The following is a 72,089-nucleotide window of genomic DNA, read 5'->3' as shown; positions in this document are numbered from 1 at the left end:
TTACCGTAAATGCCTATATTCAAGATGACATAGGCTTGTTTGTTTACGTACGGTGTGCTGCATTTTTAAAAATTATTAAAGTACAAGTAGAAAGATTTCTTTCAACGTTTTATGAAGTAAAATTGTAAGCCTCCAATATTAATCTGCATGGGATAACTTTGTGTATGTATGGTATGTGAGAAGTGAAAGCTACAGCTGGAGGGTGAGGAGAATCCCTCTGCTCCCAGTTTAACCCCTCACAAAGGATTTGACAATCAACCTATAAGGGCTAGATTGTGAATTAATTATCTGTCCAGAGTAAGATGCAACCCAGGAGGGAGATTGTGACTTAGCAAGTCACAGTCTCTCTCCTGATCCCCCTATTACTCTGAGGAGGAAATAAATCATGCCAGATCTACATTTGGCACAATGTACATCTGCCAATGTACCAGCATAGCTTCTTTGCATGGTGCATTGAGAGTGGAATCGAGGCTCCACCCACTGCCCGCCCCTCCTTCTCTTCCTGCAAAAATAGGAGAATGGTAGTGGCTCCACCTGGCCTGCTTCGCCTCCCACAGTGTGAGCTGCACTATGTTTCGCTCTTTACTTTGTACAGCTGCACAAGGAGGGCCCAGTTTTTCCCAAAGTAATTAAAGAAGAAGTAGATGCTTTCTGATTCTGGTCTCATCCATAAGGTACTTGAAAATTTCCCATTGAAACTTTTCTCAATGGAAATTTGAGTGTTTGATTAAATACAAATTTTCATGGAAAACAAAGTGTCTTGTTTTCCTCAAAAAAATTTTTTTTTACAAAAACGGAAAGTCTTTGGCAGTTTTTAACCTGAAAGTCTCAGTAGATTTTAGCCAAAGCTTTGGCATTTTTTCAGCAGTTTTTGACCAAAAATATGCTACACACTTTTGAAAAAATTTAGCTGAAAATGTTGAGGTTTGAACTAAAAAAAATTTTTTTAATTGTTTTTTGGAACTTTCAGTTTTCAGATGAAAACACAAAACTTTGCCCAGATTTTTTTTCTTAACCAGAAGTTCTCATCCGTTTATTGTTGGTGTAACCCCATCGACTTCAGCATAATTATGCCTGATTTAGGCCTTATTCCTGCATTCAGGTGCACACAGCTGAATTCCTCCTCCCTACCCATCCCCAGCACAACCCCATTTGAGTCAGTCAGGCTCCAACAGACTGTTAGTTTGATCAGAATCAGGCTCGTAAATGGTTCTTTCTAAAGGCTGACCTATACAATGTTCCAATGAGCAGCATGATGAAAAATCTCATCTGTATAACGAATTAACACTTATTCTCCTTCAAAAATCTAGCTTTCAACCTGACAAAAGCCAGAAGTGGAAGGAAAAGTATTCAAGCCAGCTGTGTACATAAATTGTAACATCCCTGGGAATTTGGAAGTTATCTGTAAATAGATCTTGTTCACTTATAATATGGTTAATATTGATGTTGTTTTGTCAGCTGCACATCATATTTTATCTTACTTTAAAACATTCATTACATTTTATGATTTAATTGCTGTTTAACAACCACACAATATACCAGGCATTTTGTTAGAGACTAGTTATGATTAAATATACAAATCATAAAGTCTCTTCCTCTTGCAGTCCACCCAGAGTTCTACTCAAAAGTGAAATTCTGCCAGCTCCGTAGGGCCCAGATATTTTCACGATTTTCAGAGATTTATTTCTTTACTCTGAAGCTACCCATTTTTAACCCTGCGTACCTTGCATGTGTAACGGTAAGTATTTCACTGATACAGAGGGTATGTATAGATTTAAATACAGTATATAATTATGTCAGAGTATAATTTATATTATCCTTAAGGCTCTATCCCTTACACAATTGATTAATTTTACCCATATGATTAGGCCTTTGGATTTGCTAAGAAGATGCTCACAAGAGTAAAATGACTGGTGAGGTTCGCTGACCCTTCCTTAGGCAAAATATTTGTTTATGAACCCAGGCCTGAAAGGAAGAGGAAGGATTTAAAGAAAGATAGTGCTACCTACTGTAAACAAAATACCAGATTACATTTAAATGTAATTTAAAAACAGTTGCGTAAATTCAGTGCCCATGAAAGATACAAGACTTAAATCCTCTTTTATAATCATAGATCAAGTATAGCATGGACACCAGAAATACAAGCTTCCCACTCCATCTTGCCTGTATACCTCGGGTCTAATCTGATTGGATCACCTTTGGAGCTGAGAAGATAGTTCACTTTTCATGTCCCCTCAATCTGTGGTTTCTTTGCTGAGTCCACCAGTAAGGATGATAATTAATGACAACTATAATAATGGTTTATGCAATGTTGTCATAGGGTGGGCTCTCCTTCCCCATATGTTCTTTGCAAACAGTCCTCACACATTCCCCTGTAGTGGAGTCAACACCCTGTGCTTTATTTACAAAGTCTTATACAAGTAAATTCATGTCCCCACACCATAAAGCTTTCCCCAAGCTCCTGCCTACTCCTGAGGTAACAAGGCAAGAGGTGGGGGGTAAAAATCACACTTTTCTGAGATCCAGGGCTTCTTTGTCCTTCCTTCCAGCCTCCCTTTCTACCTTTCCATCTCCTGTTGAGCCATCCTGAGCAGAGGAGCTGAATTCCCTTGTTAATTGGTTAACCACCCAGTCCTTAATCAAATATCTCCCAAACTAGGCTTCTGCTGGGAAGCTTACAGAGTGCATAGAGCTATGAGTTAGCCTTAGGTTACTCCAACTCTGCCACAGATGTAAATACTTATCCAATAGGGCCTGGTCTCAGACCACCAACTCCTTTTAGGCCACAAAGCAGACATTGGAAACCTCGCTGATACAGTAATTATTACGTACGACAATATAATTCATGGCACAATATTCTCAGATGCTCATTTTTCTCTCTAGAAAATATATGTTCCTCTGAGAAAATTTAGTCCTATAGTTAGGGTTGCAAGGTGTCCATTTTTTCACTGGAATGTCTGATCAAAAAGTGACCCTGGCTGCTCTAGTCAGCACTGCTGACTGGGTCATTAAAAGTCCGGTTGGCGTGGGGCTGGCAGGCTCCCTACCTGGCTCCATGTGGCTTCCCCGAAATGGTGACATGTCCCACCTGCTCCTAGGTGGAGGAATGGTCAAAGGGGCTCTGTGAGCTGCTCCCACCCCATCCTGAGCGCTGGCTCCACAGCTCTCAGTGGCCAGGAACTGCGGCATTGATTAAGTAAATGAGACCTAGGGTTTGCTTCTACAAGTTACTGTGTGGCAAGCCAGGGTGTGAATCTACCATGCACCAGCTTGCCACACAGTAATACCCCATGTGGACACTACTACAGCACTCTGAAATCTTGTGTCCAAATGGGATGTTACTGCATGGTAAGATGGTATACTGTAGAGTCACTCCCTGGCTCGCTGCACTTGCCATGTACACAAGCCCCAGATTATCCCAGGGAGTGTTTTAAGGTACAGTTCTAGATTTTTATATATAAAACACATGGGCTTGCTACAACCCTCCAGTATGTAAATCATCATAATTATTACCATAAAAACAAGCAACTGTGCTGGATCATGAATGTAGGAACCTCAGCTGATTTCCCAAACTGTACCGTGATACCTGCGGGATAGCAGAGTGCAGGGTTGAGTCCTACATATTTAAAGTGCATATGCCTAATGTGACTCATCTGGACAAATTGTCCAATAATCTGCCCCTAAATCCAATCCTAGAGGAGCTCTCATCCCTAACCTCTTCTCAGCACCCACCAGTACTCTGTATTAGAGCAGGAAAAAAAGATCCTTCAGAAGGTTTGGAGCCAGTTTTCCAGAGATGAGTGTTGGGTGGGCAAGTGAAAAGGACAAACAAAAAGCACTCCCAACAGCTAGAATCAGCCACGCCTCTCTCAAGCACCCTCAGCCCAATGCCAGCCCCCTCATCCACCATCAGCAACACCTACCAGACTTGCACCACACCCACGTTGACTCTCTCCTTCCCCATCCACAAACCTTCCCAATGTAGCTCTCACCCACCATCCCTCAGTAACAGCCCAACCAACACCAAAAAAGCTCCAGAATTCCCACTTAGGAACAAAACCCACTTGTGGTTTCTTTCCAGACTTCAGTCCCACAATATTTTGCAGTCACAAGAATTGTAGGATTGGGCGGGTCATAGCAAGAAAACACCAGTGGTTCCGTGGTCCGAGGTGGAAAATGGTTGAGAACTGCTGAAATAAATGGCCTTTACATAACTTGAAGATGCTTTACGTACAAATGGTTCTCCTCATTTGAAACTGCAGTGGGAGTCTTGCATGAGTAAGGAAAACCCATATGATTAAAGAACATCATACTGTGAATGTGCGTGTTACATGACATGGAAGTTAATGCCCCAAAAGTTCAATTTGTATCTTCAAGAAAAAGCAGCCTCATGGACTACATTCTGTGTGACAGTGATGTCAATCTCATAGACTCATAGACTCATAGGTCAATCTGGAGTGACTCCCTTGATGTAAATAAAGTTAATCCAGATTTACACATGTGTAACAGAGCAGACTCTGTTCCAATAAGTTTTGCTTCTCTTATGCCAACAATACATTTTCATTTTGTAGAGAAGTTTTACTGGTGCCATTTAAAGAGGCATATAGAAAGGGGAGCACAGTCACTTTCAAAGACTGCATCCATATTGCAAGTAATTTAATCTCTCATCCAGAACAGGCCTTCTCTATTTTAGCTAATGTTGATTTAAATAACATTTTAGCAAATGTGAAAGAAATTTAATAGTTAGTTTTTACAATGATAACTATTCTAGTATTTCTTGGACTTGTTTGCCAGATTCTGATTTCACTTATATCAGTTTTACACTGGTTTAACTCCACTAGCCCCTAAGCAGTTACTCTTGAGTTTCATCAGTGTGACTAGGATCAAAGTAAGGCCAGATAGTCATTTTCATAATAACTAAATTGTACATAATAAAATTATTATTCACTGTGAAAATGAATAAACCTTCATGGTTTCTTGGAAGCAATTGTAGTGCTGAACATGATTAAAATAACAAAACAGTGATGGTTTGAAGAAAGGACTGATCTTTTCAACATAACTAGTGGACTTTCCTCTTTATTGGGTAAACTGTTGGACATTAGAGAAGCTCACTCCAATAGGGACCAAAGGGAAAATCAGAGATTGGAAAAGGTCTGTACACAGGTGGATTAAGGCAGAGGCACTCAGGACCCAGGCCAAGGACTCCAGCTGATGGAGTCAGTTTCTTATGTAATTACATAAGCTTCTTTTAAAAAAAAATGTTTCTAGACCTCATGATTGTGACAAAGTCTTTAAAATGTGAACTGAGTGTGACCAATGTAGAGATATTTGCATCTGAAATCATAGTTCTGACAGATGCAAGCTACCCGCACTGGGTTGTTAATTCCAAGACCCATTCATCTGAGGAGCCCTTTAACACCACCCCAGGATAACACTCTCATCCACTAGCAAAATTTATTTTCTTGGACATCAAGATGAGGTCACTCTGAAACACCCAGATGACAATGTTGTCCAGGCATTATTCCAGAAAAGAGACTGAATTTGTATGGCCCATAAGGGTAATAGATATACATCTGTGTTTCAGTGATACTTCACCATGATTAGAAATATCACCAGCAACATGATTCCTTGAAGGATGCTGCATATCAAGCTCTCACTGATAGCACATAGTTGTCCAACAGCACCAATTTAATCTTTTTTTTTTCAAATATAATTTGAACCACAGGAGTAAGTTCCTGATACATGAGCACTCAGGAAACAAAGGATGATCAGTTATATACAAATTTCCAAGAGGCCCAGCATGACCAAAATCATGATGTGATCCTGATCTAAAACCAGAAAATCATGCATGTTGATAAGCATGGACTCAACTCCAAAGAAAGACCAGAACCCAGACTGCAATCTTCGTAGGGTGTCATTGATGTGCAAGTGCACCTGGACTTTGATATAATGGTAAAGAACAAAGACAGGTGCTAACTAACGACATACAATATATATTTAAGTTTTAGAGCTATACAGTTTTTCAGTGTATTAAGTTAACACTGGAACTGATATTATGAAATCTTGACTAGGTTTCACTGCCATAATACTACTGCCTTTTATTTTGACCCCAGTCTATATCAGTATACATTAGGGTTGAAAATAAACATTGTTGTAATATAAAAGAAAATTGACTGTGACTAGAATAATAAATGCCAGTTCCTCTAACTAAGGGAATTATCTTCTGGCTAGAATACAGACACTTTGCACTATATGAAACAGCAAAGAATCAGTAAGTAAAACTGGAGTTCATTCCCAGAATTACTCTCCCAGAAATAGACATCTTCTATTATGTTCCAGTAAAACCAATATTTAATACAGCATAGCACTCCTATGTAAACAATTATGTTCCATTTCTGTTTGTTTAACTTATAACACTTCAAAGTCACATGTTGATATTTGTGCTTGATACTCATCCCATTTTTGCATGTAACTAAATATAATTATTTATTTATTATTTGTGCTTGATACTCATCCCATTTTTGCATGTAACTAAATATAATTATTTATTTATTATTTGATTTGCAAGGTCCCATTGTGTTAGGCACTGTACACACTAATGCTGGTTGAATTTTTAAAAATTTAGATTAGGGCTGTCAAATGATTAAAGAAATTAATAGTGATTAATCGCGAGATAAAAAATTGTGATGAATCGCAGTTTTAATCGCACTATTAATAATAGAATTCCATTTATTTAAATATTTGTAGTTATTTCCTATGTTTTCAAATATATTTATTTCAATTACAACACAAAATTACAAAGTGAACAGTGCTCACTTTACACTATTATTTTTTATTATCTTTTTACAGTGCAAATATTTGTAAACAAAAGAAATAGAATTTTTAATTCACCTCATCCAATACTGTGCAATCTCTTTATTGTGAAAGTGCAATTTACAATGTAGAATTATTTATTTTTACATAACTGCACTGAAAAATAAAACTATGTAAAATTTTAGAGCCTACAAGTCCACTCAGTCCAACTCCTTTTTCAGCCAGTTGCTAAGACAAACAAGTTTCTTTACATTTATGGAAAATAATGCTGCCTGCTTCCTATTTACAATGTCACCTGAAAGGGAGAACAGATGTTCGCATGGCACTGTTGTAGCCAGTGTTGCAAGGTATTTACGCACCAGACGCGCTAAACATTTGTTTGCCCTTTGATGCTTCGACCACCACTTCAGGGGACGTGATTTCATGCCGGTGATGGGTTCGGTTCGATAACAATCCACAGCAGTGCAGACTGACGCAGGTTCGTTTTCATCATCTGAGTCAGATGCCACCAACAGAAGGCTGATTTTTTTTTTTTTTTTTGGTGGTTCAGGTTTTGTAGTTTCTGCATCTAAGCGTTGCTCTTTTAAGACTTCTGACAGCATATGCCACACCTCATTCCTCTCAGATTTTGGAAGGCACTTCAGATTCTTAAACCTTGGGTTAAGGGTATACCTTTAGAAATCTCACATTGGTACTTTATTTGCGTTTTGTCAAATCTACAGTGAAAGTGTTCTTAAATTGAACATGTGTTGAGTCATCATCTGAGACTGCCATAACACAAAATATATGCCAGGCTGTGAATAAAACCAAAGAGCAGGAGACATACAATTATCCCCCAAAGAGTTCAGTCAAAAATTTGATTAACACATTTTTTTTAACAAGCATCATCAGCATGGAAGCATGTCCTCTGGAATGTTGGCCGAAGCATTAATGGGCATATACATTTTTAGCATATCTGGCATGTAAATAACTTGCAATGCCAGCTACAAAAGTGCCATGCGAATGCATGTTCTCAGTTTCAGGTGACATTGTAAACAAGAAGCGGGCAGCATTATCTCCCGTAAATGTAAACAAACAAACAGCGATTGGCTGAATAAGAAGTAGGACTGAGTGGACTTGGAGACTCCAATGTTTTACATTGTTTTGTTTTTGAATGCAGTTATGTAAAAAAGATAATAATTCTACATTTGTAAGTTGCACTTTCATTAAAAAGAGATTGCACTACAGTACTTGTGTAAAGTGAATTGAAAAATACCATATTTTTATCTTTTTACAGTGCAAATATTTGTAATAAAAATAATATAAAGTGAGCACTGTACACTTTGTATTTTGTGTTGTAACTGAAATCAATATAATTGAAAATGTAGAAAAACATCCAAAATATTTATAATAAATTTCAGTTGGTATTGTATTATTGTTTAACAGTGCAATTAAATCTGCGATTAATTGCGATTAATTTTTTTAATCGAGTTAATTTGTTTTGAGTTAATCGCTTGAGTTAACTGCAATTAATTGACAGTCCTAATTTCCATTAAAAACAAAAATTAACAGATTTTTGTTGAGTGGAGGGTTCAATTAGCTATCATCATCATGTTCCTATTACACCTCTGGCGTTTAGGGCAGTGACGAAGCTCCTCCACTCCTGTCTGTTTCTGGAAAGTCTTTCAATGGTTCCCCAGCTGTGCCCCAGGTTTTTTAGCTTGGCTGCCACTGCTCTTTGCCATGTTGTTTTCAGGCAGCCTTGTTTTCGCCTGCCTTCACGTGTCCATCTTAGTGCTACTCTGGTGATGCATTCAGTTTCCATCCAAAGCACATGACCAATCCATCTTCAAAGCCTCCTGGCAATGATGGTGCTCAGATCCTCTTGGCTGCACTCTGTCAATAGATCTTGCTTTGAGATTGTTCTGGGCCAAAAGATATGGAGGATTTTTCTTTGGCAGGTTGTATGGAATGAAGACAGTTTGGACATGTCATACTTTCTCATTCCCCAGCATTCTGCACTATAAAGTAGTGTTGAAAGTACACAGCTCTGATAAATCTTGAGTTTGGTTTCGGTGTTGTACTTTGATGATTTCCAGATTGCATTTAAGCTCTTGAAGGTGTTCCTGGCTTTACTGATTTTGTTCTGGAGTCATGACTTGTTCCACCATCCTGGCTGATGGTGCTGCCCAAGTATGTGGATGTTTATACATTGGTGAGAACATAATCCTCTATCCGTACTGGTGATGGTGAGGCAATATTAAAGGTCATGATATCTGTCTTACTGAGGTTGATTTTCAGTCCAATTTGCTGGCTGAATGTGTTGAGTCGAGTTGTTTTTTCTTGTATATGGTGTTGGGTATGTGATAAAAATTAACAGTTTTTTGTTGCATGGGGAGTTCAGTTAGCTATAGTGTTAGTTAAATATAGCAATTTCCAAAAATGTTGAAATTTGGAAAACTGAAATTTGAAAATGAAAAAAAGAAACAGCAGTTTTTTTAAAATCAGTAATATTTTTCAATGTTTTTCTACCAGTTCTAGTAAACACACAGTAAAAAATAGTAATTGTGCCAAAGAGCTTAAAATCAATATGGGCAAAGAAAGGGAGGAGAAAAAGAGTCACAAAAAGTGACTTGATCAAGATCACATAGCAGGTTGGTAAACTCCCAGTTTAATGCCCTACACTAGACCATGCTGCTTGGTACCAGATATCTTCTTTGAAATGAAGTCTTTTTTTTTAGTGTTGATACTCCTTTTCCCTATGATGTTGCTTTCTGTTCTGGCCCGAGTGGTTAGTCATAAGAAAAGGAATATTGGGTCAGACCAATGGTCCATCTAGTCCAGTGTCCTGTCTTCTCACAGTGACCAGTGCCACATGCTTCAGAGGGAATGAATAGAACAGGGCAATTATCGAGTGAGCCATCCTCTCTTGTCCAGCCCCAGCTTCTGGCAGATGGAGGTTTAGGGACACTCACAGCATGGGATTGTATCCCAGACTATCTTAGTTTATAGACATTGCTAGAGCTATCCCCCATGAATTTATTCAATTTTTATTTTAACCCAGTTATACTTTTTGCCTCCACAACATCATCTGGCAATGAGTTCCACAAGTTGGCCGTGTGTTGTGTGAAGAAGTATTTCCTTGTGTTTGTTTTAAACCTATAGTTTAATTGGGTGACCTCTGGTTCTTGAGTTACGTTATGGGGTAAATAATACTTCCCTATTCACTTTCTCCAGATCATTCATGACTTTATAGACCTTGATCATATCCCCCCTTAGTCGTCTCTTTTCTAAATTGAATGATCCCAGTCTTTTTAATCTTTCCTAATATGGATGCTGTTGCACACCCCTAATAATTTTTGTTGCCCTTCTTTGTATTTTTTTGCAATTCTAATATATCTTTTCTGAGATGAGACAACCAGAACTACATGCAGTATTCAAGGTGAGGGTATACCATGGATTTATATAGTAGCAGTAAATTTTCAATCTTATTTTCTAACCCTTTCCTAATGGTTTCTAACATTCTGTTCACTTTTTTGACTGCCACTGCATATTGAGTGGATGTTTTCAGAGAACTAACCACAATGACACCAAGATCTTCTTTCTTGAGTGGTAACTGCTAATTTAGAACACATCATTTTGCATGTATGGTCCCAGTATTAAAGTTAGATTTATCTCTAGTTATTAGATTTCTTCAGTAATTCCAGTGCATATCAAATAGAAACTCTTTTAGACAGTATTAACAATGCAGTGTCAATAACATAGCATAAGAAAAGCAATGACATTCTTAATATAAAGCATTCAGTGTACCTATTCAGTCATTTTATCATCCATCTTTACACCTGTGTTCCATTCATTTACAGCCTATCATGTGAAAATAGCTATTGTGATTCTTTGTGTTTCACTAATCCTTCCGCTGTGTGTAAAAGGTTATAGAAGTCACCACAGTACCAGATTAGTAGTGTATCTGTCATTTCATTGTTTTCGATCCAGCTCAACTATCAAATGCTTTTGAGGATATTTCTACAACAAGATTGTATTACTGTTGATTGTTTACCACATCAAATGTTTTATGTGCATTGTCAGGTTTAATTAAAAGTTGGCTTGAACAGCATCTGTTATTGCCTTTGCTAATATTGTAAAGAAACACACTACATGAGGTTTTCACCTTGCAGATTCTTGATTATTTTTGGTGTATTGTGTCCTGTGTGTTCTAATATTAATGAACTTCTTGTTGTTTAGTGTCCTCAAGTATTTTTAGTGGTACCTGGGAGTGTACAAGATAATAGCTTTTAGTCATTAGTTTGGACTCTGATTTGCTACATCATTTTGCAGCATTCCCTGTGGGCCCAGGTTGATGATACAACAAACACAGGAATTGACTGTTCTACTGGTTTCTTATTAGGGAGAGAAAAAGAAAAGAAATATCAATGAAACTGAGCTTCAGCCTCTGAAATATAGAGTGACATAAATAAATATGGTTTATAACATTATTTTAATTTCTGTTTCAGGACAAATGCATCCCTGTTCTAATTCCATAATGAATTACAATAGGATGTATTTGGCCCAACATCTGTATATGTTAGAAGTGTTTTGTAAGTCTGTATGTATCCCTTTGCTGTTTGTGTTGGTGGATGGCATGGATAAAGATCAAGTGCATATGTTGAGTTAGCTCTGCTGAGCAAGAAGTTTTGTTCACATGCTAGTACTCGAAGAGGGGTGGATAGATAGAAAATAATTGAGCTATTTGAATAATTCTAGGAGGTTAATATGATAATGATACCCAACTCTATACCTCCATTTAATTGAATCTGGGGGGTACAGCACAACAGTTTATCCATGTATTTGGCTGAGAATTCGGTTTAGACAGCAACAACTTGTTAGAGATTTGGCCCAGACAAGACTTAAGAAATGTTAATGGGGAACAAAGAGAGAGAGGAAACCAGTAAAAAAAAGGGCAATTTTTGTATTTGTGGCCCCCAGATGTAGGAGATGGATGCCTGCTATTTGTCACTCGGCTTTGCAATCTGTGACTCATCCTTGATAACAAATGAGCTTTAGAAATAAGAAGATAATGTACAGGTTAGTAAAAATTGAGGTCAAAATTTTCAAACATGGTGGCTAAAGATAAGGTTATCTACACACACAAGTTGTATTGCTTATACCAGATGGGAAGGAGAATAAGCTAGCTCGATATAAGGCACTTTTATAGTAGTGTAACTGCATTCACACTAGGGGCTGTACCAGTATAACTATTTTAGTAATAAAATTACACACCTAACTGAAATAGTTATACACTCCAGCCACCTACCCCGCACCCCAAAAAAGTGTGTGTATCAGGGCTTTGGCTCCTAAATCCATATTTGGGTACCTAAATAAAAATGCCCAATTTTCAGAAGTTCTATCAGTGCTTGAGTGCCTAAATGTGGATTTAGGAGCATAACTCTAGCCAAAAAAGGTTGCCAAAACCCAATTTTTCCTGATATCTCTAAAATAACTGATGTAGAAGATTATTTTAAAAAATAGCTGTTTAGAGATAGTGGCTTTGACAACATTATTGAAACTATTTGTGGAGTCCCTATTTAAAATGATTTTTATATTTAAGGTCTTATTAAGATATTTAAAATTACTGATGCAAATCTATGGAGCTTACCTAGAAAGTGGAGGGTGACACATAATAAAAATAATATTAAGCTTGTACTGAATTACATAAAACAGAGTGAAAGGGATTGAATAACCCAATTTCCTAGTCATAGAGGGTAATAAAAAGAACTCAACTAGAAACATTCTATAATGTAGCAGCAGATAAGCCAAGCAAACGATGACTTGGACAGAGTGATTTTACATTGTTTCTGATACTTTCTTGCTCAGTTATTTGAGATATTGTATATAATGAAACTAAAATGAGGCACCATGCTGTTTACAGAGAAATAATTTTCACAGCTGAAACACCAATATAATGAAACTCTCAAACAAAATTAGTTCATTACCATTCCATGATTTGCCTCTTGGTATGTGTAACAGAGTGGGCTGCCACTGTAAGTACCTGGGACCAGCCAGCCCTGTCCTGAAGTGGAGCCCTGTTAAGAACAGGTTGGGCCTGGTAGTTTGTAAGTGGTCAGCAATTGCCTGATGAGCACCCAACTCCTATAAAGGCTGAAAGAGCTCAATGGAAGGAAGACAATTGCAGAAAGCAGGTTGGCTCCTGTGCCAGTTTCTGGAATAGGGTGATTCCCAGGCAGACGGCCTATAAGAGTGCTGAGGGAAGAACTGCTGGGTTCAGGGACATTCTGACAAGGAAGCCCCTGGCTCAGGGGAAAGGACCTGGTTAAGCTGTTGGGATTTATGTTCAACTGTTTATTTGCGGTGGTTGGCTGAAGACTGTCAGTGCCACCCATAAATAAAGGCATGATTCAGATGGTGTCAGTCCTTCTCTGGGTGAGGGACAGGCCAGCAGATTACAACGTACATTTTCAGTTCCACATGGAAAACTGTATAAGCCTTGACCCTAAGCTATCGTATCTCCTTTTAAGCAACATAAGATAAAAATAAATAGACTTTGACTGTGGTTTTTTTGCCAAAAATCATACTGAAAACATTATCTTGAAATAGACTTTGAAGATCTGGGTAACTTTTTCTCCAATCTCCCTGCCTACCACCCATTCATATTTCAGATCCAATCCTACGAGGTGCTGAATTGCCAACTGCTGTGGTAGTTGATGTTTTTCTTAAACCTCCAAGTTCTGGAATTATGTGAGAATTTTTTTTTTTAATGAGAGTCAAGTTTTGTGCCCTCCTGGCTCTGGAGAAAATTCTGGAAACATGACCCACATACATTCTAAAGGCTCAGAAACCAAGAGACAAATAAGAAGAATGTGCAATGTATTATTTGTCTTAAAATCTCATGATTTGGAGGGCCTGACTCATGAGTTTTCAATACATAGGGTTGGCAATGCTGTCTTCTGCAAAATGCTGACCACTTTCATGGGAGTTGAAGGCACTCAGGCTCAGATCCTCAAAGGTATTTGGGCACCTAATGCCCAATGAGATCAATGGAAGCTAGGCACCTAGATACATTTGAGGGGCTTCAGCACCTTGCAAAAATTGCTAAGCACTGTGCAGGACTTGGCCTAATGACAGTCATGTTAAATGGTTTGAAAAAATGAACTTTGTAAGCAAAAACAGAGACAACAGCTGAAGGTGCATTACTTTCTCCCATGCTTTGTCTTATCTACTAACACAGTTAGCTCTTGAGTGTGAGATGTTTCTTACTGTGTGTTTCTACAGAGCATTGCAAGATATAGGAGCGTGTGACGCTGGCGGGTCAGATGCCAGCTCTTGCCCAGGCTGCAGGCATTAGCTAAGAACTGCCAAGCTTGTAACTGGAGATCAGACCAGGTTACCTGTACATTAGTTTTACTCAAAATAGGTATTAGTCTTATAATAATGTATTCACTGTTGAGACGCAATGAAACACTTGTAAGTTGCTGCGTGTATTGATCTCACTTGTAATGTCTCATCAGAAAATATGCAAGTTTTGCTTCATAACTTTAAAAATGTTTGCCCTGAACTTGTGAACTCATGTGTGGGAATCCTTCCTCCCACCCACCCATCCAGAAGAACTATCAAAATCAGATGGGCCACCAAGAATCATCAGAATACAAAGGATTGGCTAATGGCCCTATTGCACCTGGGAAATGCTATGTACAAGGTAGCGCATTCTGTGGCCTTCAAAGCTGAATGAAGGAAATAAAACAAAGCCACGGAAAAATTTCCATCTTTTTGGCTGTTTGAACTCTGACAAGGCCAGAGTCTCCAAACTGAAAACAGAGATCCCCAGAGGTTGCCTACTGGGTCTGCCCTGTGAAAGAACTTTAGAATTGACAGATCACTACAACTCTGTCACTCTTAGCATTTAGGTGGTAACTCATTTCTGTGTATAAGTTTGCTTGCTTTAACCTGTAAATAACTCTCTTCTTCCTTTTTGCTAGTTAATAAACCTTTAGATGGCTTATTACAAGATTGACTACAGGTATTGTCTTTGATGTAGGATCTAGGGTACCAACAGATCTGGTGATAAGTGACTGGTCTCTTGGGACTGGAAACAATCTGAATGTGGTGTGATCTTTGGTGTACGTGACCATTTATCATGAAGTCCAGTTTGTCTGGGTGGCAAGATGGACTGGAGAGTCTAAGACTCCATGATCAGACTATTATAGTGATCCAGAAGTTCACAATTGTTACTGGCTTGGTGAAAACTAATTATTGAGTACACCACCAGTTTCAGGTGTCTGCCCTGTTTTTGACAGTCGGCTTTGAGGTAGGCACTCATGGTCATGAATCACTCAAGACAGCATGACGGAGACAATTGAAATTGTGTCCCTAGGCCCTATAGTAATGCAAATGAATAATAATAATATGACCTATTTTAAATGCTTGTTTCTAGAAGATTCTGCCTAAATACTAATATTTTTTAAAATGTAAACTTTTGTGGCAAAACACCCACAGTTCTGTCTTAAAAGCAGGAAAGGTTTTTTCCTCCTCCAGCCCGGAGGCATCTAGGTAAGCACCCCAGACAGCCAGTATTCGGCATTAATACATCATGGTTTGTGCACACTCAGGGTATGTCTACACTGCGGGGAACAAAAACCCACAGCACCGAGCCTGAGCCTGGATCAGCTGACTCAGACTCACAGGGTCAGACTGCGGGAGAGGGAGTGTCTAAAAATTGCAGTGTAGATGCTTGGGCTTTAGCTTGGAGTCTGGGCTCTGAGACCTTTTCCTCTCTTGTAGGGTCTCAGAGCCCAGGCTCCAGCAAAGGTCCATGAGACCGAGTCAGCTGACCCAGACCAGCCACACCTGTAACATGGGTCTTTAATCACAGTGTAGATCTACCCTCATAGTCCAGTCCAACAGCCCTTACTCACATGAGTAGCTCCAATGATGATAATGGAACTATGTCTTTGAGCAAGAGCTGCAGAGCTGGGCTCTTGCATAATACCTCAGTGACGGTAGACATTTGGTTTCAGGCCTTACTCAACTGAGAATACAGTTTGTGTGATCTGTTGTTTGTACCTGAACGCCACTTGAATCTGTTCCCCCCAGCAGCTGTTCAGGTTTCCCCAGACAGAATTTATTCTTCTGACACTTGTGGAGTACTAGAGCCATGTGTCAGGTTGGATACAGAATCTAAGGCCAGGTGTACACTAGTGAGCTTACAGTGGCACAGCTGTACTGAGGCAGCTGCACCACTGGAAGATCACTCCTGTAGCCGCTCTATGCGAACCCTACATGCTTTGCCCCACGTGGGGTGCCTGTCTAATTCTTAGGAGTTCCCATTTCTTCTGATAGCCTATTCCACACATTCATTCACCTCTGGGGAAAGAATATTCCTAAACTCCCTTCAGCCCTAATTCTGCACCACAGAAGTCAGTATGAACAGGATCAAGCCCTTAATACCCCTCATTTCTTACCTATATTCCTGTAGGGCCTCCATTTTGGATGTCAAGCAGAAGCATAGTAAACGTGAGCAGTTTACTTTCCTCACATGACATTGTCCAAGGTTATTTTAATCATGGCTTTCTAGTGCTACTGTCCTCAGTTAATTTTTTTCTTTTAATTTTGCTATTGTTATGCTATAGTGGATGCTAGTGTCTTATTTTAAAATGCTACACCAAATTCTGCCCACTCTTAGAGTGTGCAGTAACATCACGGACATCGCTGAGGTTTTCCCCAGGCTAGCTACGCAGAGAATTCAGCTTGCTAGATCTTGTCTATAGTAGTATTTTTCTTCAGATTCCCTACCACAAATGGGAACGCTAATAGAGAGTGGTTGGTCTACCGCTGGTGTCTTAATTGCCATGTTGCTCAGACGTGCCTGAAGCAGGAATAGATTATGAAGTGGCTAAACCACTGGTGGCCAGTCAACACTAGTGCTCCAGCTGTTAGTAGTGAAAAAGTAGACATAGTGTTTCATACAACTAAGCAAGGCCATTAGATTAATTAATTTTCAGAAGAACCTCTAAAGATGTACTCACAAAATTTGCATGATTGTGCATTTGACAGCATATGTGAACACGTCTTATGCATGTAGTTAGCCATTTTGCAGGAAAATATTTTCATATGCAAATAAGTTGTTGCATGGGCAAATGGATACAACCACAATTTTGTGATCACCTTTCTAAAGTGACTTTTGAAAATGTGGCCTTCTATTAATGTCTATAAGGGCAATTACAGCCTGATCCCGCATCACTGAAGTTACCAGATGCTTTCCTATTAACTTCAGAGGGGCAGAATAGACCAGGAAACAATTTACAATACCCTCACATGATACAACAAGCCAGTCATGAAGTGGTGTGTGTCTAAGCCCCTTCATTTTCAGTTTAAAGTGATTTTTACCACCACCACCTCCCCGCCCTAACCCCTGGATTTTATAAAAAGTATTAATCTTTTTCCAATTTTCACCCTACTTTAGGTATCATTCAAATAACTTGTTTTATTAGGAAAATACAATACATTGTATGAGATATGTATTATGATAATACATTAGTTTGTGGGTATATGCAAAGCTGCCTGTTGCAGTAAGGCTATTTATTAGTTTAGAAGACACACAAAATAGACAAGCGCGCACACACAAGCTCTGAAGTGCATCTGAACATACTGATGAATCTCACCCTCATCACATACACATTTCAAGCTAGCTCAGCTGATGTGGAAAGAGTATTTTTGAAATTTGACTACATCCAAGACTAGGAGAACGGGCCTTAGAAAAGACTCCTTAAAAAGATTGCTGTAAGCCTACACTATGCAGGGCTTTTGGAAATTACACTGAAGGATTTCACATAAAACAGGGAGGGTTTATAAATATTTTAAAATGTTGGGCCCAATTGTTAAATGTAAATATATATAGGCTAATAGTTCTAGGTCTACAACAGTAAACTATTAAATTAAACAGTAAACTATTAAGTAAATAAAAAGTTTTATTTAGGAATGAGAGGTGAAATTGTGTTTTGCATTCTGGTTTAGTTCTGCAGCAACCAACATTGAATTTCGTTCATCAAAGCATTAATCTACTGAATAGTTTTTTCTCCTGTCCCTCCATCCATCAAAATATATGCCATATTTATCAAGAAAAAATGCACTGATTTTCAGCTGTTTTTTGTTGTTGTAGTAATAAACAATCGATAAATTCCTGGGGAAAAAATAAATAAAATAAAAACCAAAAGTGAAGGGCCCTGTGTTTGTCATAGGTTGCTAACAATAGAGATTTTAATGAGAAATTGTCAAGCGTAAGACACTCAGCCCTCCCCCGCAGACAAAAGGACCTTTGTACAAGATGCTGAAAATTAGGACCCTTCCCTTTACAGACATAATGATCTTCAAAGAGCCCTTTCAACATAATAAACACAGCAGAAGAAGACTGCTGCTATATGAGAGAGATTTCTTATTTCTCCATGCACTTTTGGGGAGTTGGAGAGCTTCTTCGCATTTTGATATCAATTATCACAAAAAACAGCAACTAAAAAGACACGTTTAACATAAGAGTGGTTGCATTTCCTTATCAAATAAGTTCAGTTCAGCAAAAGTCCTCCAGAAATTCTGACAAAATCTAAAGAAAAAGGTTTCCCACTTTATAACTGCATTTTGACAGGAAACACAAATAAAGCATCTGAAATACTTCATAACTGCAGCTTGATAATGTAAAATTGCATTCTATACCTTCCTCCCTTGTTTCCAGGGCTACTTTTCATCTACCAAGCTTTATAGCTGAAGAAAGTTGTAGAACCTGTTTTTTTCAATTGCACACCACAGGCTAGCTCTTAAATCTCATTTATATCTCCTAATTCTCCTAACTAAATCCAGAATACTTTGTATGTCTAAAAAAGCATCTTTTGAGGGATTAGGATTTTAATCATGATTATACCAGGAAAATAATCAAACAGGCAAATATTTCTCATTAAGGAATACAAATAATCACTGTTAAAATGTTTAACGTAAACCAGTGAGGATTTGATTACAGGATTTAGAATATTAGAAATTAGATTTAAAAGTGCCTGGAGCATAAAATCAAAGACTTGAAACAACTAATTACCATGGTTTCAAACAAAAGAATCGGAACATGACTGAGATCAGGATGACTCTGCCACACTCCTACACTCACTCTCCACTGGTTTAAAGTCTGTGCCTAGCATACCTCTCTACAGCAGGTAGTCTGCTCTTACTTGCACTGGGGCTAAGTCAACACAAATCACAGCATCAGAACTGGTTCCCCATTGGCTCACCCTATTTCCCTGTGTTGAACAGAATTCAGATGCTGGTGAGAATTCAGTCCGTTGTTCATACTGAGAATGGAGCAACTCTAATAACTTTCCAATGGAAAATGTGATCACTTTAGTACTTATATTTAGGTCAGAGTTACATATGTATAAGTATAAAATGACATGATTTGCTTCTGACAGTTGGCGAATTATCATCCATAGAACATCATGCCAAAACCAAACAATCTCATAAACAGTCAGATCATTAATATACTACAGAACACAACAATGGGTCAGGGAAATCAAATAAATTGGTGGATCTTAAGCTTTTGTTATAGCCAATCACTTTTTAAGAAAGAGAGTCTTGTACATACCTCTATTCCTATCCTCCCAGTCCTGACTCCACACTTCCCATGCAGCAACCATAGTGCCCAGTAACATGAAAGAATACTATTAGGATAGCAATGACATAAGGTCTGGGATTTTTGATAGAGTCTAATAGGAGTCAAACATCCAACTCCCATGGAGTCTCAATAGGAGCTGGTTGCTTAATCCCTTAGGCATCTTTGAAAATCTTACCCAAAATTCCAGTGGGAACAGGAACTGGCTTTAAAGAGGCAAGCCAAGAAATTCTGTATAAGTTAATTTAACATTTTGGTACTTAATCACTTCCTCATTAAAACCAAAACTATCAAATTTATTACTCGGTAAAGGATGGTCTATGGCATAAAAAGTCATTTTGAAGATCAATAAATGCAGCACTGACTGAATTATTCATATCTTCATTTTCACACATCATTAAATTTCCTATTCAGGTGAAATTCTGAGTTGTCAACTGTTTAATAAATGATCAAAAGTTCAATGATGTAAATAATCTGGATAGTTTGTCCCACAAGAAACAACATAAAAATAGGCTTATTGTTACAAAGTTGAAACTTTTAAAAAAAAGATACTTTAAGGTGTAATTTTCTATTTAATCTATTATACTTCTATGGTCAAAGAGATTTATAATATCACAGATTGGATGATGTATGGTAGTGGAAGCTACTAAAGTTAAACAACTACCAGTAACATTTGAGCTTTCTGGAAAACATCTTATTAAAGCCTGCATTTTAGTTTCTTCAAAACTTTGACTGACTAATGCGGAATTAGATTTTGCTGACCATTAAAAGTTGTAGAGGTAGAGAATAATTCTAAAACAATTGATATAAAAATATCTTTAAGCGTATCAGCCATACATCCCCCAATTAAAATACACTAAAGGTGGCAGATTCCTACTTTGCTAACGTAAGTTCAAATAATCAAAATAAAGGGCCTGATTCTCATCTCACACCACTGCATATCAGAAGCAACTCCAATGAAGTCAGTAGTGTTAGATAATTATAAAAGGGAAGAAAACCAGGCCCTAAGAAAGGAAACAAAAGGATTCTCTACTGCTTAATTTTCGGGAGCTACAGAGCTGCTAAAAGAGTGAGGGAAAGGGAGAATTCACAATATTGTGCTCCAGTCCCTTCCCCATCTCACCTTCCAAAGCAGAATTCCATTAATCCTGGTCTTTTCCCCTTACAGAATTGCAACAACCTCAGTGGAGCTCCAGGGGAGGGGGGGGAGAGAGAGAGGTAAGAAGGATTCTGTTCTGTCTCTTTTCTCAAAGAGATGAATTAAGACCATAGTCAACGGAGAGGTGTATGTGCCCACATATTCATTGGTGTTCCCTGGAGAGACCTGCAGCCTTAATGCATCCCTCCCCTGTGTGAGCATTTGAGAGTTCAGTCCTAAATTCTGAGGATTAAATTTGAGGGCTGAATCTAGTTGTTCTGGACTAGATTTTTTAGCATTTCTGGGAATGCCTCCTTGAAATGAATGTAACTGGAGGAAGCTATATGCTTCCTACCTGCTCTTGAGTTAATCAGGCTCAGAGATGCAAAAAAAGATCCTGAGCTTCTTTTAGGGCTCTCAGCAAGGATGGAGTGTTTGCTATTTTGAAGCCAGAGCACAGAGATCAGGATACATTAAGAACTGTCTGGTTGATACGGTTTGTTTTTGTATTTGAAGACTGCTAAGATGCCTGAAGCAAATATAAACAGAGAATTTGCTGTTTTATTTTGGGTGCCTCAGAAAAACCTGTGGCTAAAAGTGAAATCCCTGAGAGGTTTTTGTCTGATTAACTTGGTGCTTGTACTGAGGTTCTGTCCAGCTGAGTGGATGCTGGCTCTGCCTCCACATCCCTTTATGGAAAATATCTTTTAGAATTTCATTGTAAATAAACCTGTAGAAATATAATAAGGTAATAAAGAAATTACTCTATGAAATTATGGAGTTTGATCTTTTATTGTCTTCTACGTCAGTCATTTACTCCTGTGCAAAGTGAATGTAAATTTCACATTCATGTACATTTCTATTTCACATATAAATGCTATTCTGATTTAATATAATTGTACATTCACTTGACACAGTTGTAAATAACTACAAAGGGTTATAGACAGTGGCAAATCTGGCCCACCAAATTAAATAGGAAATAACACCCTTTCTTTAGTTGCTGGGTTTTCTTTTTTTAAAAACCATTCTATAGACGTCTATAGCAAAAATAAAATTTTATATTAAATTCTATAAGATGGTTGAGAGAGTCTAAATAAATGTTACCATTTACTGCTAAATTCATACAGTCCCATTGTGGTCAATGGCAAAACTTCTATTGACTTCAACGGGGCTAGGATTTGGCACTCTGGCTTTTCCGTAAGGAACTGTTCACCTCCTTCTCATAATCAATAGTGTAGCCTATAGAGATCATACTTGCTTATGTTAAATAGAAATAGGTAGAGAAAAGGTTTGTAGGCCTAAATTTGAACTTAATAGTAAAGGCCTAATAAAATATGAGTGAAGGGAGACAATTCAGAGGCAAGTTAGAGATAAGTTAGTATTACTTGGGGTTATGACCTATAAACACATTTGGGTTTTAATGAGTATTTTAGACAAAATGTGAATATTTTGGAAGAATGCTACCTGTATTGATAGTTACTGGAATGATATCATGCAGGTGTTAATTAAGATGATATTTTCTACTTTCTCATTAGCTAACAAACATTTAATTATGATAGCTGAAATACAGATATGATAATAAAGATGCTTAGTGTTAATTAATTAGGGGTGTTGTTGTAATTCATTATAACAAGGATATACACTAATTTTACATGAGCTTGCTCATCTACCAAGATAGTGCTTGAAAAAAGATTATATACCCATTCTTCTCATCCAGGGTCTGATCACCTCTGGATGCACCACTTCATCTTGGAATGTGAGTATAAATGCAGCATATGGTTTATAGTGTAATCTTGTTTGTTTTACCTAATTATTTTGTTTTAATTAAAGTTTTTAGTTCTGTCACTCGTGTCATCCACAATCCTCCACTAAATTAAATGATCCGTAGCTGCCTTGGAGACTTGCACCTAAAGAGTTCAGTTTGGTTTTAATTCTTAGCTTTAAATTTATTAATTAGGAACACATAAATCAAGGTTACAGGTTGGCAACTGCAGTAAAACTGTAGGGTGCATGACTAAATGATTCTAAGGTTCACTGGGGCATGAGAAAGTCAGGAAAGTGTCAAAAAGCAAAAACTCACTTCTCTTAGAATTCTTGAGAAGTTCTTCACACAGCAGCAAACTGTTTTGAAGTAGACTGTGGATTTGTTTTGCAACAGAGCACTGCGTATCAGGTTCAGAGCACTTTCTCTTTTGCTAATAGCTGAAGTAAAAAAAATATTGTTAGCATTACATAGGGGAATTTATTTTTGTAAGTATGTAATTCGATTTTCGTAGTACTGGAGGCTACAAAAACACAGTAGATCTGAGACTGTTGGCATGCAGACACATAGGAACAAGCAACTATGCTTAAGCCCAGTCCACGTACTGTGCAGTAACAGCAATGTTTTTCGTTCTTGTGTAGCAGGACCAGGTATAGCACTTTTATTAAGAAACAGTACATCATTTATTTCTCAGACACTGTCTCTTCAATAACTCCATGAATTTTAATAGGTTAAAATCAATAGCATTTTATTGTCATTTCTTTAATCAAAACTGTTGAATTAAAATTGCAGCCCAGCTGTAGTACAATGCAACCCCCCCAGTGCCAGTGACTTACCCAACTATTTTCTAGACAGCAGAAGAATGGTACAAATCAGGATTCCTGGTTCCTCTTCCTGGTTCTGGAAGGAAGTGTGCTGTAGTGATTACTCGCAGTACAAACAAGCACTCAATTGGCAATTTCAGGTCTGTCACATTAGAAACAGAAAGTTCTATTCCCAGTTCTGCTAGTGATGACTTTGTACAACTCAATCTCCTTAAACCTTCTGTAAAATAGGGGGAATAATACTTGTTTGCCTCCTAAGATAGGGCTATGAGGCCTTACGCAATATGTGCTGTGAAGTAAACACAATTATTTAAATCAGAAAAAGATCTGAGACAACCAGGCATGCTTTTAGGCTTCTGTTATTATGATTCTTATTAAATGGAAGCAGAGCTCAGGTAATTACATAGCAGGGGTTTTAATAAGATCATCAGCTCTCACCAGTAATTGCTGAGAGTTGGCAACAATGCCTGTAAACAGCTTCCCCTTGGTGATTCACTCTTTGTCCACCCCCTCATCTGCCCTGATGAAACACTTCAGACCTGTGTTGGAAAGAATTTTTGGCCAGTGGCACCACTTTCAAGAGTGAATGCCAAAAAACTGATTTTTGGATACCTACATAAAACTAAAAAATAGTTAAAAATAAAATTTAAATACCCCCCAGAATGCAAGCCCTAAGATACGGTCTTGCCTAATATTAAAGGAAGTCTGTTACAGAGACAAGGATAGACGTCAGCTCTCCTGAGTCCCAGTCTGTTGCTTTAAACACAATCCATTTTCCTTCTTATATCCATCTGTCCATCCTGTACATTAAATGAAGCACAACTCCTGGAAAAAATATTATGATGACACAAATAAAAATTAACAGAATGCCTACGCACAAGGGGCCAAATTAAGTTTGCACAGGCAAATGTAATTCTGTCATTTCCTAGCTTTAGAGTGCTTGACTTTGCAACCTTAAAAATAAAAATGGAAAGACAGAAAATGCATCATGAGGAACAATGACCTTCTGTATGAATCACTAGCAGGGTCTGAGCTCAGAACCTGTACATCCACAGCACAGACCTTTGAGTTAAAATATAGTTGATAGCAGTAATAGGCTATGAAGTATTCTTTGTTTTAATTCAACAGCTTTGACTGATTACTTAAAGAAATGACAATAAAATACTATTGATTTTAACCCCTTAAAATTCATGGAGTTATTGAAGAGCCAGTGTCTGAGAAATATTGGCCTGGTTGAAGCGGGGTGTGGGGAACTATTAGTTTAATTTTACTAAAGGAACTTTCAAAAGTTTTGGAACATTGCCCTAGGAAGTGGCAGCTGCTGAAACCTTGTCCTATCTACAGCTAAAGCTATGATGAAGCACCAGAGAGCATTCTTAGGCTATATCCACACTTAAAATGCTGCATTACTAAAATGCTTCAGTGTAGACAATACCTACAGTGACAGAAAGGGTTCTCCTATCAGCATAGGTAATCAACCCCCCATCTACTTCCATCAACCTAGTGATGTCGACACCAGGGGTTAGGTCGGTATAGCTATGTCTCTCAGGGGTATGTATTTTTCACACCCCTGAGACACACAGCTATCCTGATATGTAGACCAGACCTCAGTGTAACCAGGGGTTGGCACCCTCTGGCACACGGCTCGCTAGGGTAAACATGCTGGTGGACCGGCCCAGTTAACCTGCCGCATCCGCAGGTTAGGCCAATTGTGGCTCCCACTGGCTGCGGTTCGCTGCTCCAGGACAATTGGGGCGGTGGAAAACTGGCCAGCACATCCCTCGGCCTGCACAGCTTCCCGCCGCCCCCACTGGCCTGGAGCAGCGAACCGCGGCCAGTGGGAACTGCGATTGGCCTAACCTGCAGATGCGGGAGGTAAACAAACTGGCCCAGCTCCCACCAGGGTGCTTACCCTGGGCCTGACCCAGGATCTGAAGCACTGAACTCTCTGCACCCTGGACTTCACTGTGGCCTTAAGCCCCTGTTTTAGGGGCTCCCTTCTCTGATCTCCTAGCCAACCCCAGATTCACCCAATTCCCCTGATGCTCAGGGGCCAGCCCGCTGCTGCGCTGAAGCCTACTCCGGGCATGCTCAGTGGGAGCCCCGGCAGCCTGCCCCGGCGCCCCGCCCCCGCCTACCCCGGATACACACGCTCCGCTGCCTTTCACCTCTGCTCGCCGGGGAACGTGGAGCCGGGAGCCAGCTGAACAGCGAGACACGCCGGCGGGCGCTGCCTACGGGCCGCTGCCGGGCTGGGCGGGCCCCCGAGAGCCCGCTCCGTGCCCGCCCCCGGCCATGGCCCCCATGGGGATCCGCCTCTCCCCGCTGGGGGTGGCCGTGTTCTGTCTGCTGGGCCTCGGCGTCCTCTACCACCTCTACTCCGGCCTCCTGGCCGGCCGCCTCGCCCTCTTCGTGCTGGGGGCCGGGGGCGGGCACGACGTTCCCCCAGACACGTTGCCCGAGGGCACCGTGGACCTGCGGGAGCTGCTGGCCGTGTCCGTGCTGGCCGCCGTCAGGGGGGGCGAGGAGGTGAAGCGCGTCCGGGAAAGCAACGTCCTCAACGAGAAGGCGAAGGGCAAGACCCGCGAGGGGGCCGAGGAGAAGATGACCAGCGGGGACGTGCTGTCCAACCGCAAGATGTTCTACCTGCTCAAGAACAGCTTCCCCAGCGTGCAGGTGGGTCCCGCGCCCGGCCCCCGAGGCCCTGCTCTGGGCCCCCTTCCCTTAACGGAGGGAGCCACGTGTCTCTCGAACCCCCCTCCCCCGCATAACTGCACAGCAGCCCCTCTCGCCCCTTTATGGGAATCTCTTCCCTGGCCCCGCCTCCTTATCCAGCGCACCCGTCCCTAATCACAAATCATTTGAACCGGTAGCTCAGTGTCCTGTCATGGCAACTTTCTGTTTGTTTAAACTGGGACGGCCCTGAAATACTTTATCAGTGATTCTCAACCTTTTCCTTGCCAGGATCTTCTCATGCTAAGGTCTGAGCTGCACCCAAGTTTTGTACTGGTATAACTCTTTCAGTTACTGGTGTTGTTTTATGTTTTCTTGTAATGGTTGTCCTAGTGTAGTACAATTGTCACTTGTATAAAACCTGGGACCTCTGGAGCTTAATTGATGAGCTTGTACTGCATGAGCTAAAAGACATCTCTCTCTTGGCCAGTGTAACAGGCTCATCAGTCTCTAGTCACGAGGGGGATAGAATGCCATACCAAGCAGGCCTGGTCAGTGGTTCTCAAACTTTTTTACTGGTGACTCCCTTCACATAGCAAGTCTCTTGAGTGTGACACCCCCTCCTCATAAATTAAAAACACTTTTTTACATATATTTAACACCATTATAAATGCTGGAGGCAGAGTGAGGTTTGGGGTGGAGGTTGACAGCTCGCAACCCCTCATGTAATAACCTCGTGACCCCCTGAGAGGTCCTGAACCCTAGTTTGAGAACCCCTGCCCTAGGTACAAGCCATAGTGTGGATACCATTACACTATTATAAAGAGGTCTTGTACAAGTATACTTTATTCTCTTTCCTATGTGGGATTAGCTATACTAGTATGAGAGATCTTTATAGTGGTATAACTGTGTCCATGCTACAAGTTTTTGTTGCTTGAACTACTTCAGTGCAGTTAAAGCAGCACAACTTTCTAGGGTAGAAAAGACCTTAGTAATACAGTATAAGTAATACGGTATAAGAAGAGCAGGACACCTTATTGTGATACCCAGATGGAGAACCCATGTTTTATATAAATATAGTTGTACTGCAAACAGTAGGCACATTAATATGAAACTTCCAGTTTTAATACATTCTGCTTTTGTCGCTCAGTAGGTTGAATGAAGAGAGGCTTATTACACATCTGAATTGCAGGGATTGCGGTGGAGTTGGGAAATAAAAAAGTTTGCTTGCATATTTTGACATGATCACTAGTGTAAGGTAGTACCACATACTACCTTAAATGTGTTGTCATAGGGTGATAAGAAAAAGACGATATGGATATGTCAGGAACAAATCATCCCGAACCAATCTAATTCTTTAACAGGGTTATAGCCTAGTGGAGGATCGGGGGGCAGCTGTAGACCTGATAGATTTTGATTTTATTGAGGCTTTTGACACCGTTCAACATGACATTCTCATAAGCAAACTAGGAAATGTGGTCTAGGTGAAATTACTATATCAGGGGTCAGCAACGTTTCAGAAATGGTGTGCCAAGTCTTCATTTATTCACTCTAATTTAAGGTTTTGCGTGCCACTAATATATTTTAATGTTTTTAGAAGGTCTCTTTCTATAAGTCTATAATATATAACTAAACTATTGTTGTATGTAAAGTAAATAATGTTTTTAAAACATTTAAGAAGCTTCATTTAAAATTAAATTAAAATGCAGAGTCCCCCCACCCCCAACTGGTGGCCAGGACCCGGACAGAGTGTGTGCCACTGAAAATCAGCTTGCGTGCTGCCTTTGGAACGCGTGCCATAGGTTGCCTACCCCCTGTACTATATAGTGGTGCACAAGTGGCTAAAAAGCTGTACTCTCAGATTACAGTAGTAGCTGTGTTAGTCTGTATCAGCAAAAACAACGAGGAGTCCTTGTGGCACCTTAGAGACAAACAAATTTATTTTGTGGGCTGGAACCCACTTCTACCAATGTGATATATGCCATAATGTGCCAGGCAATGCCCCTCTGCCATGTAGATTGGCCAAACCGGACAGTCTCTACGCAAAAGAATAAATGGACACGAACCTGACATCAGGAATCATAACGTTCAAAAACCAGTAGGAGAACACTTTTATCTCTCTGGTCACTCAATAACAGACCTAAAAGTGGCAATTCTTCAACAAAAAAACCTTCAAAAACAGATGCCAACATGAAGCTGCAGAACTGGAATTAATTTGCAAACTGTATACCATCAGATTAGGCTTGAATAAAGACTGGAGTGATTGGGTCATTACAAAACCTAAGCTTAATTTCCCCAATACTAATTTCTCCCTACTGTTACTCACACCTTCTTGTCAGTTGTCTGTAATGGGCCACTCTCTTACCACTTCAAAAGTTATTTTTCCTCCCTTGGTATCCTGGTGTTAATTGATTTATCTTGTTTGACTGACCTCACACTTGGGAAAGCAACCCCCATCCTTTCATGTATTTATACCTGCCCCTGTATTTTTCACTTCATGCATCTGATGAAGTGGGTTCTAGCCCACAAAAGCTTATTCCCAAATAAATTTGTTAGACTCTCAGATTAGTTGTCATGGTGCCTGTCAAACTGGAAGGGTGTATTTAGTGGTGTCCTTTAGAGGTCTGTCCTGGGTCCAATACTAATCAATATTTTCATTTAATGACTTGGATAATGGAGTGGAGAGAGAGCATGTTTATAAAATTTGCTTACGACACCAAGCTGAGAGTGATTGCAAGCACTTTGGAGGATTAGATGAGAAATCTAAACAACCTTAAGAACATTAGAATAGCTACAGCAATGGTCCATCTAGACCAGTATCCAGTCTTCCGACAGTGGACAGTGCCATAAGCTTTAGAATGAATGAATGAATGGAACAGGGCAATTATTGAGTGATCCATCACCTGTCCTTCAGTTCCAGCTATGGCAGTCAGAAGTTTAGGGACATCCAGAGCACGTGGTTGCATCCCTGACCATCTTAGGTCCATCAGTGACTATTATTCATCACCAGTGAATTTATCTAATTCTCTTTAGAGTGCAGTTACATTTGGCCTTCATGATTTTGAGAGGTTGACTGTTTTGTGAAGAAATACTTCCTTTTGTTTGTTTTAAACCTGGTTACTATTAATATCATTGGATGACCCCTGGTTCATGTGTTATGCGAAGGGGTAAATAACACTTTTTCTCCACACTATGCATGATTTTGTAGACATTTATAGTATCAACCCCCATTAGTCGTCTCTTTTCTAAGCTGAACAGTCCCAGTCTTTTTAATCATTTTGTTGCTTTTCCCTGTACTGTACTTTTTCCAATTACAAGATATCTTTTTTGAGGTGGGGCAACCTGAACTGCATGCAGTATTCAAGGTGAGGGCATGCCATATATTTACATAGTAGTATTATGATATTTTCTGTTTTATTATCTATGCTTTTCCCAGTAGTTCCTAACATTCTGTTAGCTTTTTGACTGCTGCTGCAACATGAGCAGATGTTTTTAGAGATCTATCCACAGTGACTCCAAGATCTTTCTTGAGTGGTAACAGCTATTTTAGACCCCATCATTTTGTATGTATAGTTGGGATTATATTTTCCAATGTGCATTACTTTGTCACCCAGTTTAGAGAGATCCCTTTGTAACTCTTTGCAGTCAGCTTTGGACATAACTATATTGAATAATTTTGTATTGTCTGCAGACTTCGCCACCTCACTGTTTACACTTTTCCAGATCATTTATGAATATGTTTACCAGCACTGGTCCCAATACAGATCCTTGGGGGACCCCACTATTTAATTCTCTCCACTGTGAAAACTGACTATTGATTCCTACCTTTGTTTCCTATCTTTTAATTAGTTACTGATCCTTTCAAGGAACTTCCCTCTTATCCCATGACAGCGTACTTTACTTAAGAGCCCTTGGGGTGGGACCTTGCCAAAGGTTTTCTGAAAGTCCAAGACCGCTGTATCGACTGAATCACCCTTGTCCATGTGCTGGTTGACAAAGAATTGTAATAGATTGGTGAGGCATGATTTCCCTTTACAAAAACCATGTTGACTCTTCCCCAATATATTGTGTTCATCTATGTGTCTGATAATTCTGTTATTTAGCACAGTTTCAACCACTTTGCCTGGTACTGAAGTTAGGTTTACCTGCCTGTAATTGCCTCTGGAGCCTTTTTTCAGAATTGGTGTCATGTTAGCTACCCTCCAGACATCTGGGTAGAGTGGCTGATTTAAGCAATAGGCTACATACCACAGTTAGTGGTTCTTCAATTTCATACATGAGTTCCTTCAGAATTTTTGGTTGAATACCATCTGGTCCTAGGGACTTATTAGTGTTTAATTGACCAGCTTGTTCCAAAATCTCCTTTGATACTTCAGTCTGAGACAGTTCCTTATATTTGTCACCTAGAACGAATGATTTGGGTGTGGGAATCTCCCTCACATCTTTGGAGTGAGGACCTTAGTAAGTTGGAGAATTAGTCAGTAAAGACAAGTACAAAGTATTACACTTACAAAGGAAAAATAAAATGCACAGCTACGTGGGTGGTGGGTATAACAGGCCAGGGGTCGGGGCTGCCCTGCCATCCAGCTGCTGCTCAGCCCCACACCATAACTCTGAAGCTTCTCCACTTCTTCAAAATTAGTATTTATTTGTTGTTCTTCAAACCTCTCCATTTTTGCCTTAGTAATTAGCTAACACATCACAGTATTACCTAAAACTTCATATACGTAGTTCAGAGAATGCTATACTAACATTTAGTTACCTTGGGTAACTTAAAAGGTTTTTTTTTTAATGGGTAACTAATGGGGGACTTCAGTCATGTCTTTTCTACCTGCCTCAAACTGCACAAACTCTGAATCAGAGGTCCCCAACCTTTTTCATCTGGCGGGCACCAGACAAGCCACGGAGGACCGTGGCGGCGGACGAGCCTCTGCCGAAATTCCGCCGACAAGCGACAACGTCAATAGGCGTTGCTGCCGAAATGCCGCCAACAAGCAGCATCATCCAGAGGCGGCGCCGCGAAAATGCCGCTGATTTTCGACAGTATTTCAGCAGCGACGCCTCTGGATGGCGCGGCTTGTTGGCGGCATTTGGGCAGATGTCGTCTGCCGGCCAGTACGTGGGTGCACTTAGACACCCCAGCGGGCAGCATGGCTCCCACGGGCATCGCATTGGGGACCCCAGTAGAAGTCTTCTGACTGGTGATTGACTAAATGTAATGAAATATCTCTGGTAATGGGAATATCAAGTGACGCACAATACATTAGCCATGTAATATGGGTAGTAATCTTATGAATTAGTACATCAAAGATGTAGTAAACATACTAAGACGCTTCTTCCAAAAAGCTAAACTATTACTAAGCTAGGAAGAAAATCTTTTTATATACATAAAAAAGTATCCAAACAGAAACTCCAAAACAGACAAGAAATGTGCTAAACTTCAGTTCATTTACAATTTTCTTCATTTTATCCCGCCTCCCTCTTTTCCTGAATTTGCACGTCATATTTAGACTGAATTCGTACATCGTGTTTAGCGTCTTGAGGAAGAGTCTTCAGATAGATCTATAAATTGTTTGCCATGCCCTGAGGGCACTCTTTTGCGAAAAAAATGGTGGTTTTGTGTCTCTCTGGCCTGGTCTACACTATGCGTTTAAACTGATTTTAGCAGCGTTAAACCGATTTAATGCTGCACCCGTCCACACAACGAGGCCCTTTATATCAATATAAAGGGCTCTTTAACCGGTTTCTGTACTCCTCCCCGATGAGAGGAGTAGTGCTGAAATCGGTATTACCATATCGAATTAGGGTTAGTGTGGCCGCAAATCGACGGTATTGGCCTCCGGGCGGTATCCCACAGTGCACTATTGTGACTGCTCTGGACAGCAATCTGAACTCGGATGCACTGGCCAGGTAATCAGGAAAAGCCCTGCGAACGTTTGAATTTCATTTCCTGTTTGCCCAGCGTGGAGCTCTGATCAGCACTGGCGGCGATGCAGTCCCAAATCCAAAAAGAGCTCCAGCATGGGCTGCACGAGAGATACTGGATCTATTCACTGTATGGGGAGACAAATCTGTTCTATCACAGCTCCGTTACAGAAGACGAAATGAGAAAGCATTTGAAAAAATCTCCAGGCTATGATAGACAGAAGCCACAGCACAGTGCTGTGTGACAAGCGTAACGGAAAGCCAAAGAATCAAATGGACGCTCATGGAGGGAGGGAGGGGTTACCGAGGACTCCAGCTATCCCACAGTCCCTGCAGTCTCCGTAAAGCATTTGCATTCTTGGCTGAGCTCCCAATGCCTGTAGGGTCAAAACACATTGTCCGGGGTGTTTCAGGGTATATCTCATCAATTTACCCCCCTTCCCCCTCCCCCGTGAAAGAAAAGGGGAAAAAAAATCGTTTCTTGACTTTTTTATATGTCATCCTATGTCTACTGCATTGCTGCTGGTAGACGCAGTGCTGCGGCAATGAATAGCAGCATCCTCTCCCCTCCCCTCCCGGGTGGCAGATGGTACAATATGACTGCTATCCATCATCATCATCAGCCTGTGAGTGCTCCTGGCTGGCCTCAGGTGAGGTTGACCGGGGGCGCCTGGTTAAAAATAGGAATGACTCCCAGTCATTCCCGGTAGATGGTACAGAACGGCTGGTAACCGTCCTCATCATAGCAACTGGGGGCTGAGTTCCATCAGCCCCCCCACCCCCTTTCATGTCTAAAGAAAAGATTCTGTACTGCCTGGACTGTCATAGCAGCTGGATGCTGGGCTCCTCTCCTCCCCACCATTTAATGTCCTGCCTGGACTATCACAGCAGCTGGAGGCTGCCTCCCCCTAATTTTATCTCACTAAAAAGTCAGTGTTTCTTATTCCTGCATTCTTTATTACTTCATCACGCAAACGGGGGACTCTGCCATGGTAGCCCAGAAAGGTTGGGGGAGAAGAGAATCAACAGGTGGGGTTGTTGCAGGGGCAACCCCCATGAATGGCATGCAGCTCATCATTTCTGCGGGATCTGACACGAAGCGGCTGTGCTCTCTGGTACCCTGGTTCTTTAGTACACTTGCCCCATATTCTAGGCAGGGCTGACTCTGTTTTTAGATAAACCATAAAGGAGGGATTGACTCGGGGAGTCATTCCCATTTTTGCCTTTGCGCCCCCGGCAGACCTCAGTTAAGGCCAGCCAGGAGCACCCATGACAGAAGCAGATGGTACAGAACGACTGATAACCGTCATCTCATCGCCAATTTAACAATGACACAGCAGATGGTACAGAACGACTGGTAACCGTCTCTGCTACCTTGCAATGGCAAATGAATGCTGCTGTGTAGCACTGCAGTACCGCCTCTGTCAGCGGCATCCAGTAGACATACGGTGACAGTGACAAAAGGCAAAACGGGCTCCATGATTGCCGTGCTATGGCGTCTGCCAGGGCAATCCAGGGAAAAAGGGCGCGAAATGATTGTCTGCCGTTGCTTTCACGGAGGAAGGAATGAGTGACGACATTTACCCAGAATCACCTGCAACACTGTTTTTCCACCATCATGCATTGGGATCTCAACCCAGAATTCCAATGGGCGGGTTAGACTGCAGGAACTATGGGGTAGCTACGGGATAGCTACCCACAATGCAACGCTCCGGAAATCGATGCTAGCCTCGGTACATGGATGCACACCACCGAATTAATGTGCGTAGTGTGGCCGCGTGCACTCGACTTTATACAATCTGTTTTACAAAACCGGTTTATGTAAAATCGGAATAATCCCATAGTGTAGACATACCCTCTAACACACGCAGTTCCCGCCACTTTCTTTTCTGCCCAACTCCACCCTCATTCTGGAATTCATCCTTCACTCCAGAATGAGATGTACAGGATCAGGCCCTTGATGAGGGAATTCATGATAGATGATGATGCTGGATCTCAGCTTGATACAACTTTAAAAAAAGAACTGAAGTTAGTCTCCAGTTTATGAGTGCAAAAACTTGAGGCATTTTGATTAGCAGTATTAATGCTTTGAATCATCCCAGCATGTTCACTTTAAAAGTAAATTGATATGCTTTCCTTCTCTGCCTCTTTACAGCTCTTAAAATTAAATTGAGGGAAGCTTGTATGTACAAGATGAAACATTTAAAATAATTCTTTATACTGTTAACTCCTGTTTAGCAGTAATGATATATAAATTACAACTAAGAGAAGGTGAACACGCTATACAGTCTGTGCAAAAGGTTGACACACAAATATGTGGGTGTAGATCTCAGCTGGTGAAAGCTGTCATAGCTCCACTGATCTTCAACCCAACAGGGTAGATCTCTTTGTAAAATATTATGTCATGTTCCTTAGCATTGGTTTTTGTGGTGGTGGTGTGTGAAAGGCAGAAGCAATAATAGGAGTTAAGTTGTCACAGGAGACTGAACCTGTTTTTTTTGTTTGTTTAAAAACAAAAATGTCTTTTGTTATGGAAGCATTGGTTGCTATTACCCTCTGAGCTAAAGGTAATCTAAATTTCCATTATAAACCCCACTTTCTAATGCCAGCAACTTTTGACTGGTGAAACCAATTTGTTTGTAAATTGATATGCTCAAAATAAGTTAGGAGTAATATTTTTCTGGAGACTTTGAAAGATGTTCCGACTGGAAAATTACAGTAATACTGAAAAGGTAATGAAGGTTTCTGTTCTTTAAAGAAACTGTGACATGAGAGTATGTCGACGCTTAAACTGCTATAGTGGCAAAGAAATAGACACGCACTACAGCTGTGGAAACACTTAGGCACACAAATAACTTCTTGCATGAGTAATGTTATGCAAGTGCCTGTGTATTTGTGGCATCCCTTGCTGCGATATCTCCTTGTCAGTTAGCAAAGAACCAAATTTTGCAGCAAGGCAAGAAATATTGATATACCAAAATTATATACCTTTAATGCAAATAATTTTTGAGATCTGTTTTTATAGGTAGTCTCAAAGAAAACGTGAAAATGCCATTTTTGATATTTCTACTGGAAACAGTTCTTTCCAGAAAGCAGGAGATTTGACTATTTGGATAACGATTCTCTGCACCACATTTTTCTCTTCTGTAGCTAACAAGTAACTCTTGTGCGTGGGTTCTTCATATGGATAGTGATGGTTCACTTATTCAGTTAACCATGAAAAACCTGACTTTATTTTATGTGGATTTACACTTCCTTCATTAACCCGAAATAGTAATTCTCAGCATTATTAATAGGATGGATTGTTATCATAAAACTAAAATGTTAAGATTAATTGATGTTGGTTAACACTTATGAAAAAAAAACTCAAAGATACTGTTTGCAAGAATTTTTTTTTTTTTAAAATAAGGCATTCACTACCAGGCATAAGTCAAGTATGCGCTATTTTGGTTTTAGTGCTCTAAGGCTTCAATCCTGCAAAGAGAAGCATTTGGGCCAACCCCTATGTGAAGCTCTTTTAAAGTCAGTGGTTCCCTGCATGGGTCCAGGAATGCTTTTCTTTGCAGGAATAGGGACTTAAATCAGGTTTGGTGTACACTGAAAACTTACACTGGCAAAGCTACATATCTCGGGGTGTGAAAAGTCCATACCCATGAGAGATGCATCTATGCCAACCTAACCTCCATTGTAGACAGTACTAGGTTGATATAAGAATTCTTCCAACAACCTAGCTACCACCTCTTGGGGAGGTGGCTTAACTGCAGCAGTGGGAGAACCTTCTCCCATTGCTGTAGTGAATGTCTACACTTAAGCGCTACAGTGGTGCACCTGCAGCTATGCCACTTTAACGGATTAAGTGTAGGCATAGCCTCAGACACAGTTTATTTAAAGAGCAGAAACTTTATTACGTTTTCAGCATTATTGTCATTTTCCAGTGTTCAAAAATAGCGTAATTAGATAGTAGGAAATAGTGTTTTGTTGTTTGATCAAAGTAGACATAAGAACTAATGAGCCACTTATTCCCAGCAGTACTATCTACCCTGCACTACACTACTTTACATGCTTTTCTTCTTTGTAATGTTAACAGTCAGTGCTTAAAGCAGAGTTTCTTGTTAAGACCTCGTTATCCATAGAAAAGGAAGAGTTATGCTTCCTAGTTACAGGATTTGAAATAAACATGTAAGAAGTCTTGGATTTCTGACACCTCTGATTTATAAACAAAAGCACTTGAAATCTGCAGGGGAGAGAAACCATAGAAAATGTTGTACCTTTTTGTTTTTTTTCTCTTAGGGGAAAAAAAATATAGTGAGGTTCCATTCTATGCAGAATGGGGAAAAAAATCCAGTTTATTCAAGTTATTGTGTTTGATGTCAGCTGGTTAAATTCACATCAGTTACAGTAGCAGAGTTAAATAGGAGCAAGGAGTAGCAATTAATTTTTATTATATGCTGCAATAAGCCTGATCACCTTTTAATGAGGGTTATTCTTTAGTATTTGTATTACTATGGGGCCTTTAGATGCTTCTCAGGACTGGTGCTCCCTGGGACTGGTTGCTAATCAGACATGAAGGCATGGTATGTCACAGAGGGCTTACTGTCTTAAAGCATAAAACCATATGATGGCATACAAACACTGCATTAAAAGAGGGTTATTTAGGTTGTAAAGTCGCGCACTCAAAACTTAGAAAATGCCGGAATAACAGTTGCTAGTTCTGCCTCTTTGTGTTTATGCATTTTGTTAGTATGTGATCATATAATTAGCAACCATACATTTTTCCACAGGGCCGCTGCCTTTTTCAGTGTATTCGCTGGCATCGCTTCCTCCAGTATACCTCAAACCTTAGCTGTAGCCACCCTACTTTTGCAGTCCTGGGCCTCATGTGAAAGGAAATGCAAATCATTATAGAATTATGAGTTATATGATTTGGGCAATTGCATTGTTTTAGTACTTTTGTGACACTGTTTCCTTTTTTGGCAATCTCCAGCAAGTAGCTAAGTAGAACAGTGAGCTAAGACATAAACCCAAAGTTCCACTGACAGATATTGTCTTGGGCTTTATGCAGGGCCCCTGCACTGAAGTGAATCTCCCATTTAAAGCTCACTAAAGAAACTATATTAATTCAGGCTCTTAATATCATGGTGCAGTGTGTTCTGTGATTATCTTTTCAAATGTATTTAAAAGTATTTCAGTTGGTATTTTTATTTTAAATTTCCAGATAGAGACCTTTGAGACTGAATTCCTCTGTCCATAAATGAGAAACAGCACAGAATAATGCAAGCTTCTGCATGCTGTTTCACCCATGTGCCTCAAATCTGATCTGATTAGGTTGCCTTTAAGAAAGAAGGTGGTGATTAACTCTATATGCCCATCCAATTCTGTCCCATCTGCTGAAACATGCAGAGAAGTGGCAAGCTAGAGTGGTGACTTTTTTTGTGATGGGGACACTTGTCTACTAAAAAGTGAACAGCAGCTCTTAATTATTTTACATAGGATACTGACCTGCAGGAAATTTAGAACAAGAAAGAGTCCAGGTGACAGCAACAAAGACTGTTACACTCCTGAGGTACTCGTGAAGAAAGGTTGGGGGAAATAAGATTTATATTAATTAGAAACAAACGGAGATTAAACATGATTGAGGTCATGCCTTTGCTTAGAAACAGTTTCTTATCACTCCAAGAGTTTATCTACTTCATCATATATGGGAGTGGATGAGCTACCGTCATGAGAGCAGATCAGGGTTGGTGAGTGAGAGGATAAGTGTACCATCCTCTCTGAGTTTTAAGGAGCCTTGGCAATGAGATTGTGTGCTTCAGGGAGCTCGAACTGGGTCTTGCATTTATGACCCTCATGGCTGGTAATCTGGAAGAAAACATCAGTAATCTCAGTCGATCCATAAAGTACCAGGATTCCCTCAACTGAGAGGCTTTATGAGCCATGCTATATATTTATTTATTTCTGCCTCTGTCTGCTTTTATCTCCAGGTAAACTCTCTTCCCCCTCCCTCCCCCCACACACAGAGAAGTGAGAAAGCAACTTCTTGTGGCTAAGCAGTTCTAGCATAATAAGAGAATCTTTTGACTGTTCTGAGAGCATTCAGTCTAGCTTTAGGGGGTTAGTCCACTGATCTTGTTGGCTGACTTTCTGTTAGTGGACAAAGTTGGCATTCTTGTTGGTTTTGTTAGTTTCAACAGAGGCTTTCAAAACTGTTGACCGTAAAATCTTAATAAATCCTCTGCAGTTCCTGTAAAGGGTGAATTGTAGTGAAAGTATTAAGCCTAATTTCTGCACATATGCCTAATTGGTAAAGGCTACCTTTAAATTACAAGCAGACAGTATTTGAATGAGTTAATCTGCAGTTTTCATGAAATAATAGTGGGATTTGTATTTGGGAGTGCTTACATACCTCCATCTGTTATTTACACTTCATATGTAGATAGATAACTTTTAGGATTTTTTTTTAAATTCTCCTACTTTAGTTCCTATAATTAGGTTGTTTATGGAATTACTTATTGTGAATTTTAATTTTATCACTTTCAATGAATTTCTTACTCTCTTTCAAAGTTTAGCATTGTATGATGCGCTCATTGTGTTTGGAACAAGGAAACCGTTTCGTCCTTAGAAATATTGCATTTTCCATTAGCTGCAGTTGCTATCTTTTAAACTATAAAAATGTATTTCCTTAAAAATCTGCCAAAAGGATTTGACTATTCACATACTTAATTATAATTATTTTTGTATCTTCAATTTTCAGTATAATTGAAAGACTTCATAGGGTATAGCTGTAGTTTTGCTTCCCAAACTGGGAAGAATGTCTTATTTAATGCACCTTTCATGGATAACTGGCTAATATTCAAGCACATTTGGGAGGAGAGTGGGTGATGCAAAAAAAGACTTAATGAACTGTTGTTAAGGAATAGCCCAGAGCAGGGAAATGAACCCATGTGAGATTCTTGTAATGCTTTATGCAGGCCGGACTGTGGAGCAGCTCCAGCCAGGTCAGAGACATCCTTCCCTGGCCCTCCCCAGATAAGGTGGGAAGGGATGGGAAGGGAAGAGTGTGGGGGTCCCAGGCTAGGGGTGGGGTCATGTAGGGTGTGGTCACAGGGGTTACTTCCCTGACTCCCAGCTTCTCTCCTCCCCCACCAAAAAAAATTTCCCCGCCAGTTGCTGTCCCAGCCTGTCAAGGTAAGCAGCTGGCGTGCTGGGACACTTTGTTTACTTAGGTTTACCTCCGTGCCGGACGCTCGAGGTAAACAAACCATCTTGGCCCACCAGCAGCTTATCCTGATGGCCTGGGAGCCAAAGTGTGCTGACCCCTGAATTATAGGATTGGCTTACGAACAAGTTATAAATATTTTCCATTTTTACTTATCCATCTTAGGAGGAGGTCAGCTTATAAACGAACCAGCTTATGATTGAATATATACGGTAGTTTTGAATTTGTAGGTTGCAATTAAGTTGCCTTTTTTATGTAAGGAAATAATTGATAGGCTACTCGTGAGTGGCTGTTCGCCACCTTTAGATAGCTGCAGGGACGCGAGAGATTTGTATAGCAGAAGGCCGTTTTTTGTGAGGAGTGACTTCCTTCAAAGTCAATCAGGAATGTTACTGAAGTGGCTGAAGTTTACATTTTTTAAAAGTGGTTTATTTAATTCACACAGTGAGGAAAATATCCTTAATAGCAGGGTTTATAGTTAAACACCATGATCTGGAAAGATGGATAGCTTGCAGCAAAATACAGGAGTTCAACATTTTGGTCACTTGTCACAATTTCTGTGTTGCACCTGGTCAGATCTGAAGGTTCAGAGGTATGATTTGGTCTCCAAACTCATTAAATGTTTTGGGATTTCTTCCCTCTCCTACCCTCTCCCACCCACATTGAGTTAGAAATGAAATTCCTCAAGGGGAAAGGGAATGCTGTTAATTTCTATTATGTGCACAAATATTTGATAGATCATCCCGGTATAACACTTTGGGTTAATGTGTTTATTTGTATAATTTTTAACATAGATAAATACTGAAGAACACGTCGATGCACCTGATGAGATAATTTTCTGGGATCGCAGTATTCCTGAAGACATAAAGGAAAAAATACAGCCTAAAGAGGTTCCAGCAGAAAGTGTGACAGTCTGGATCGATCCATTAGACGCCACGCATGAATACACAGGTAACTGTTCTGTTTTTTTTTTAAATTGAGCTAAATATTTACTTAGTAGACAAAAATATAATGTATTTTCAAGAGAAACTTTATACAAGAGTTGTTTGTTAGAGCTGTTGTGATTTTGCTGAACTACTCTTAAAAATGCGATCTCAGGTAAATATCTTGGCCACAGCTGTTTTCAAAGCTTAGTTCTGTGTTGACTCTCGAGCTAGACGACACTGAAATTCATCTGATGGTATTTGTCACTTATGGGTGCAGTTGGTTAATACCTATTTTTTATGCTTGAATAGCCAGTGATGCTATATTCTAAACAAATTACTTTAAATTCCAGTTGAATTCTCTGCTCATACTTGTTTCTGGGCTTGAATTAAGAAATGGACATGAAGTTAAAATGCATCACATAATTGTAAATCTTCCCCTTCTCTAAAAGACTCATGATGCTGCACAGACTATTTAAAATACAATATAGTACAGTTAAAAACCTAACCAATATAAACATGGGTAAGTAATTACAGCAAAACTAAACCAGTGGTTCTTTTCCTTGACAATATTGCACTGGTATGATGGTAATCATATATGAAAATTCAAAACCTAGGAAGAACATTCAGCTCTAAAGTAAACAGAATGTAAAATGAGGTGGAGAATGGGAGGAATTTGTTCTGCCCAAGTCTGCCACCTTCATATAAGAATCTTTTGCTTAATGACCAGGTGGCAGAACTGAGTTCAGTAGGAGCAGAGTGCACATCTACTGAACAATAGAAAGTATGAGGAAACTGGAGTGGGGGGGGAGGTGGGTTACTCTTTATACTCTTCAATATTTTGGTAACTGTGGAATGACTTAAATCAAGATAGAAGAAGGCCATATCTTTTTAAAGGATTGAATTTAAAATGCAGGCTGTTATAAAGCTTGAAGGATAAGATCTCAGTACAATCTGTTAATTTACTAATGCTGTTCAGGCTATTGTGTCAATATATGTAAGTATATAAAGTCAGGGGTTTGGGGGTTTTTTTTGATGCTTTTAACTTATGTGATGTTGAGCTACTTAATTTGTCTGATTTCCCGGCCCTTCCCCCTCAACCCGTCCCTTAGAGGATCTTCGACAATATGTCACAACTATGGTGTGTGTGGCTGTGAATGGTGAACCAGTAATAGGAGTAATACACAAGCCCTTCTCAGCATATACAGGTATCAGTATGCGTCTCTCATTTTTTGTTTCTGCCATTTTCACTGATGTACAGTTAAAGTTTTACATTTGAGGGAGAATCTGTAGTTATAAATGGATACAATAATACTTAATACAGGAAAACAAAAATGTGTCGTTATTACTTATTTATATTATGGTAATGTCCAAAATCTTAAGATTGGGGCACCCACAAAACACAGGAAAAAGTGATCTTTGTGGGGCAGAAGAATGGTACGTGGAAGAAACATAAACCAAAAATACAGTTGTTGATGAAGCTCTTTCACTGAAACATTAAGACAGGGGTCCCCAACGCGGTGCCCATGGGCACCATGGCACCCGAGGGGGCATCTAAATGCGCCCGCATCCTGGCCAGTGGTCAAGCGTCCACCGAAACGCTGCCGAATTTCTGCGGCATTTCGGCAGCAACGCCTCTCGATGACGTCACTTGTCGGCAGCAAGTGGCGTCATCGAGAGGCATCGCCGCCGAAATGCTGCAGAAATTCAGCGGCATTTCGGCGGATGCTCCACTGCTGCCACAGTCCTTCATCTGGCGCCCGCCAGACGAAAAGGTTGGGGACCACTGCATGAAGAACAATCTCTAAAGAAAATAACACTGTATAGATAGGTCTCTGTTCTATCACCCTTATACTGAATAGCCCCTTGTTCACACAGTTTCATTGAAGTCCATACAACTGCTCCCAAGAGGGGTGCTAATGTCACCTCCCCCTGCTCCTGCACCTTATCTCCACAGAGCAAGGAGGGGACTCAACAGGACTCAGGACAGAGGGAGCTTGCTGACAGCAGCTGCTGTTTCAACTTGCTAATCTACTTAAAAAGGCAATGTACTTAGAGTGGGGTCAGTGTACTTAAGGGGGCAATGCTTGTCTCTGCCATGCTATCTCCCCACCCTCCATTCCAGTTGCCTTGTAGAGTGTGGGGCTACATTAACAGTGTGTTTAACCCTTGAGGGCTCAGCCAAGTGCTAGTTCATCATTTAGCAGTAAGGCATTTCCTGGGAAATATCCCACCCTTTTCTACCCTCTGATTTCACTTCAACCAACCTTCACAATCATCACTGCTGTGTACAGTATTAAATTTTGTTTAAAACTTATACTCTGTGTGTGTATGTATGTATGTGTATATATATTGTGTTTGTGTATATATACAAAATTAGTCTTTTATCTGGCAAAAAAAAAATTCCCTGAAACCTAACCCTCCATTTACATTAATTCTTATGGGGAAAGTAAATTCACTTAACATTGTCTCACTTAAAGTTGCATTATAGTTACGTTTCTGAAAAATGCTAAGTGAGGAGTTACTGTATTCCAAACATGCAGCACTCGCATACAGAATCTCTTGACTCTGTTGAAGCACTGATGAGGATGAATGCGAGTTTAAACATACACATTCCAAGGACAGGGTATTGTTAATAACTTGTGGAAAGGCTCAAACAACAAATTAAATGTTGAGTATATTTGAAGGAAATGTGTTTTATATTCCTGGATAGTTAAAACAGAGGCTGATAACATGTTCCCCTTTTCCCTTAGGCCATACTGACCTCTAGAGTCCAGAGAAGTTACGTAATAGCTCAGACTAATAACACCGCAACTAAGCTCGTTCAAATGAACTAGGTTTTCTACCTATTAGAATATTTAGTGTTGTGACTTTCCCCACCTAAGTATTACATTCTTTAAATGCTGACTTTAATTCCAGTTGTTTATCATTAGCACGTTATTTTCACATTTAGATGTATCTTGGCTTTTTCCGAAGCACCTGCCACACCTATTATTGAAGAGGTGATTTTCTTTCCAACAAAAATTCTGTAATAGTAACTGGGAATTTGCCACATTCTTTCTTTTTAAAAAATGGAATCTGCAAGGATAGCCCATGAGAAATATTCAGGAATGGCATCCAAATAAGATTTATTTATTTTTTTTAAACATGTAAAAATGTAGTTAGTTCTGTTACTCAAGATTAGGGGTTGTGGAGAGTAACTTTCCAAACTGGAAATGCCATAACCCTTTGTTCTGTCATGATCCTGCTCTACCATATAGATATAAATCAATAAGGGGGAACCATATTACAGGTTAAAGATTACAGGTTAGTTCAGTCTCTGCCCACGTAGTCTCAGCCTCTCTACTGTGCTGAAATCACCAAATAAATGTCAAATTGTAGTGGCTTTTGGACACAGCCTATCAAGGGGTGGTTTTGAACCAGTGATCGAGAAGCGGCAGGCTATGCATCCTGAATTCAGTCTCCTGAATCAATCAATGTTTTCTGAAAATAAACATGTTCATATTCTTCTCTTGATCTGAAAAATGACAGTATTTTGTTGACTGATGGGAAGGAAATAAAAGGTAAGGTTTCACAATCCATTTGAAATGTAGTCAATTTAAAAGAATGAGCTAAAGGAATTTCAGGTAATATCATCTACATTACATCTGCCCCCAAATCTCCCTCTGAATTTTACAATCACATTTTTTCCAGTTTTACAATATTTTATTTATTATGAAAGATTACAGTTGAACCTAACTAGACATAGTGTTCTAAAATGCACTAAAACCCACTAATGGAATGTATGTTTCTTTTGTAGCATGGGCAATGGTGGATGGTGGGTCAAATGTAAAAGCGCGTTCCTCCTACAGTGAGAGAACTCCAAGAATTATTGTGTCCCGCTCTCATGCAGGAAAAGTAGAGCAGGTAGCACAGCAAACATTTGGAAATAAAACTGTGATCATCCCAGCAGGTGGAGCAGGTTTGTTACCTTTTTAAGCATTCCAGACATTTTATTGCTTGTGGATTACTTAGTATGGAAATGGTTATTAACTGGAGAAGTGACCAAAAACAAGTAATTTGCAGCAGAAGTACTGTACTTCATGCACCTAGAACCCAAATTTAAACTTCTTTCAGATTGTGTGATGAGACTGAGTGAGTAAAAGCACTGGTTAGTTGGCAGTAAAAAGAGAAAGTACCCAAATATTAGGCACAACATGAAACAAACGAAAAGAGAGTACTGGATACATTGAGAAAGGAGCATTTTGGGGTGACTTTTGGTCTATGCCGAACATTAGAAAAGATCAGAGTGAAACTGGCTGCTATGTTAAGAAAAGGCTGATAGTCATGAACAGAAACAGGAGAAGTTGCACTATTTTACTGGTGTGAGAAAACAATAACAAGATAATATAGCTTCAGATGTACAAGCTGAAAATTTTGTGAAAAAGGAGTTCAGTGATTTAAGAATCTAATAGTCAGTTCCAGGAGTGGTCTAACTACAAGCAAACAAATTGGTTGGAGGGTTTTTTATATTAAATGTCTGGGCAAAATTGGTTCATAGCATAGGCGGAATGTGCCTATATGAAGGGGAAGCAGAAGTGTGAAGTAATTACCCTCTTCAAGTACCTGCATTTTGCAGGTAATTTCTGAATTTCGCAACAGGGCATCTTCCAACTTTGTATAGACAGTTATATCTGTTTTTTGTTTGTTTTTAGAAAGGATGCAGTTCTTAATATCTCATGTTGATGAGCTGTCATGGGTAAGAGAATGAGTCTAAAGAAGTTGGTTCTGGTTAGCAGGAAAGATGAAATTATAAGTGATATAGCAGATATTCCATTCCATTCCATTCCATTTGGCAGCATATAAAAAGGGGCAAAAGTTAGCTTGAATGAAGAGGATGAACTGTAATGTGAAATGAGCAAGTAGGGAGCTTTGTAAAAGAATGAAGTCAATCAATAAAATGAAGAAATCTGATTACATGCAAAGATTTTTATGAATTGGAAATATGTTTGATATGCATGCCAGCTAGAATTAACAAAATGGTGCATTTGAGAGTAAAGTGGAGATAAGTGGTACAATTGTGGTAAAGGAAACAAGCCCAAGAGTGAAATGCTATCATTTATTAAATGCATACACAATCTGATTCTTTTGATGCATCTCTTGATGTGTCTAGGTATCTGATGAATCAGCAGGTGATAGGGAAAAGGAAATGATCATGAGTAAAATGGGTTTGTTTGTTTCAAGTGTTACATAGTGGAAAAATCTCGATTTCAGCAGCTTGCAGGAAGTGTAACAGAAGGTGAAGGTTTCTGCTGTATTCACCGTTACATTCTCAACTAACATGACACAGTTAAAATCATTTTTGTAATTGCTAATAAATGCCATTATTTTGTGATGAATTAGGAAAGTTGATATTTTCATTAACTGGTGTTACCTTTCTAATCTTTAGGCTATAAAGTTTTAGCTCTCCTTGATGTGCCTGACAAGAAACAAGAAAAAGCCGATGTGTACATTCATGTGACATACATCAAGAAATGGGATATATGTGCTGGGAATGCCGTGCTGAAAGCATTGGGTGGTCACATGACTACCCTGACTGGTGAAGAAATCAGTTATACTGGTTCAGATGGCAATGAGGGGGGACTCCTAGCCAGTATCAATGTGGATCATCAAGCGTTGGTTAACAAACTCCCAGATCTGGAGAAGGCATCACATAAACAAACATAACTGCTGAGGAGTACACAAATGTTTCTGCAGCCTCGATATGTTCCGCCTAAGGAAACAGGCGTACGAAGAGCCTGCTAGGGGTCTAGACACTGAGAGCTAAGACCACTCAGTGTTTTTTGGGGGACTACATATAGCACTGGGCTTCTTCATTGGTGGTGGTTACAAATTCCGAATCAGGAAGGCGACTGCACTGTCTCATGCCATCTTTTATCTTTTGAGACTTTTCCGTACAGTTATACTCAAGGTGCATATACAGAATATATTTTGTAAATATAGGCAAACTAAAAGAAAATCCAGATGGGTACTTAGATTATTATAAGTGGTACTTTTCATATGGATTCTTGGAACACATCATTGTTACAGTATTGTAGCTGCTCCAACTTGAATCAGGTAGAAGAAAGGATTGATTTATGTAGTCACTTGACAACGCTGTAATCCATGTAGCTGGAAACCTATGACCATTTGTTCCATATTCCCTTGGATAAAAAGCACAAGTTGCATACACATTTGTGTCTGCTTTCAACAGTTCCTCTGACAGAACAGTATTTTTGAATGATCAGACATGTTCTGTACTAGTTTGCTGATATATTTTCTGAAAACTTAAACCAGTTTAATTCACATGAGAAAATCATGAATATTGGTGGTTTATTAATTAGTGTAATTATTTCTGTATATCTTTTTAAAAGAAAATGTGATTCCTTGTACGGGTTTTTAACAGACTCGTCCTTGATTTCCGTTTGCAATGTTAAAGTTGCATGCTAGATTTTTCTCTAATGTGAGATTAGTTCAATGTTTGTCCCTGTAGAAGCTTCCTCCTTTCCTTTTAATGTCATTTTGTTCACTAAATTACTGGACAAACTCATACAACAGTGTTGTTGGCAACAGTAAGTAGGTGGTTTAGCTTACAATATGGATTTAAACTAGCAGTTTTTTAGAATTCCAAAATTAACTTGCTGGTTTCTTAAAGGTTGTCTTGTATGAATTCCCTTCAAAAGATATACTCTTTCCTTCTTTGCTGTAAGCATTCTAATTCTGAACAGTCTGTGGCCACATGTTCACCTTTTAAGTTCACCATGGAATTTAGCTCTGCATTAAATTACAACATTTTCCTGTAACCCAGAATGGGCTTAGGAAATTTTTGGGGACCTGTAGCATTGCTGTACCTCAGTTTGAAATAGGACACTTTTTAATTAATTCCACTTCCGAGTTTTAGCCCAGTTCATATGGGGCAAAACACTAGCCCTTTGAGGTCAGATAACAAATAGCTGCACCACTAAAATCTTTGGGCCTTTCTCTTTTGAAAATGTAACTGCCTAACTGGGAGTCGTCTTAGAGAGATGGAAGAATAATATTTAATAAAGCAAGTTAAAATGTACTTGTGGGTGTCTCATCTCAAGGAAGCTAAAGGTTTCATTCAAACACAATTTTTTTTTTCTCAGTTCTATTCCCCTGGTAAAAATTTTAATCTTCACTCCAATAATCATCTATATGGTAAAAGGAGAGTGACACTGCCTACAAAATAACTTTATAGTTCTTCTTAAATCAAGAGGTTAATACATCAATGACTTCCTTATGTTACAAAATAAAACAAATATGCTCCTTTTCAGTGGGCAGATTTATTCTGGACAATTAAACTTCACTGCAAACTTCACTGAAGAACTAAAGTCAATGATTTAGCAAGGCTTTAGTAAGATTATTTTGCAGGAGTACAATGTTTTGGTTTTGTTTTGTTTTTTTTCGTTCTGGCTACTTTAAAACTACTTGGGGCCTGATTAAAAAGAGAGCTCTTTTACGACTAATTAAAGAACATGAGTTAAATTTAATCCTAGAAATAGCCATAATTAGCATATTAATAAAATCTGAATGCATCATAGAGATAGGGCATAAGGTGTTAAATAATACTAAGGCAAAGATTTATTTTGAAGGTTCAGATTGAGGGCTTGGCTAGACTCAAAACTTCAAAGCGCTGCCGCAGGAGCGCTTTGAAGTGTGAGTGTGATCGCAGCGCCAGCACTGGGGGAGAGCTCTCCCAGCGCTGCACGTACTCCACCTCCTCGTGGGGATTAGCTTGCAGCGCTGGGAGCCGCGCTTCCAGCGCTGGGGCACTGTTTACGCTGGTGCTTTACAGCGCTGTATCTTGCAGCGCTCGGGGTGTGTTTTTTTCACATCCCTGAACAAGAAAGTTGCAGCGCTGTAAAGCGCCAGTATAGCCAAGGCCTGAGAGACCATGTAAACTTTTCCTAGTAAGTATGTGACTACTTCTTACTTTGGGGCTGATTCTGCCAACCCTACTTGCATAGAGCTAGATTGTGGACAGACTGCATGCCCAAGAAAGGTAAGAAGGGATAATAACTCCCCTTACATCTCTACATATACTTAGATCAGGGAGTAAATGAGGATATTCACCTGCTTAATCACTCCTCAGAGTGGGGGACCAGGGAATGGGCAAAGGTATGGCTCCACTCCCCCTACTTGCTGGCCACAGCAGCTAGCTTTGAGTCAACAAGACTATTTGCTCACAGTTACTGCATCCTTAGATGTTTTGCTGCATCAGGTCCAGAGTATTCAACACCTTGCAGGATCAAGCCATTATTGTGGGTATAGGCCAGCCGTATATTACTATCTCTGAGGCCTACGGAGAAGGCCGTGGAGGAATTGTGATTCAGAGGCATGCAGGGCTGTGCCTAGAGTCTCACAATCTAGCGCAAAGAGGCATCCCCTCGAAGTTGGCAGAATTGGGCCCTTGGTTAACATCAAGCTTTCTGATGTTTTCGTATTAGAAAAGAATAACTTTTTTTGCACAGACCAGCTAGTATTTAAAAGTACTTAAACAGTGCACATCTGGGTTATTTGTGATAAAAACTAAGGCCCTGTCTACACAATCCATTTTGCCATGATTGTGCTGTGTTCCTAAACATGGTATTAGCCCAGCTTGGATATAACACAGTTTGATCTTGCTCATGTGTTCAGCGTGGTAAGGGATCATACTGTAACATTATCCTCTACAAGGGCTGGAGCGCAGGTCCTTACTTTGGTTACAACACCACTTTGGTCTCTTCCACATAAAGCAAACCCTGTTGTACCTTGGCAGTACAATATTTAGGCATGCTGGTGAAACATAACATTTATAGTGCAGTCGGGGCCTACAATAGTACCTCTTATATAAATTTTTAAAGTGACACTTCTATCATAGCTACTAAAAGGGAAGCCCAGGATAGTGTTTTATTTTGGCACTAGTTTTTATTTTAACTTGATATTTCAACCAGTGTTCTAAGGCTTTAGAGTACCTTGATTTGTAATCCACTTTGTTTTTCTCAGAACCATAGTTCACAGTAAAAGGTGGTGTAGATGCTATATAGCACTGTACCGAAAGTTATAATTTGCATTCCTTGAATGCCAAATATTTCTGAATAAATAAACATGGAAATAAAAGGGTTGAATATTGTGCTTACAAAATGGCTTTTGGTTTTACCTATTTTTTTATGATATAAAAGCTGATGTACAGAGAGTTTGTCCTTAAACCCATTGCCATTTCATAGATATTAATAGCTATTTGATGGTTATCATTGGCTCGGGAGGTGTGGGTTTTTTGTTTTTGTTAATTTTGAAAGCAAGTTGGGGAAACCATTTAGAGAAGCTGACGAATGGTGGAGTAGGGAAAACGGTTACTTAAATTCATCTTTTGGTTACTTATACTAATTTTGATACCATATACTATTTCCTTAGTTTAAAAAACATCAGTCACGTCATCATACATCATAATGTCCTAGTGTATCTAATCTAATTGTACAAGAGCAAAATTTCCACTGTTAACGAAATGATGCTACAACACACAGTTTAACAGTATAGAAACAGATAGTCTATTCCATCCCTTCTCCCAGTCATTTTAGAAGTGGATTTGAGTGCTTTGCTGCCAGCTATACTCTCTCTAATGTCAACTGAGTCCGGCAACTGCAGTGACACTATCTTGCTGTGGCTTTAAACTTCTTAATGAGATTCTCCCTCTTTTTTGTTTTCCTCAGCTTTTCTCTAAAGAGAAAGCTAGGACTTTAACTGTGCCAATGTAATATTTTTCTTGGGTGCTTAAAACTGCATTTTTGTTTTGGGGGGCGGAGGGAAAAATGACAGAGGAAGATCTGAATTTAGCTGGAAGGGGTTAAGGTCATATTAAGACTTCTAAGAATGATACATTACTCGAGCAGTTTAGATCTCTTGACCCAATTATGCTTGATATTCTTATGATGTAAGTAAATCTTATATTTTCTCTTCTTTATCATCTTAATTGTAAAGATTGGCCCATCTCCAACTCCTGACTTCTTAAATTGCTGAGGTGGGATTGTCTAATACTGATGTCTAAGGTTAAGATTTTTTTCCACCATTATTTTTAGTAAAAGCCACAGACAGGCCACAGGCAATAAACAAAAATTCACGGATGCCCATGACCCTGTCTATGACATCTACCATAAATAATGGGGGTGGGGGGACGACTATGTCTAAGGCCTTGTCTATGCTATAAAGTTTTGTCAGCAAAAGTTATTCCCTTTAATTAACACCGCTGTTGCATGTCCACACTATGCTCCTTGTGTCGGCAGAGTGTATCCACACTAGCAGCTCTTGCATTGACACAGAGAGCAGTGCACTGTGATAGCTATACTACTGTGCAACTGGCCGCAGGGTGGTTTGGGAAGGGTTTTGTTAGTTACCTCTCATGGCTTTAATTTAGTTTTGACATGACTGGAGGTATCTGGAGTCAGAAGGTCACAGGCTAATTTTTCTCAGTTTTCTAAGTTATTTGAAGTATTAAGCTTTCAGCTTATTTCTTTGTGGTAATAGGGTCTGGTTCCAGATAAATTTGTCCTCAATATTGAATGTTCTTATTCATAGTACCTGCTTCTTTTCTTCCTCCAGCAATATTCAGTGAACTGTATATAGGAAAAGCTGTAGCAGCTCAAGGATTGGCACCCTGGAAATCTTCCCTAATGTCCCAGCAAACTGTATCTGCATCTGCTGATTGTGTATCAAATGAATAAGAATTCTATAGATAAATCCTCTGTTGGACTGCATTGTTGGCTTTTCACTTTTCACATTTTAAATGGACACTTCAATTGATTTGAGTTGTGGTTTATTTGCTTTTCTGCTAAGTTATTTTCAGATACTACTTATCTTCCTGGGAAGGACATACTCTTTCAGCCATAGATATCCCCATCCCGCATAATTGGTTTCCATCCCTTTTGGTCTCCAGAGGAATTTTCACTAGCAATGGGTTCTGGCAAGCTGACACCAGAGCCTGGATTCGAAAGCCCTACTGCCAGTAGCTTTTGTATGTGAACTTTGTTCCTTGGGCTGATGTATTCTTATTACTTAAGAGATTTCTAGGAGTCCCCTTTCTGTCTTGCTCTTGTTTTCAAAGAGTCTATATTTCTCTTCCACTTGATCTCAAGCAATTGCCCTTTTTATAATGTTTCAAGTCTGAAGTTTTATTTTTGTATTTGGTAGTTCACACAAATATCAGTGTTTACACTGACATACTCTAACCTGACAGAGTCCAACCATTCATTTCTTTACAAACTTGAAGACGGATGTTGCTGTCATTGAAGCCCCACAGTATTGTGCTCTTACACATGACAGTGGAATAGTGCAACGTAAGTAAATTGACTTTACTCACACGATAAGCCACTAAAGCAGACAGAGCTATTTTGCTTAGGGAAGTCAGAGCGCTCTGTATTGGGTTTTATTTTAAATTGTTGTTCCCTGGATTTTTCTATTTTCATTTATGATGGTTAATCTGGAAGAAATTTCAAGTACTACTATAGCTCAGTGATTCTTGCGCTGCTTGCAGTCCAATCAGCAAACAGCTGAGGCCCATGTGACATCCTCTGGTCCATACAGCTGGTGTGTGAGCTGCATCCACACAATATATATAACACTCAGAGAGATGCATATGCAGCCCACAAAGGTAAATAGGTTGAGAACCACTACCATAGCTCCATTTGACAAGATGATTGTCTAGAATACAGTACTACCACAGCAGTGTCACAACTTTGTTTTTGTAACTGAAGCCTTGAAACGCCGTTTAAAACATAAATTGTATTCTCCAGAGACCAGATCTGTGGTGCACTCATTTTAAAATATGTCTCGCTTTCAGATGAGAAGGGAAAACAGGCTTGTCTAGTGATGTGTTTGGTGTAGTGTGTGAGGGTGGGAACCAGACTCTTTGCAATGGTTTTGGTGTTAGGAGTTACATATTTTTTTTCCTCCCCATATCTGGCCATGTGACCTTGGGAAGTCATTCATAGCCTGATTGATTTTTTTTCAGAGGTATAAAGCACCAGCAGCTTCCATTTAAAGTCAGCTTTTCTTCTCAGTAGAGCAGAGGGGAAGATTAATTCCTTTGGAACGTAGTATTTCACACCAGCCAGTAGGCATAGACTCCAGGGATTGCATTCTCTAACACAGTTGGATTTACTAATACAGTGAATGTCTGTTCAAACTTGGAGGGTCAAGCTTGAAGTAATTTCTCATTTATACAGAGTTTCATTATGACATTGGTTTCCATATTTCTTTGACATCTTGTTAAATCTTAAATACTTACCTTTGCTTTAGCAGTGCTCCATACTTCATGGATTAAAACTTGTAATAATTCCAGAACCAAAAGAATTGTAATGAATCAAAAGATACCATAACATCTCATCACAATAAGCCATAAAAGGGTGTTTGTTAATATGCTGTTGGAGCACCCTCACTACCTGGGAGGTTGAAGGCCTGTTAGGTAACCAGTTGTTAGAGTGCCAATGGCCTACTAATGCATATCCTAGTATTGCTAATTGTGTTAGAATGTGAGGCTTGGAAATTTTAAAGTGGTGGTGGTGGTGGTGGTATGGGGAGGATTACCTTGTGGATATTTCTGCTATGAAAAATAGTTCCTAGTAGGATAAGAAGAGTAGGGGCAAAAGAAGTGCTGTATTAGGCACTCTTATTAGCCCCTCTTCCTCATCCTCCTATTTCTAAATAGAGTATCCCCTTATTCATGGTGACTGCTTCTAGACCAAGCACCATTCACCAAAAAACATGTAACTGCATACTCGGTATCTCCAAGCAGTTTCCAATATATGTTACTTTTACACATCTCTCCACATCTTATAATATTAATTCTGGGGGGAAAAATAGTGTCTAGTCACCTACTCAAAGTGATTCAGTAACACAGTAGAACACACGATAGTAAACTGAGTGGTGGCACACAATGCAGATTTACATTTACTTTAGCACCTCTTAGGCAAGAACACTGTAGAGGAGCAGGGTGTCTCTAATCTGCCAGAGGCGGGGGATGGCTGCTTCCTCGTGGCAGTTGAACAAACCACTTCCCTATTCCATTCCTGTTTGCGTAAAACTCCCAGTTTGAAAACTGTCCCTGGGCAGGGAGTGTAACCGTGCTTGTAGCAACACCCGCATTAGAGTAGCATTAGGAAAGAATTTAGAGTATTAGTAGTTACTTAATGTGATTAGTTGCTGGAAACAAAGAAAACCAGCACCATGTAACCAGCCAATTTTCCGTGGACCAGTTTGGAACTATTGTAGAGATGACTATTTTCATGCACCCTCAGTGAAAAGCTAAAATTGTTCTCTACTGTATATTATGCATAAGGCTATGTCTACACTAGAATTGTTTTACCAGTGTAGGAATACTGGCATAGTATAGCAGCAAAGTGCTCCTAGTGTGGACGCAGCTATGCTGGCAGAGCTGCCCTTTGTACCACTACAGGAAAACCACCCCCATGAGCAAAACTAGCTGTAATGGTAAATGTGCAGTTTTGCTGATAACTCTGTCTACACTAGTGGCTTCTGCTGGGATAGCTATGTCAGTCAGTGGTTACACCTTGTCACAGCCCTGAGCAACAGGGCTGTTCTAGCAGAAGTCTAATGTAGACCTGACCTAAGGCTCATGAAAGACAAAAACATTGACAGTGCCACACTGCTGCACAATAAAGGAAAATACAAACCCTGAGTAGATGTACTAATTGTAAGAAGTTAATGGATATGTAATGGACTTTTTAAAAACTAATGAGCCTTGGGGAGGGGTGAAAAACCGGGTCATGGAGTAATCCTCTGTCTAAACATATACCATGCTTTGAGATTTGTAAGTGAAAAGACACCAGCCATAAGAGAACCTCAGAAGTGGTTGTCATTGTTTGAGGCAGATGCAGGGCTGGCTCCAGGCACCAGCACAGCAAGTAGGTGCTTGGGGCAGCCAACGGAAAAGGGCATCGCGTCCCGCTCTTCAGCAGCAATTCAGTGGCGGGCCCCTCTCAGAGGGAAGGACCTGCCGCCGAATTGCAGCCGAAGAATGAAGCGGCGGCAGTAGAGCTGCTGCCGAGAGCGGCTTTTTTTGCCACTTGGGGTGGCAAAAATGCTGGAGCCAGCCCTGGGCAGATGCCCTGGCTGGCCTAAGAGAGACTATTAAAAGCCAGCATACTCTATTGACATAGTAGAGATGAGATTCACCAAGGGTGGTGGGTTTTTATAGTGTGTGTGGGTTGGTTTGTTTTTTTATTTTTAGTGCTTTGTAGTGAGTGAAATAAATTGCTAGTAAAAGCAATTGTGAAACAAAGAGGAAAAGTCTTCCAAAATGTAAGATAATTTGTTAGTAGGTATTTTAGGTAATATCAAGTAATTCCCCTTATCTATATCTCCTTTCTTCCTTCCCCCCTGGTTTGGTTAATTATTACCTTTGCATCTATAGTACAAACAACTCATGTAAGGTGGTTTCCCTCCTTCCTCCCTCCCCCTCCAAAAGAAACTTGGGAGTAACAAAACTAACATGGATTACCTTTCAAGAGAGAGGCAACTAACTGTTTTAGCTTCCTTGATTGCACAGTTCATTCAGTTTATGTTGCAAAATTTCAGAAATCTCTGAAGAAGTTTGTCAGCATCAAAATTACTCAGTCATGCAGGAACAGAGAAGGCAAAGCTAAAACCTTGTTTGCACAGGAAAGGGTTATTTTAATATTTAAGGAATGAATGTAAATAGTTAGTTATACTAGTAAATCTACCAGTATAAACTGCTGTCTGGATTCTTATTCAGATATGAGTGTTGTGTTTTCCTCATGTCTAGCTTAAACCTCTTCCCAAATGATATAAACTAAATACAAAAGTCACTCTTATTCCAGAACAAGAATGTCCATGGGGGGAAGTTATACCAGTATAACTGTACCTTTACTTTTATATCTGGTAAAACTTTCCTATAATGACAATCCTTACCAGTAAAAAGTGTTCTCTAGAAGTAAATGTATATGTATTAAGAACCTGGAAACATTGCTTAGGCCACTAGGGGGCTATATTTTTCCATCAATACAATGAACACATGTAGAAAGTTAACTAAAGTTCTGCAAAGATTTACACACATGCTTAACTTTAAACATGGCAGTTGTCTCATTGACTTAAAAGTTAAGCATGCGTGTATATCACTGCAGAGTCTCATCCAAAGGCTGCAGTAATTTAAAAATAAAACAACCAAACCCACCTCTTGTTCATACCAAGATATACATTTATGCAAAGGTCACTTAAATTGGACTGTTTTTGTTTCAATAAATAGTGAGAATAAGTACAGTCTAACACCTGCTCAAATTTACTTTTACTTCATGCAAAAAAACTCTAATCCTACCGCTTTCTCCCCAGCACGTGTGTGGCGTGTGTGCACACTCTCTCTCTCTCTCTCTCTCTCTCTCTCTCTGTGTGTCACACTCCTGAACTTCTAGCCCTTGATTATGGCAGAGCAATTACATTCTTTTTCATGAAGTTCAGTCTTGGGCAAATATCACCTTTATTTTCCCTTGCTTGGTTTGATCACTACTTGTGAGTCTCAAACTACAGATGGTTTGTCCTTTGAAACACTTGTTTGTGTAGTTCCCTATTAACATGACTTGTATGTGAATTTTGGAGCAGATGGGCTGGGAGTTGCATAGATGTTAGAGTGTGAGTTAACTGCCTGGGGCTTGATTTAAGATGTTTAACAGCCATGGCTACACTTACAGTTCTGCAGCGCTGGTAGTTACAGCTGTGTTCATACAGCTGTGTAGGGCCAGCGCTGCAGTGTGGCCACACTGACAGCTACCAACGCTGCAGTGTGGCCACATTTGCAGCATTTGCAGCGCTGTTCGGAGTGGTGCATTGTGGGCAGCTATCCCAGCATTCAAGTGGCTGCAACGTGCTTTTCAAAAGAGGGGAGTGGGGTGGAATGTGACAGGGAGCGTGGAGGAGACAGAGAGAGTGGATTTTTGGAGTTGACACTGTTTTCAGCTCCCTGCCTTGCAAGTTCTAAGGACTGGAAGACACACAGCACCTACCTTCAATCATTTTAAAAGTTCTGACCCCCTTCCCCCACCCCTCTCTCATTCACTAAATGCAAATTATGCACTCCTAAATAGCCGTCAGACCAGATAAGCATCTGCTCAACATGGACTTCCCCCTCCCCCCCTGCCGTGTGAGCGTGCTGTTTCTCTCTTCAAGCAAACAGCTGTGAACATTCCAAAGTAATTCCCCTGCCTGCCTCCGCTCACTCAGCAAACAGGATTTGTGTTTGTTTTTTAAATAAGCAGTTTGGCTGAACTCCGAGCTCTCCCTTTCTTCCGGTTTGTTGTGGACAGGAATTCTGGGATACCTCCTTATACCCCGGAGGTCAATAAAAGTGCTGGTGGGGTCCACACTTGCTGACCAGCGCTGGATCACCAGCGCTGGAATCGCTACACCCGAGGTTCGACCGGGTGTACAGCCAGTGCTGCAACCAAGGAGTTGCAGCGCTGGCCGTGCTTTGCAAATGTGGCCACATCCTAAGTTGCAGCGCTGTAACCCCCTCACCAGCGCTGCAACTCTCTAGTGTAGCCATGGCCAGAGTTGAGTGGCTATGACTATGAGACTAGCTGTTTACTCTAAAAGGACAATTAAGTCTGGATGTGATTCTTTGTGAGGCGAAGGCAAAATAACTGACTTGGAGGGCACATACTGAAAACTGGCTCAAGTCTGCCCTAGTTTAGGCAAAGTGAAATAAATACAGCATCTCCACAGTTAATCAATATTCAGGAGGGCTGGCAGTTTCCCAAAGACCCAATATTAGAGATGCAACAGCAAACTACCCTTATGCAAAGTAAAACTAGGCTCCATCTAGAGTCTATAATGACCTGAAAAAATCAAAAAGGAATCCTACAAAATGTGAACAAATCGCTAAAGATGAGTACAAAAGTATAGTGCAGGTATGTAGGCACTAATTCAGAAAGGCTAAGGCACAAAAAGAGTAATACCTAGCAAGGGATGTGAATGGAAATAACAGCTTCAAGATGGGGAGTAACTAGCCCAGGTGGTAGTGCTGCAGAAAAGGATCTGGAGTTATAGTGTATCACAAATTGAATGAGTCAGGAATGTGATGCAGTTGCTTATAATGCTAGTATCTTTCTAGAGCAGAGGTGGGCAAACTACGGCCTGCTGGCCACTGCCTGGCCCCTGAGCTCCTGGCCTGGGAGGCTTGCCCCCGGCCTCTCCTCTGCTGTCCCCCTCCCCCGCAGCCTCAGTGCAGCACACTGCTGGTGCAAGGCTTGGGGCAGCTGCGCAGCACAGTAGCCGAGCTGCAGTCTGACCCGGTGCTCTGGGCAGTGCGGCTGTAATGCCGCCAGCGACCAGTGCTGTGTGCTGCACAGTAAGGGAGCAGGGGGGGTTAGATAGAGGGCAAGAGAGTGAGGGGTTTGGATAGGGGTCGAGGCGGTCAGGGGGCGGGGAACGGGGGTTGGAAGGGGCAGGGGTCCCGGGGAGGCAGTCCGGAATGAGACGGGGTTGGATGGGCGGCAGGGGGCAGTCAGTGGTGAGGAGTTGTCAGGGGACAGGGTGGTGGATGGGGCAGGAGTCCCAGGGAAAGCTGACAGGGAACTGGTGGGTGGGGAGGGAGATGGGGCAGGAGTCCCAGAGGGGCCATCAGGGAACAGGGGGGTTGGATGGGGCAGGAGTCCCAGGGGAATCATCAGGGGGCAAGAAGCAGGGGGTCGGATAGAAGGCAGGGACCTGGCCACACCTGGCTGTTTGGGGAGACATAGCCTCTCCTAACTGGCTCTCCATACAATTTTGAAAACCCGATGTGGGCCAAAAAGTTTGCCCGCCCCTGTTCTAGAGCATATTGACAGGTGTGTCATATGTAAGACGTATGGGCAATTTTCCTCACTCTACTTGGCAAGGGTGAGTCCTTAGCTGGAGTTGTGTGTTCAGTCTTGGATGCCCACACTGTAGGAAAATGCAGACAAATTGAGTCCTAGGTTCCTGAGAAATGTGTCTCAAGCCGTGAGCTTGCCATGGCAGTTCGTGTAACTGAAATGCTTGAGCTGACAGATCCAAGATTCAAACCACTGGCAATGGTGGCTGTGCATTTAATGTGAACAACCCTCAGCTCCAGAATTGGCTCCCTCAGCTTTTAACAGAGAAAACATCTCAAGTAGGAGCTTATGGTCAACAGTCATGATACTCTCTACTTAATACAAAATACAGCCGGACCTCACTGTGAGTGAGATTCTGCTATCCTTTCTCTTGTTGACTAATACTACACTCCAGGAGTAGTGGGAAGTATCTCACTGGAGTTATGCATGGGGTAAGGTATTACTCAGCAGGTGTAAAAGTGGCAGCATCAGATTTTTATGGTTCTATGCTGGGAAGTGAAGACATGCATCTGTTGCTCTACCTGGTCAAATGAAACTTGTTTACCTGAGTGTTCTTTGGAAGGAAAAATATTTCATTTTTTTCCATATACACTAAAGCAAGGGTGGCCAACCTGTGGCTCTGGAGCCACATGCGGCTTTTCAGAGGTTAATATGCAGCTCCTTGTATAGGCACCGACTCTGGGGCTGGAGATACAGGTGCCAACTTTCCATAATGCTGGGAGGTGCTCACTGCTCAACCCCTGGCTCTGCCAAGGACCCTACCCCCACTCCACCCCTTCCTGCCTCCTTGCCTGAGCCTGCTGTGCCCTTGCTCCTTCCCCACCCCAGCCTTCTGCATGCCACAAAACAGCCGATCGGGAGGTGCAGGGAGGGAGGGAGGGAGAGGTGCTGACTGGCAGGGCTGCTGGTGTGTGGGAGGTGCTGGGAGTGGGAGGAACTGATGGAGGGCTGCTGATGTATTACTGTGGCTCTTTGACATTTATAAATGCTGGTTCCTCCTCAGGCTCAGGTTGGCCACCCCTGGGCTAAAGGTACACATAAAAGTTTAAATTCATGAAACTATACATGACTCATGGAAAATAAGTTTTGATTCCTTGGTCTCTACTTTGCTTAATTGGATTTTGCACAGCATCTAAAATCAACTGAGACTTTGATCAACTGAATGTCCAGAGTCACTTTCAAAAGCATTCATAGCCCTGTGCGGATTCATGGATGTCAATATCCGTGGATAGAAATTGGTGTCCTATCTGCTGAACTGCAGGGCTCTGCAGAACTGCAGTGGTGAAAGGAGCAGAATGTGGGGCCTCTGGGCAGCCCCATGCCAGCAGCTCCTCCAGCGCATCTGTACTCCCTCCAGCCCTGCTTCCACAGCCCTGTCCTCCGGTGGGGCTGCTGTTACAGATCCCAGGCAGGATTCAGGAGATGCAGCTGCGTGGAAGGGCTGGGGGCGGGATTAAGGGCGGTACAGCTGTGCTGGAGGAGCTGCTGGCATGGGGCCCCCCAACGGCCCCGCATTCTGCTCCTTTCGTCACTGCAGTTTTAGAGAGACATGTGTTTCAGAAGTCTCCGGTGCAGCAGGAGGAGGGCAGAGCTGCCCTCCCACCCCCAGTAATGTGGGATGGATGTGGATCATGGGAAGAGCATGGGGACCCCAGGCTGGTGACGGGGTGGGGAGGTCACATTCCCCCCCCCGCCTTTCACTGGTGCCCTCCCTTTGTGTCCCTCCCATGAGTGTAGAGTACTGGTAAGAAATTAATTCCACTTGTATCACTGGCAACCTCTCTCCCCTTTCTCTGCAAACAGACTTACATTCTGCACTGAGGAAGAAACTAACACCAGCCACTCTTGGTAAGTTATTTAGGGCCCTCCTTTAAGGCTCAGAACTGAACACTCTTCCTCCCAAAGAGACAGAAAATTTGAAGCAAATCTGCTTTGAACCTCTTGAATCAGGAGGGTTGTGAGCAACTGGATGGACCTACTTTCTATCCTCTGCCATGGTCCTCTGATGATGTAGCCAGCTAACTTGCATTTGGGCTCCTCCTCTCCCTGTTTCCGTCTCTTCCGTACACCCTTTTTCTGCCCAACCTACCCTTCTTCTTAACCTTACAGTTTTTGGTGTTTTAGTTAAATATCCTGATAAAGACAATCTTACGTCTCACTTTACCTTCTATCATCTCATTTACTACTAATATAACTATTTCTATGTCAGAAACCAATATGAGCCAAATTTAGTTTCTAGTCCATGCATTGCTCAGTATTGTATACTTAAAGAACCTGTATCATTGGGGTTCCTCCTCCATCTATTGAAGTTAACACGAATTTCATTGACTTCAGGGCATACAGACTCAATCCCATCATGTCCAACCAGCAATGTGGAGGTATCTGGGGTTTTGGAGAGAAGGATCGCCGGATCTAAGGGGAACATGGGAAGCAAAGGGGAATACAGGGAGACTTCTTTGTGTTTAAATGTGAATCTAAAAAATTATGCTAATTTTAGACCTTTGGCATTTGTAAGATTAATTCTGTTAGTAAAGGTGCATGCATACATACAGTATTATACTTCATACAAGCAGTATCACACTTATTAGTTACATAATCCAGCTTAAGGAACACCCACATTTTAGGAGCATGATCATTTTATAACAAGCTATTTTAAAAGACAAGTGAGAATTTTAAAGAAGTTGCCAGTGCTGTTTTTAAAAAAAATAAAGAAGATATTAGCCTTTTGTTCAATCCAACCTCCATGTATAAATAACAGCACTTTGACCAGTTAATATCAGCAATCCCATGTTAGCCTCAGGCTCATTTTGCATATGCATTTATTGAGATAATCAACATTAACTGAAGTTTTGTTATGTATCTATCATAGGACCTAGAGGGATAACTTCCTAGTTCAAATTGCTAATTAGGATCATCAAAGAAAAATCCTCTTGTTGGATAACACCACTAGACTTCCATTTTTGTATATAATACTTTTATCTAGTGAAATTGCATTAATACTAATTAAATCCTTTGGAAAACTTAACACACACACACCAAAGAAGGTGGTATTATGACTATGCCTATTGCTCTCTCAGGTTCTTTATGATTTTCATGGTTAAGGAATACGGATCTGAATTTTGTGGCTTGGGATCCATCTCTAATTACATATCTAGAAGGTTAAGAGTCTGGAGGCACTGGAATTAACTCTGAAATATTTGATGTGAGTTTGAATGAAAGTGTTTAGGATTCAAATAATTTTATCAATATTTGCTGAAATAGAAAAGCTAGAGTCTACTACATTACCGTTATCCTCAATTAGTTGTGAGGGACAGAGGATTTATGAGAATATGACGTTATTGAGTCTTGAGAGGAAACTTACTGTTACTAAGATCTTATAAATAGTTCTATTCTAAAATGAAACAGGAAAATTAACTTAGGTCAGCCTGGCCACATGGCTGAATTAAACCAAAAAAAAAAAAAAAAAAGAAATCCCATTACCACATTTTAAATGAAAGATCTGTAACTGTATTTGAAAGTGCTTTGAATTATTTAGATATTAGCTTCTGCAGTAAAGCGAATCTAATTTTTAATTATTTGGGGCTATATCATTGACAAAGCGCAAAGGGCTTGCTTGAGAAATATTGAGCATTAATGTTTCAAAGACATTTACAAGGTTAGAGGGCGTGCCAACTCCTCTGTGTCTGAATTGTCCTTATTCACGACTGACCCTATTGGAATAAATGGGAGAACTAATGTGAATATGGGTTTCCAGGATCAGCCCCTTAAATTCCTATGCAGCTCAAACCTGGCATGTAGGAGCCACCTCTAGGAAAGAGCAGTGTTTGGTCTCAAAGGATGTTCATTCATTCATTCCTTGGACACCCTCCTGAGGCTGCTGGCAAATGGTGCTAATTTAATTCTAAATAGTAATAGCTACTTAATTGTTAGAATGGAGGACTGTTCATGTTCATAAAGGCCAAAATATTCTCTACTCAATTTGACTAAAGTGAGAGCAGCACGTATTCAGCACCTCTGAAAATCTTCAGTGCTTCAAGTTGGGCACCCAACAATGTGCTTTTGAAAACTTAGACTGAGAATTCAGGAAAAACTATATCATGGCATCCTCCCTGTTCTTTATTTTCTTCCTCAAGGTGTGTGGTTTTCTGTTCTTTGCAACAGTAATTTGTAACATCAGGAAAATTTGATATATTATTTATTAACATGCAGAATTTTATTTTCGATAAACACTCCTCAACAGATTATTAGACATTTTCAAACTCTACATTTAATGGTTATTTCAGGATAATGATTCTTCAGCCTTCTAAACATTACGCACATAAGCAAGGACGTAGACCAGACTCCTGAATCCATCTTTCTATATAGTAATTCAGGTAGAATTGGAGACAAAACCTGTGCTTGAGCTCTATCTTGTTGTGTGGCATTGAATGGGTTTTACTTTTGATTTGTTGGGTGATCTACCTTTCAAGGGCCAGTTACTTTCATTTTAGATCTGTTGGTGATAATGTTTAATGTGTCTAGCTAAGCAGAAAATAGTATCAGGTTAGGACAAACTGGAAAAAGATTGGGTTTGGTTTCTACTGTGAGTGGTTTGAGTGAGCTTGTGTGGCCTAAATCAGTTGTTCCCATCTGCCTGTATTGTAGAGATGGGAGTCTAAAGATAACGAGGGGGAGGGAGTTTGGTTGTTTTTTGTTTTGGTGTTTTTTTGTGGACAACTGCTTCTCTCTACTACTGGACCGCTCCTCCCGCCTGCACAGTAGGGATAGTCTTGCAGAGAGTAGGCTCTTCTAGGTAGGTAGCAATGGAAAATCAGCTCCCCACGCTAAGTACTTCTGGAATACAGGGTTAGGTTTCCTTGGCTGTGTTAGAAAGTAGACTGTCCTCTCCTTCCTGTGCTGCAGGTATGGCCTACCTCAGCATTTTTGGCTGGTGTTTCTGCCCACAGTGAAATAGTTAATGTTGACATTTAAATTCTGATAATTGCTTAATTGAGATGGATGGGGCAGCTGACTCTCAGAGTGATTATCTGCAGACTCAGACTGCACTGCATTGGTTTACATTTGGTTCATACTTGAAAGATTACCTTTGTCACCATAAGAGCATAGATTGTAGATCACAACTATATAGCAACTTTAAAAATAAAAATAGAAAAACTATACACACATGTGGAGCTACATCTTCATAATTCAAACTGGAGTATCAAGGGCAGAGCTGGTAGCACCATCTATGATTAAATTTGTCCAAAACTTCCCATTATAAGACCCTGTTTTCAGTTATTTAGAAGTTTGCCAAACTTTCATTGTTTGGGATGAAACTTTCCACGCTGTCTGTCTGCCTCAGGGTGTATGGTTTTTTTTTAAATTATTTTGAAACTTTCATCCAAAATGGCTCAGCTGTTTCTGAGAATGAAGATAATGGGAAAATACATTCTTGTGCCCATGTTAAAATTCTGTTGACCTTTTCATTTAAAAACTTTAGTGTCCCCATGCTTAGGAACGGGGACTTGAAATTTGGCAGGGGGTGGCCTTTGTGTCATCCTCATGAAAATCCACCCATTTGGTCAAGTTACTAGTTTTGAAAAAAATGCAGTTTGCACATGTACAGTAGAGTCTGAAATTTTGGGAGATAAATGTCCTAAGATTCTATTCACATTAGGCTTACTCCAGCCTGGGGCTGAGCAGGATTTTCCTTGAAACTGTAGCTCTGGATTGCCAAGGGCAATGACAGGCCCAGGTCCAGATACCTGAACTGAGAGCAGAGAAATTCTCCTCTGAGCTCTCAATGGCTATGTTACTGAGCATAAGCAGTCCAGGTGAGAAAAATACCTGAACTAAATGTGGAAAGACAAGAGCCAAACCTATGGGGAGGACTGGAGAAAGGATCTGTGGATGGGAGGTGACTGGGACTAGAGGCTGGTGGCAGAAGAGGATGGAAACTGATTGGGAGTTGGGATGGGTGGAGAAACTGGGATTATGGATAAGGAGACTGGGACTTGAAGGCAGGGTGGAGGCTGAGAAACAATTCTGGGGGAGAGGAGACATATCTGATAATCAACCAGTGCATGGGAGGAGAACTTGGACTGGCTGGACAAAAACTGGGGCAAGAACCCACTGTGTGGGGGAGGGGAGAAGCAGAAAGAAATTGGACAAAGGAGTCTAGGGAGAGAGATTGGAATGGAGAGCATAGGTGGAGGCATTGGTCAGGGAGAGAGAGAAGGACTAGATAAGGATCCAGGATGCAGAAGCTGGAACTGGCTGGGAAAAAAAGACTGGGACTGGGATGAGAAGCCTCAGGAATGGAGAATGTGACTGGGTAAGTGTGGAGAATGGGAGTGGGACAAGGACCCAGGGTGGAGATGAAACAGGATTGGAACAAAAATGGGGATTACTCTTTGGGCAAGCAGGGGGTGAGAAGGGAGATGGTTGCAGAAGACTCTCTATGCCCATTAGAGCCCCTCCGGAGGCTGGAATGGATCCCAAGATTCCTTAGTCTCATCTTCATCAACAAATTTCCATGAAACCTACCGTTAAAGTGTCTCATCCACCTCTAGTGCTAATCCACATAGAGTAATGTAGCCCAAAGTGGTGGTCTGTTAGTTCAAGTGGCAGAGGTCAGTGATGAGGATGTAAATGTTCCAACCCTGCTGACGACCTATGTGAGTATCAACATGATGCCACATGATAGAATTTAAAAAAAAACCCACAGATTTTTTGTGTAATTTCCTATGTTGCAAAGTCAAGCACTCAAAATTAAGAAAATGCCAGAATTAAGGTTGTCTGTGCAACCTTAACTTACTCCATTGTGCATATGCATTATGATACAGTCTCTAATTGTGTAATCACATAATATTTTTTCCACAGGCCCCTTGCCTCATTCAGGGCACTACAGTGTTAGACCCCCAAGTTGGGCCCTAGGGCCAGACAGCAGGTGCTCCGGCCTCCACCCCCCAACGGAATTTTCCCCCAGCCCCCAGAACTGCCACTGATCACATAGCTGCTCAGAAAGCAGAACTTGTAACAGGAAACAGCACCTTGCGGTCGGCCGACCTGAGGAGGGGAAGTTTCCCCCAGACGGTTGCTTCCTGAGTAGAGATGCTGGGGGCCGATTGCCTCCCTTGTATGGGCATGAGCCACTCGCGACCCTGCAATTGGCTTATTATAAATTATGACGAAAAATTCGTTATATATTGTTGGCCCCCCCCGGGGACGGGCAGAGAGAAATCGAATTCCCGTCGAACCGTATCCAGGCTTGATCACCCTGCAGTCTCTCTCCGGGCTCACGCGTTTCCTGAAGCCTGACAGCTTGTCGGCCGTAATGAAACTTTTGTGGTTTGTATGTGTAAGTAAAATTAGCTGTTAAGGATATCTGTATATCTGTACTGCTAGATAAGAGGCAGAGACTGGTTCCAGCCGCCCCAAGGCTCCTGCTAGGGGAAACCCGTTGACCAGGAAACCTTGAACGCAAGGGGGACCAGTTGAGCCTCGCAATTTGTGTTTAATAAGATTAGTTGCTGCATTTATGATTATTAATAGCACCAATATCACTTTTACTAACCCCTGGGACGACCTGAATAATTACTGGGACTTAGAAAAATACCAGGGCCAGCTTCTATTTGTAATTGTAGTGTTTGTCTTATTTGTTCTAGTATTATATTGTAAGCCCAAGCTGTAACTAATTGTGTTATCCCTTATCCTTATCTGTGACTCATTTAATAAATCCTTAATCTTTAACACTACGACTGATTGCTTGCGTTATCCCCGTCACTACCCTTGGGCACTTGTCACCTCCCCCCAGGGCATCCAGTGATCGAACCTCCGCCCTATTCCAACGCTCATTACCCGGTAGATAACGGGCACCTGGTGGCCATATCGGTGGAGTAAGGGGCGAGAGCAATCTGTAATCAACATACAGGATGGACCTGCTTTGGGTGGCGAATCAGGGTTGCGCAGTGATAGAGACTGCTATCTATAGGACCCCTGCCTTATTTATTTCAGCACCTGGAAGGTGTGTAGTGAATAAGGCAGGGGACTGTAGAAAGAGACAGGACGGTCTTGTGGTTCAGGTAATTGAATACAGCTTAGAGAGCTGGATTCTATCACTGCCTCTGCTACAGAGCTTCTGTGTGATGCTGGACAAATCATTTAAAGCATCTGTGAAGTATTCAGATACTGTAGTGATGAATGCCTCAGAAAAGCCCATAAGGAAATCTAATAATTCTATCTTCAGAGCAGGTTTTGCCTGGCATGCAGTAAGTAAGGTATGGGTCACACACAGAACAACAAGAAAAACCCCAAAATATTGAATAGCTGTTCATTAAGTGAGTAGTATCCATTCTCTGCACTGAATGAGATTGGGTCCTCTGCACAAAATAGTATGTGATAATTTAATTAGAGACTATATCATAATGCATCTAACTTTCTAACTTTTGAGTACTTGATTTCACAATCTTGATAAAGATTTTTAATGTTTTATGTCTGTGTGTAATTATTTAGATAGGGCCTAATAGGCCTTATGAAGTTAATAGGAGCAGCACATCTAAAATCAGGCCTTACAGTGTGTTACTCGCTTCACATAGAGCTGAAGAGGCCAGAATTTACAATCTGTAAGTTAACCTTGATCTACTTTCATGAGTTATAGCTAAGCAAAGGCTATCAGGGAAACACATAGCCACTCTCCCTGCAGAATGTGAAAGGAAAATGGCTAGGCAAATTGGGGCTATTTCAAAATAAATCTGTTCCTCCCTGGAGATAGCATTGTTCCTGTTTGAAAGGCACAGCTGTAGAAATGAGACTATATGATTTCAGTGATATGGGCATAATAGTTCAGGCCCAAGTTTAAGAACCGGGGCACAGCGTCACTGAAATAAACATGGTCCTGTTGTATGGCTGCGACACAGTGACTTACTGGTGATTCACTATTGTGTGTCAGCAGATCTTGTCAGGAATGATCATCATTTAGGGTGACCAGCTGTGCCAATTTTATAGGGACAGCCCGGATTTTTGGGTCTTTTTCTTATATAGGCTCCTATTATCCCGCATCCCCGTCCTGATTTTTCACATTTGCTGTCTGGTCATCCTACTATCATTCCACTTAACACACAGTTGTTATGATACATGCCCAAAAGTATCAGAGGGTAGCCGTGTTAGTCTGGATCTGTAAAAGCAGCAAAGAATCCTGTGGCACCTTATAGACTAACAGACGTTTTGGAGCATGAGCTTTCGTGGGTGAATACCCACTTCCTCAGATGCATCAAAAGGTGGCATGTAAGATATCAATAGAAAACTTTAAAACTCACTGGTCATTAATATTCTTGCATGATGTATGTATGAGATGTGTACAGACAGTTATAAATATGTGCTAAAATTATGTTGTTAGAATGCATTTGGCAAGCAATGCATAAGCCCTGTCTGTCCTGGACCATGGAATATGTATTTGCTTGGTTGTCCAATCTGGTTGTCAGGAAAAGACAAAGGTATATTTACATAAAAGCTAAACAAAGCTATCAAAGAAAGGGGGGTCTGAACCTCAACTGTTACATAATTGAATCAATTGATTGTATGCAATATTACTGCATTATAAAAGTATCAGTAAGGTCTGTTATGAAATCGAATGGCACACTGGTGATTAACAATTGTAAAATGTATGTATGGACACTATATGAGGAATTATGAATATTCATTGGTATTATGCTTTCAAATCTGTGAACAAACAAAGGGAGAAACAGGTTCTCCCAGACAGGAGGAAAAGTAGCTATCTACAATAAAATTAAGCAAGGTGTGACCAAAAACAATGGAAGACCTATTTACATATGAATCAGCAGGGGAATGGGAAGCCCACAGGAAGGGAAGAACAGGAGGTCATCCTGTGTCTGGGGACAAAACAGTGGGTTTGGGAAGATATACAGAGAAAGAAGAAGCCATCTTGGCATCCATCACTGGACAGGCACAAGGGACCAGAGCTCTTGGAAGCTGAGAAGGATGAGCCCTACCACTAAGGGGGCTGAAGTCTTTGGGAACTGAATATAATTGGAAAAACCTGCTTAAGCAAAGATCTTCCACTTAGGAAGACAAGGGAAATCAGCACCTTGTACGCCTGTGGAAGGTCCTGATTGAAAGTCAACCACACCTGGAAAGAAGAAAGTGATTGGTAAGAATTCTATCTTGAACCAAGGCTGTAGCTTGTTGAGTTAAGTCTTAGTCACCAGCAGTTGTGGGTGTTCTCAAGCATACAGTGTATTTCAATAACATATACAGCAATACTTTATAACTTCACATATAATGATAGTACATACAATCCAACAGGATATCAATGTTTAACAGATCTAGACTTTTAACATGATGCCTCACAAGGCATACTTTGTACAAAACATAGCATAATTATATGACAGTGGTGAATGTGGGAGTTCAAGGGTGCTACTTTGAGGTCCCCTGACATACTACTTGTGTGACTTTGCATGTCACTTAGTCTCTCAGTGCCATAGTTTTCAAACTGTAAAAATTGAAATAATAGTACTTCCTTGGTGTATTGTGAGGCTAAATCCAGGGTTTATGGAGTGTTCAGATACTCTGGTGATAGGGGACCATAAAAGTCCCTACATTCATTCCAGTGAGCAATACAGTGATAGCTATTTCTGAATATTTTACACTGTTAACTTTTTAATATTCCTGACGTGGTCAAGTCCTCAGGATTTTCCCCCATCCCAGATAATTTCAAGTGCTTCTTTTTAATCCTACCACATTCTACCAGTACCGCTAGTGCCTTCCATGATCTTTATAGATGGTCAGTTCACAACTGAACTTGCAAAAGTCCATGTGGGTCACAAAACTTCTAAAACAACTAACATTTAGTCTAAAGGTCAGTGAAAGAATGGTATTTTTAGAAATCACTCTAAATTGATTAATCTCATCAAAGTATCCCCAAAGACTTTGCTATATTACCATAATTTCAAAACTTCATGTCCTACTATGCATTTTAAAACCTGATTTTTATTTTATTTATTTCACAATTCCAAGAGCAACTCTTTATCAGCTATTAGGCTGGTTCTTATGTCACAATTAGAATGCAAATAATAGGCTGACCAAGTCTGGTGTTCTTAGGGTATTCACATTTTGTTACACCTGTCAAGGTCCCTGGTTACATCAAGTGCTTCCACAGCTGCTTGAAACCTGTATTTGTTTTGTCAAATGGAACATTGTCATGACAAGTGTTTAAAACGTCGTGTAGAAATGTTCCAAAAGCAGCTGTTGAATGGATCATTTTCCTCTGTTGCTTGGATTCTTATTCCTTAGAGATGCAAAGAAAAACTGCTCAGTAAATCAAACAATTCTTTCATGCATGCAACTGTCTCTAACATCTATAGATTAAAAATGGAACATTTGGGCCTAATCTAAAAAGGAACGGTGTGGGTTGATGTAATTTTTTTTTATTGTATGTAATGTGCCTAGAGCTAGTGATAAGTGGAAAAATATCAATTGTGAAGATCAGATGTACTGGAGTAAAATACTGAAAACTGGTTTTTAGAGTGACAAATCCTTTCCCTAAATCACTACAGTAACGGTGTGAATTGGGTGGTCCTGTTGCTTTCATTTCAGTAATTACTGCAGCTCCTTTTAAAACAATGCTTTTACTTGATATATTTGAAAATTATCAATACTATTAAGATACTATATTGTACACTATATAGCAATTTTAATTCAAGTTCTGAGCAAATATGTTTTTCCCCACAAAAGCTAGAAGTTGAAAATACATATTGGTGATTTAGGGTGAAATACATTACAGGGACGTTATATTATAAAAAAATTACCAACCCAGGAAATTCAGAGTTAATCTTAACATTAAATCCAAAACATGTTAAAACATGGAAATGCATCACTAAATCCCATAATAATCTTGACTGTGACCTATAGTGATATCCTCAAATAACCCAACAATTGTAATTAGTGCATAAGTCTGTAGTCCCAAATTAAACTGATCTTTAAAGACACACTAGGTGTTCTTTTCCCTTCCTCATGGCTTTACTACTGGGAGGAGTTAAGGTTGTTTGGGTGCATTAACTGTGCATTTCTATCCCTTAATACATTTGGATTTGTGACCCTTAGGATCCATCAATTTTATAGGAAAATAAGCATAAATGTGTAGGATCACTAATGGCCATTACCACAAAGTAATTAGAGAATATTCCCAATGGATCTGCTCTTTATTTTAGTTTATTTTCATATTTAGATACAGAACTAAACCAGAGTCAGGCAATCTTAATACTCTATAGCTTTTCTGTGTCAGTAGTATTAGAGTTAACAAAAGTTTTAAAGAGAAGTTCAACACTGGGATTATTGTGCTGCCTTAATGTGTTAATACAGAGTGACTGACTGAAAGAATCAAATTATACCAACAGAAGACACTAGAACATGCAGAAGTAACTGATAACATGAAATATTGTTCCTATTCCTTTGGGTAATTTCACCTTTTTTCTCCGTTAGAAAAGCTGACATTAGTGATCATTTTAAAAAACCTCTCCTCTTGTTCTCCATTTCTTGCTATATTGCTTCATACACACTGAATTATCAAACTTCACCACAGAGGGGAAGTAAAGCATCATTCTTTAACCCTGTGCCATGGTGAGCAACATTACCTGCTGGTTGGTATCTCCCCATTAGGGGGTAGGGCTCACTACTTATGGGGCCAGCAAGAGGCAGCAAAAGACTTTTATTAAGTTGCCTTCATAATTTGTCGTCTATCACGGCTACTACAGAAAAGTGTTGCTGCTCTGGGACAAGGCCCAAGTTATTGCGTTGCCTATTCCTAATCCACAGCAAATTGAACAGAACTCAGGCAGCTGTGATTGATCGTGATTTTTTTCAGATTGAAAAATCAGAATAAAAATTAACATTGTTAATTTGAGTCTTTAATAATTAGCAAAATATGTATTTAGGCACTGGAATCTCCTCACATTGTAACATACCCATGTTTTGTTTTAGAATCTGTCTTTGGTTTCAAGCTGTCCTTGGCTGTGACAAAGGGGAGTCCCTGTGTTGCGGATCTTCATTGCCTTATAAGGCTGTGGTGATAAATTTCAAACACAGGAAGCGATGTATTGTGTAATTGTAGCGGGTTGGCCACCTGCTCTGGCCCTCAAAGGGTTACAGCCAGCCCTGGAAGAGGGCTGGAACTGCGAGCCAAAGACTAGGCTGATGGGGAAGGTGGCCACAACTGGCCTTATAAAAGGCTGTGAGCCAGGAGTTCAAAGAGTCCCTCTCTGGCTGTTGAGAGAGATGGACCTGGCTGCTGGGGAGCTCACCGGGGTGGGGAAAGGCCAGGGGAGCTGGGAAGCTCCAGGCTGGAAAACCCCCAGCCTGCAGACCTTGCTGAAGGCCTAAAACAGGTACTGGGGCTGTAGAGGGGTAGCCCAGGAGTAGGCAAAGGCAGCAGGTCCAAACCGCCTTTGCTGATGAGGAGTGGTTGATAGACTGCAGTCTGCCCCAGGGAGTGGAGGCTAGATGGTGACTGGCAGTAGCCACTGAGGCAAGATTGGGATAGAGGGTGGGGGATTTGCCTGTGTGGGGAGACCCAGAGAGTGAGGGTACTGCCAGGTGGCAGCACCCAAGGTAAAAGGGCACTGGGGTCTGGGAGGGACATGGGGGGTCAGCAGCAGGTGAGACACCAGTCTACTAAGGGTGCTCTGGGCTGGAAGAGCTAATTCCCAGGACGATCAGCAGAAGGTGCTGCACCAGTGAGTCCCTGCGTTGCTACAGTAATCCAGATCTTATTTTAGGAAGGTTAAATACTGAACAAAAAAAGGAGAGATTTTTCTAGAAACATTCCACCTTGCTACAGGTGTGGGAAACCTAGGGAATCTTATCCCATGTTGCAATAGTAGAAGATACTAATTACTTTCAAGTGGTGATTTTAATGGTGGCCACAGAAGCACACCTTCACAACCCCAAGCTTGTAAGCCTAGTGTCCAGGGCCACTTTGTCCCACTCGCCTCCCTACCCTCCACACAGAGAATGAACATAGAATTGTCATAGTGGATCAGAACAGTGGTCCACCTAGTCTAGAATCCTGTCTCTTACAGTTGTCCATACCAGATGTTTCAGCACAAGATTCAAGACGTAGGAAAAACTTTGTGACGTTCTCCATTCAGTTCTTGAATATGTCTGTAAAGCTCCCATAACCTGTAAGTATCCCGCAGGTCTCTGGAATTTCAGGACCACAGGCCAGTCTCATATGCATGGATATCCTGTCCCTCTACACTGCCTTTGACAGTTGCCCCATCCAGTTCCTTGA

At 40.6% G+C, this 72,089-nt stretch overlaps 1 protein-coding gene across 1 annotated transcript; it reads left to right on the top strand.

Annotated features, from left to right (window-relative positions):
• Positions 1 to 25,348: 25,348 nt before the first annotated feature.
• BPNT2 (3'(2'), 5'-bisphosphate nucleotidase 2) lies at positions 25,349 to 50,726 on the top strand. The gene is made up of 5 exons (XM_050938912.1): positions 25,349 to 25,850; positions 39,783 to 39,939; positions 41,024 to 41,119; positions 43,711 to 43,872; positions 45,340 to 50,726. The coding sequence occupies exons 1-5, from the start codon at positions 25,470 to 25,472 to the stop codon at positions 45,615 to 45,617; spliced, it is 1,074 nt and encodes a 357-aa protein (XP_050794869.1). The 5' UTR covers positions 25,349 to 25,469; the 3' UTR covers positions 45,618 to 50,726.
• The last annotated feature ends 21,363 nt before the right edge of the window (positions 50,727 to 72,089 follow it).

The sequence above is a fragment of the Gopherus flavomarginatus genome, chromosome 2 (assembly GCF_025201925.1).
Source record: "Gopherus flavomarginatus isolate rGopFla2 chromosome 2, rGopFla2.mat.asm, whole genome shotgun sequence".
Taxonomy (NCBI): Eukaryota; Metazoa; Chordata; order Testudines; family Testudinidae; genus Gopherus; species Gopherus flavomarginatus.
This window is presented reverse-complemented; position numbering and strand designations above follow the sequence as displayed.

Bases quoted from the DNA above. Each gene is read 5' to 3' on its own strand.
- BPNT2 (XM_050938912.1), top strand. From the start codon at position 25,470: ATGGCCCCCATGGGGATCCGCCTCTCCCCGCTGGGGGTGGCCGTGTTC. The intron at 25,851-39,782 runs GTGGGTCCCGCG...TTTTTAACATAG, and splicing joins ACAGCTTCCCCAGCGTGCAG to ATAAATACTGAAGAACACGT. The intron at 39,940-41,023 runs GTAACTGTTCTG...CCCGTCCCTTAG, and splicing joins CGCCACGCATGAATACACAG to AGGATCTTCGACAATATGTC.